Source organism: Pistacia vera, unplaced genomic scaffold (assembly GCF_008641045.1).
Source record: "Pistacia vera cultivar Batoury unplaced genomic scaffold, PisVer_v2 Contig223, whole genome shotgun sequence".
Taxonomy (NCBI): domain Eukaryota; kingdom Viridiplantae; phylum Streptophyta; class Magnoliopsida; order Sapindales; family Anacardiaceae; genus Pistacia; species Pistacia vera.
In genome coordinates this window covers 3,257,304-3,318,251 of record NW_022196028.1, presented here as the reverse complement: position 1 = coordinate 3,318,251, position 60,948 = coordinate 3,257,304, and the positions used below count along the sequence as shown (strand labels likewise).

Genomic DNA, 60,948 nt, shown 5'->3' with positions numbered 1-60,948 from the left:
TATATATATATATATATATCGGTGATAATAAGGAAATTTAGTTATCTGAATGTGGTATGCAAGCAAATGATCATTCATTCTTCATGGCCCAACAAAACTGCTTATTTCTCCCTTTATTTCTTTCTTTATACTTATTTGCACAGCTAAATCACAATTCATGACAATGGAAATTTAGATTGTAAAATCCAAAACAAAAATACAGCTAATTAAGGCATGGTAAAGAGTTTAAAGATTGAAGAGAACTGACATCGGTTGAAGCATCTCTTGATTCTTTTCCAAACTCCTTGTTGATTGGCAACAGGCTATTGAGCCAAGGCATCTAATGCTGTTTCCTTTTTTTATCTTTTTTTCCTTCGTTTCCTCTGTTTCCTTTTTTATCTTTGTTTCCTCTTAAAATTGAATGAAGTATATCAATAATTTGTCTCATCGTTTTCTAATTTCTTACTCTGAGTTTTAGGGCGAAAAAGAAAAAAATAAAATCGATTAAGACATGCATACCTCAAATCAAATAATAAATATTTGCTTTGTAAAATCTCTTCCCTTTGCTTTCAAAGACCCATCGATTCAATGTTTCTTTCACATTTGATGCATAGATGCATCTATCCTCAATTCTTTCTTGGAACTTTTAATATAGGGAAACTGAAGGGTAAAAATAAGAATTACCCCTTATTGTCATACAAAAAGTTATAATACAATAAATTTTAGAATTGTGACATTATTCATTGCCCTAACCTGCATTTCAAATACCAGACATTGCTTGTCCCTTCTATTTATTTATACGAAATAGTAGTGTTCTGATGGACAAGGACAACTATATAAATCTTAAAAGCATACACCCGAACTACAGCATTATTTGTTGAAGACACTGAGTTATCTCCTCTTCTAAGACTTCATTGCTTTCCCGTTTTAGGAGAAAAGAGTACCATTCCCTGGCTTGAAGATAGAGCTACTCACATTGGTTGAACCAGTGGCGGATTTACTTAATGACGAGTGGGGACCACGGCCCCCACTCAAACTTTAAAAAACTTCAGATTGTATAAATATTTATATTTGCTTGCATTTTACCCCCTATAAGACTTTGACCTTTTGCCCCCACAAATTTTTTTTGTTTATTTTTTGCCCCCATCGAGTGAAATTCCTGGATCCGCCACTGGGTTGAACGCCACACGTGTTGTATAATGAAGAAGATTACTGGCAAAGAACCAATTGTAGCAACAAGATTGGGAATCCATACCAATCCATCTTTGAAGAGAATAAAAATAGCTGCACAAAACACTACCGTCATTGCTGCTATTGATAACAGAAGTGTTCCAAGTCCAACAAGCAACTTTCTTGGCAACGACTCAAGGAAATCTTCTTCTGCGTAGCGAGAAGTGAGAATGGATAAGAAACTTCCTACGGAATAAGTGGATAATACCAGTGAAATCGCATCTGATACAATAAAAATTTTGAAAGAAACTTTTTTAAGGAAATGAGGAGTCCCTGTTTCGTCATTGGTGCCACCTCGTACCGCCAAAGCTGCAGCAAAAACCACAGTGATAATAAGTGCTGCCACAACCATGCAATAGTTTGCCGTGTCCTTCATCCATTTCTCCCCCTCCTCCTTTAATTTCTGGTGTTCCAGACTAAATAAAGCTCTAAGAGTTTTTCCATCTTGATTATTTTCAACGTCTATAGAATCCCCTGAATTCCCATCCCTATCTTTAGCTTCAACATCCAATGGATTTATAAGCTTTTTCTCTTCCTACAATTATATAAATTTTACGAAATATGGATCCAATGAAATAGTTTTGTACAGAAAAAAGTAGTGTAGATAATCACCTCAAACCACATCAATTCTCGCTGCATCTGCAGTGCTACTCCTGATACGCTATGGACCTGATCTGATGGTGCCAACTTCGCAGCCAAATACAAGATGTTGTTGCCTTTCTCATCTGTTCTGGGAAGAACTATAAAATCTTTGACTGAACCTATCTCATGTATAAGTCTGAAGATATCCATGTGACGATACCTAACAGAAATATGGAATATGCTACAGTTCTTTTCGTTAATTTGGAATACTAAATCAGGATATTCACGAATAAGTATTTTTAAAAACTCGATATTTCCTCGTTCTGCAGCAACAGATATCTGTTTTCGAGCAACTTCTAAAATGTATGAGTTCTTATCAAAGTCAGGCCTAGATGTAGCTAGTTCCCAAATGCGTTGGAGTAGTTTCATTTCTGGGGACTGCTTTTCAATACTGCATAAAACTGGGAGTTTGGTAGAACCAACTTTAGTACTTCACAGAAAAATTAAGCTGAGATAACCAAAGTTCATTTTAAAGTACAGGGAAGAATATGATTCTCCATATTTCAATAAATTTAAAATGTGAAAGATAAATTAACAACTTAATTATTGCATAAATTTAAAATGTGAAATATAACTAATCAAGGTGTGCTGAAGGGTTTAACGATTAGAGAGGACTAACATCGATTGAAGCATTTCTTGATTTTTTCCCAAAGTCCTTGTTGATTGGCCAACTCTTTGTATTTCTCTAGCAATTGCAGCGTATGATCTGGGAAGACAAAAATCAACATCATGGATAATGTAGAATTGATAAATTAACCTTTACTGCGTACCTTAATTTTGGAGCATTAGAAACACGATATTACAATATATATTTTATTAATCTTCATTTATGTGCCCTCACAAGACACCAAAGGTCAGATGTTTAGAAATTAGAATCAATTTTAAAAATCTTCACAAAAGTGAGAAACTCTTTCTTAATATCTATTATAAGATACAAAGTAACAAATATCAACAAATGAAGATAGAAACTATTTCTTATGTCTTAATAAAAGTAAGAAAGTATCAATAGAATACTGATATGATATATATTGGTGGTAATAAGGAAATTTAGTAATCTGAATGTGGTGTGCAAGCAAATAATCCTTCATGGCCCAACACAACTGCTTATTTCTCCCTTTATTTCTTTCTTTTTACTTATTTGCACAGCTAAATCACAATTCATGACAATGTAAATTTAGATTGTAAAATCCAAAACAAAAGCACAGCTAATCAAGGCATGGTGAAGAGTTTAAAGATTGGAGAAAACTGACATCGGTTGAAACATCTCTTTATTCTTTTCCAAACTCCTTGTTGATTGGCAACAGGCAATTGTGCCAAGGCATTTAGCTAACTCATTGTGTTCCTCTAGCAATTGCAGCGCCAATTCTGGAAAGAAAAAATTCATCATCATGGTAATGTAGAATCAATTAATTATTTTTTGTATATTAATTTTAGAACACGAGTAAGAACATTTTACGATATATATTTTAATAATCTTCATTTCTGTGCCCTCACAAGATACCAAAGATTAGAGGTGAATCTTTAAAAATTAAAAACAAGTTAAAATTTTCCATTATTGAGAAACTATATATCTTTCTTAATATTATAACACACAAAGATCAAGCAACTCTCTCTAAGATGTGAAGAAACTACCACTTGTGTCATAATAGAATAATGTATTTGATCCAATTTCATAAATAACATGATGATATGTATGATAAGATGATAAATATTCATTCAATATTATTTCAACTAATCTAATTAACAAAAGGGCTTGCCTTAAATGGTGGAACACAATGTAGTTGCAGTAAATGGACAAATAATAGATAACAAATCTAATTAATTAATTAAATTCAAAAGGTTGAGTAATGTAACACTTATAAAGTAGGAATCTGATCTTTGTCCCAAACAATGTGATATAAAAAAGGTAATTGATTAATTTGACAAGTTATATCACCTACATCATTATACTGTAATTAATGTGGTATTAACAAATAATTAAATATATTATTGTTGTTGCAAATTTTATATATTCACCTAATCACATTATATTATATATGAAATTTTTAGATGATTCTTTTAGGTACTTAAAGTCAAACAATGTAAAGAATATTGGTAGTCTTACCGTGAAAACCAGTTCTTATCAAAGCAAGAAGCAATTCGATACGATCAGCATGGTTTAAGGAAGTTTTAGTGAGATAATAAAGCCAATATGCCATTTCTTCATGGCCGAAGAGAACTGCCAACAAAAGTGGTGACTGTTCGCTATTACCTTTCACCTGTGCTAAGTACTCTCCATTATTCTCTTTTACCATTCCTTAACAACTTCTGTAATTTCCCCCTCTTCCTCTTCTAAGTTTCCATCTTTTACCATTTTCTTGGCAACTACTATCATGTCCTTGGCAAGTTCCAACTTTCCGGATGCAGCAGCAAGACAAAAAGCGGTATTGCCAGATTTATTTCACACAACTAAATCCTCTAATCTATCCAGCTTACGAAGCAGTTCTCCAGCAAATTTACAGGACTTTGCCATAGCCCCAATGTGGAGAGCGGTATCTTCTTTCTCAGATAACTTAGCTGTTAGAAAGAATTATAGTGGAATTTTTATAAGAGCTTTTGTGAGTAAGATAGTGGTAATCCCCAGTAACCACCCTCTGGTCAATCCCAATTCTTTAAAGATAAAAATTAATAGACAAAGCCTCTAGTGGCCTCAAGGAAGGAAGCCGCTAGAGGCGCCAGTGACAGCAACGGCTANGGTTCATTCATTACCCAGAGATAACTCTCTCTCTTGTAAAAAGTAAGAGCAAAGTTCTTTTATTAACTCTCTTGTACGTCAGTCCGCTTAGCGACCTGACCCACACCAACATCAATACAAAATCAGTGGATGTAGGATTTGCTACCTTAGCATCCGAACCACTTAAAAAGCCCCCTTTCATTTATTTCTGTAAAAAGGCATCCATTGTCACGAGCATAAAATTCATAAAACAGTGTCACCCACGTGACAATTGGTTGGTGCGCAAATCGAGCATCAACATAAATTATATGGGTTTATTAAACTATATGTGTCTCTTGTTTGTTTCCTAAACCTTAGGGGTGTTAACTAAGAAACCTCTACAGCATGAGAAACGTGGACCTCTGGTTTTAAGTCAAGCTATCAATGACCATACCATTTTTAATACAATTAAATCTCATCTAATTCAATGCCAAAAATGAGTTCGTTTGGGTTGCGACCACCTTTGACAGAAATAATTAAATGAACCAGGCTTGCATTAAAATTTATTTGACACAACACATCAACCCGTTTTGACACTCCCACTTGTATGCCATAAAAAACATGAAATACAAAAAAAGTTAATATAGTATTTATATTATCTTTAAATGTAATTAATAATTATTAAATATAATAAATATGATCAACAATATGTTAAAGATCCTACATCGAGAGGGAAAAAGTTGTGGACACGTAGTTTATAAGGGTTTAATCACCCTTCCAAGCTGGTTTTCCAAGAAGAATAACCGAAGCTCACAAAAAGATCACTACCCAGATCAATTCCTATCAAATTTCCAATGCCCAACTCAGTTCTTATCAATTTCAGAGTGGATCCCTATCACAATATTACCACGATCCATAGATTTTCTTTGACTTGTCTTGTTTGGGTTAAAGTTGAATTCTTCAAAGTTGTAATATAGTCTATATATATTGGTAGAAGTACTCTTCTGATATCCATTTTCTCTTTGTAACGAGCTCTAATCTCTACTCCAATGGCCCAAGTCCTCAAGTGTGCCAACGTTCTTGGTGCTTCGGCTTCTATGATCGGACCACCAGAAAGGATGTGACAACTCCAAGTAGTAAGCTTAGGAAAGAGTTAACCCTGAGCAATGAGGAAATTCAAAAGCTTAAAACATCAATTGATTCAGCATGGTAGTGTTGGGACGAAATATCTTCTACACCGAAATCATCGAGCCATCGAAAAAGTGAACCATCAACCGAAAAACCAAGTTCCCCAAGTAGAGACAAATTCAATCGTTAGCAATTGAATATGGCTTGTTATGCTAATGAAATAAATGTTACAACTACTAGGAATACTAGTATGATGATTGGGAGTTGGGACCTTTCTATGTTATAACTTCTTCAGATTTCAATAAAAAAAAGTGCATGATGTTTTAATTTGATGTGTGTGATACAAAATTAATCTCATTGTCAAACACTCTAGAATTAATACTTATGTTTTTTATTTGATTAAATTACTTGAAATCCTTATGGTTTTTTCCTTATTAGAAATGATATATACTTTAATATATGATCTGAATTGCATGATAAATGAGTCTACCTAGGTATCAATACAAGTGTTATCTATCTTCTTTGCCTAATTAAATTAACCACTTGGGTTAAGTGATATAAGAAGGTTGTCTTTTGATAAGTATTACTATAAATTAACTTTATTATTTTCATTAATTGTCTTTTAAAAGTGTCTTGTATTAGTTATTAATTAATGGGTTACTTTTTCTAAAACGAATAAAAAAATACACAAAAAAGGTAAAAAACGGTTAGTTACCGTTAATATAGAACTATTTTCAAATGAAATTACTATAAAAAAATATAAACCAAAAAGATTTATTAAAATTATCATAAAAATGAGAAAGAAACGAAATTAAGGAAAATAAAATATAAATAAAAGTTTAAGGAGCAAATAAAATAGAACTAAAACAGAAAAATCTAAATTAAAAATTAAAAAAAGTTATAAGAAACTAAGGAGCATCCCTACTTTACCAGGGAGGTTTATAACTAAACTTGTGAGACCTTTATCGATGATAAAAAATAAATAAATAATAACTAAACTTGTGAAACCTCAAGTATTGGGCTGCTGGGTTATCATTTGGAGATAGACTTGGGGTTGTAGCTTATGCGCAACCCATTACCTAAGTATCTAGCCTCGTGTTCCAGTTTTGGGCTTGCTTAACAAACTTTGACTGATTTTTTTATTTCTTAGATAAAACTTTTAAGAAAAATGTTAAGTATATAACTGAGTCATATAATTAGACAAAAATATAAGATAGAGTAGTCATTTTATATGAATTTTATAAATTTTTTTGTTTTGTTATATGACTCAGTTATAAATACAGCATTATTCAACTCTTAAATGTTCGTCCGAAGTTCAAAAATCTTTTAATAAAGATTGACTCACAACCCAATCTTATGAATTTATCTGACAATTTCAACGTGATAACTCCCAATTGATTGGCTCGCAATTAGACAAGTAGGACCCATAGTGAGCAGGTAGAACCTATTTATAAGTTATCATATCATAATTGTAAGAAAAAGTTTGTGAGATTGGATTATAAATATAGTATTATCCAAACATCTACATTACATAAACAAACATGACAATAATTAAGAACAATTATTTTATATTCAATTTAATTTTGATACTTAAAAACTTTATTTAGTTTATGAAATAATTATAAATTTATGTGATGAAATTACTATGAATATATCTTTTAATTTTGTACATACATTTGTTATGCCTGGAAAAGTAGGGCTGACATAGGGCCCAGTCAGCACAAGTGGTCAGAGTCTAGGCAGATCCTGCAGCCATTCAGGCGCGGCCACATCGCGTGCTGGCATAAATAGCATGCTCCTGTAAGTGCAGTGGGTGCGCGCCAGACTGACAAAAGGCTGGAGGTCGTCCACGTGTCCAATCCTTGCATAAAGCGAGGAAATCACACGAGTAGGTGAATAACGGGACGCAAAGGAGGATTTACACTGTACCTGACCCCTTTTTACGGATTCAGTAATGATTACCTCAATGTATCCCACTATAAATAGAGAGCTTCTTTGCCGTTTGTGGGATTCGCTTATTTTACTCTTGATTAGATAAGTTTGCTCTATAATAGCTCTCTCTCTCTCATTTGTACTCTCAATACTCCAGAGTCAGCTCGCTAAGCTACGACCTAACCCTTTAAATATAAATACAATATCAGTAGACGTAGGATTCGCTTTTTTAAGCATCCGAATAACTTTAAACATTGTCTTGCCACCATTTACATTCTCAATCCCCTATTCACGTGTGTCTTCTGGGCTAGCTCAGCATTTCACACGTGCGTTTAGTTGGTGTCAAAATCACGCATCAACAGTTTGGCGCTAGAAGGAGGGCCTAATTTAGTATTCGTCCTTCATCAGGAGAATCTCTGACTAACTGGTCCTACAACAGTAAATGGCTCGTCGATTCAAACCTGAGCAAACCAATCATGGTGCTGAGGAGATCCCCCAAGTATAGGAGGACACTTCTCCCAAGGTGCCCTAAGTTCCACAAAATGTCGCGAGGGATATCCCTTCAAGTTCACAACTTGACCCTGCCATCATGAGCTACCTGGAGAGGTTCAACAATACTCTCCAAACGGTCAACCAAAGGTTGGACCGGGGCATGCCACCCGAATCAAATAGGGCTGTGCAACAGCCAAAAACGCCTGCAGGTCGTGCGAAAGAGTGGAGAAGGGCAATAGCCCAAGCCGCGAGCACTGCAGCGCATCGAAAGAAGGGTAAGCAAGTGGCGAACAGCAAGCCTAAAGGCTCTAAAGGGTCGGCAAACACCGACCACGTCCCGAGTAGAATACCCGTGGCGTTAAGACTCAGTGAAAGGTCACAGCCCGAGCCGTCTCATGCCACGTCATAGGAACACCCCCATAAAAGTGCTAGAAGGGGCGATTCTCATCACCGTCAGAAAAACGATCCTGATCATCATCGTGTGGGAGGTTCCCATACTTTGTGGGGTGGTTCGTACCACCGCAGAGGTTGTGAAAATTCCCCGCACCATTCATCGCTATCACACGACTCTAGCCAACATGTGTTAAGGGCGGCCGGAACTACCGATCAAGGCGAAGAGGAATCCGACCTCCGAACTTTCCTCAACCGCAATCGCGAGGGTCAAACTCGCATGGGGGAAAGCAATCCCCAAATAACTCTGCTGCCTCAGATTGAGGAGATACAGCGAGCTCTAAATCAGCTAAAAGCTCAGCAAAATGAGCAAGGGCAGGTTGTAGCAGCATTTCCCTTTTCTTCGGCAATATTAGCTGCCCCTCTCCCATCAAGATTTAGAATGCCCGATATACGAGTGTTCGATGGAAATTCTTATCCGCATGATCACTTGTATGAATTCAACGACCTGATGAAGCTTCACCAGGTTTCAGATTTGGCGAAGTGCCATTGTTTGGCAGTAACTCTAACCTCTCATGCCAAACGGTGGTTTAGGTTGCTCCTAGCGGGATTGATCAGGTCGTGGCCTCAGATGAGCACGACATTCCTGAGGCACTTCCAAGCAAATCGAAAGTTCTCAATGCCTTTAAGCTACCTCAGCAACATAGGGCAAGAGAGGGATGAATCCCTCCAGTCTTACATCAATCGATTCCATAGAGAACTTAATAAGGTAGCTCACACTCCTGAAGAGTCTGTTTGGACTTTCATCATAGCGGGAGTTCGCCCACAGACCAACCTGTGGAAAAAGCTACAGGCTGAGGATAATGTTTCCCTCACCCTCTTCTACAACCTTGTGGAGAAGTACCTCCGTATTGAAAACTCCATCATGGCGCTCCACTGCCGCGACCCCGGCGCTTCAGGTAGTGCACTTGGTCGGGGGGAAAGTAGGAGAGTTGATAGCAGATGGGCTAATAACGATCAACGAAAAGGAAAGAAACCGCGGTTCAAGCCCAAAAAGTCTTATGCCCCAGTTCCTCGTCGCGATCACGACAGGAATCAGTATACGCCTTTGAATACATCTGTATCGGCTATTCTTGACAAGTCAGAAGAAGCCGACCTACTCGGAGAGCCTGAGCCCATGAAAAATCCTCCATCAATAAGAAATAGTAAAAAATATTGTAGCTTTCATCGGGATAATGGGCATTACACCGATGAGTTCCGAGCTCTCAAACAAGCAATCGAAGACCTCATCAAGCAAGGGCATTTCAAAAAGTATATTGATGACTCCACTCCCACGTAGGAGAAAAATCAAGGAGAGCCAGGAAAGAAGCGTCGTGATCGCAAGGGTATCTGTAGCGTCAGAATGATCTTTGGGGGACCGCACCTCGCGGGGAACTCACGAGGTGCCTAGGAAAGATATGCCGCAGCCCATCACGATCCCATTAGTGTGATGAGCATGACGCGACGACCACCAAAGGTTCACAAGGAGGAGGAAATTACCTTCTTCAAAAAAGATGCAGTTCGATTGCATCATCCCCACGATGACGCTCTTGTGATCACGCCCCTAATAGGGCGCTGCAACGTCCACAGAATGTTGGTGGACAATGGAAGTGTTGTGAACATTCTAGTCCAGGTAGCTTTCAAAAGAATGAATTTGGACGAGGCCTACCTGAAGCCCACCTTGATCCCCCTATACGGTTTTACAAGGGACCACCTGATCCCCAAAGGAACGATCTCGCTTCCAGTCATGTTGGGTGAATTTGATGAGGTGACCAAGGTAACTGAATTCTTGGTAGTGGATTGCCCATCCGCTTTTTATGGTATCCTAGGGCGACCTTTGTTGAGAAACTTCAAGGTGGTCACTTCGATATACCATCTCAAGATGAAGTTCCCCACCCCGACAGGGATAGGAGAAGTTAGTGAATCTCAGCATGCATCTCGCGACTGTTATGTAAGGGCAGTGTAGATGGCGTGCAAAGGGAAGAGCATCTCGTATGGCATTCCCCAACAGGCAATGGTGATCAGCCAGATCGAGCCGCAGCCTGGCCTAGCCGAGGATGATATGGATCCTTGTGTTTAGGAATGCCTTTCCAGTGGGCCAGTTGAGGATCTGTCTGAGGTGTTGGTCGACTAGAGTGAGCCGAGCAGAATGTTAAGGATTGGGAGCAATCTCAACCCCCAGCTCGCCACCGAACTGACCAGCTTCCTCAGGGAGAATATCGATGTGTTCGCATGGTCGCATGCAAATTTGGTCGGGATCAGCCCAGATATTATTTGCCATGCACTGAACACCGATAGTGAAGCCAAGCCGGTTCGCTAAAAGAGAAGAGCGATGGATTCGGAGTGATATGCTACCTTGAAACTTGAGGTAGATAATCTCCTTCGGAATGGATCCATTCGAGAAGCGGTCTATCCTAGTTGAGTTTCCAACCCGGTTCTAATAAAGAAGCCCAACGACGAATGACAGATCTACTTCGACGTCACCGACCTCAACAAAGCATGCCTAAAAGATAGCTTTCCCCTGCCTAGGATCAACCAGCTCGTGGATGCCACCTCCGGGCACGAGCTGCTTAGTTTTATGGATGCATACTCGGGATACAACCAAATTTTGATGTACGTATCGGACGAAGAGCATACATCCTTTGTTACAGATCAGGGGTTGTACTGCTACAAAGTTATGCCGTTCAGCCTTAAGAACCCTGGCGCAACTTACCAGCGGCTAGTTAACCGAATGTTCTCCAAGCAGATCGGGAAATCGATGGAGGTCTATGTAGATGACATGCTGGTCAAGTCGCATGTCGCTTCAGATCACATAGTGCATCTCGCTGAGATGTTCGACATCCTCCGAAAATACAGAATGAAGCTAAACCCCCTCAAGTGCTCATTCGGAGTATCCTCGGGAAAATTCCTGGGATACATGGTTAACCAAAGGGGAATAGAGATCAACCCCGAGAAAATCCAAGCTCTCCTCGATATGAAAAGCCCGACCAACAAAAAGCAGGTTATGAGCCTTAATGGGCAAATAGCAACACTCAGTCACTTCATATCGAGGGCAACAGATCGCTGCTTACCGTTCTTTAATATACTAAGGGCCAACAAGAAGTTTGAGTGGACTCCCGAGTGCGAACAAGCGTTCCAGAGTATTAAAGAACACCTGGGGAAGCCACCCCTTATGTCCAAACCTTTCCTGCAAGAGATCCTCCTCCTATATCCGTCTGTTTCTCAGTTCAAGATCAGTGCAGCCTTAGTTCGGGAAGAGAACAGGGTCCAATGGCCAATGTATTACGCGAGCAAGCGTTTGTTGGATGTCGATATCAATATCCGGAAATGAAACGATTAGCTTATGCCCTGTTGATCGCTTCCAAAAAGTTGCGACCTTACTTCCATACCCATACGATCCATGTAATGACCAATTATCCGCTCAGGCAGGTCCTCCAGAAACCAGAGGCATCGAGTAAATTGCTTAAATGGGCCATGGAACTAAGTCAGTTTGATTTGAAGTACAGACCGAAGGCAACCATCAAAGGGCAGGCCGTTGCCGACTTCATATCAGAATTCTCATATCATCCGACAAATGAGTCGGAGCAACAGCCCAGCGAAGTCATTCAGGAAACCGCCCAAAATCTATCGACTTGGAGCCTCTATGTCGATGGATCATCGAATAGAAAAAGGGTCGGGGCAAGTTTTCTCTTTTTGAGTCCTGAAGGGACTCGCATTCATGGCATTCTCCGGTTTGGTTTTAAAGCGACCAATAATGAGGCCGAGTATGAAGCTCTGCTCTCTGGACTGCGATTGGCCAGAGAAATGGGTTCAATAGCAATCAACATCCACAACGACTCCATGCTGGTCGTTAACCAGATTTTGGGGGAGTATCAAGCCAAGGAAGAAAATGTTAGTGTATGCCCTAGGAACCAATCGTGTCGTATGTTCCAAGGCATTATGTTTTATATATATATGTTAATGTATATATTTTGTATATACATTTTATCTTATCAATAGAAGAAAGTGTTCTTATTTCACATGTGGTTTATTGCTTCATTTATATATATGTATTACGTGTGAAATGTCCGGATGATACAAATCTTTAAAAGATCAAAATCATCAAAGTATTCCCTACATAGGTAATATTAATTGGGCAATAATATTACATAGTAGGCATGTTGAATGCCTCCGTAGAATATCATGTGATGGTATTAGTGTGGGTGATTATAAAAGTTATATCACTAGGGCATTAACATGGATACGCGGTTAGTGAACTGTTTATCGAATATGGCCATTTATGATGAATCACATGGACATTTAAAATGTAATCAATGATTTATCATAAGATCATACTAGTATATTATTAATCCTTAGACCTGAGATATCACGGTTAGATTCTGCATAAACGCATATAGTTCATATGGTGTATATACACGAGGCTAATCATGCCATGTGTTAATAAGCCGATTTGGCCATGTGTTGTTTATGTGTGAGGACAAGTGATAGTCAAGATGGGACTCGTTGACTTGGTATAGATTGATATCAAGTTCCTAGATAAATGTCAAGATACATTGGAAAAGGGAAATCTCCGGCCGGGGTATATAAAATGTTACATGAAAGGTTGTTTCATAATGACACGTTCCATATTTATTGAATTAAAATTAAGATAAGGATTTTGACATACCATGAATCCATTCTTAATTGGGATTAGATAGCGGAAGGATTTGATTATACAACGTGTATGATTGTAAAAGGTTCGTTGGAGTATATCTTCATTGTGACTTAGGGGTTATGGAGCATTGCTAGATGCCTACCATAATCAGTGGGTGTTCATAAAGAGTTATGACAAAACATATCGAAATAGTCTGTGATATTGGGCCCACGGCTAGGCCACAGTGAACCTAAGAGGTCACACATAAAAACTAAGGAGAATGGAGAAATAGCCAAAGAGAGTTGATTATCCAAGGTTGGCTAGCACCTACCAAGGGTAATATAAATTGGATTTTACAAGGGGTTGTAATTGCAAACAATTAAGGGTTAAATTGTTATATAAACAATTTAAGAGTTAAATTGTTAATTGTGATTAAATGTTAATCCAATGTTATCATTTAAAGAAGTTTAACAACTTTATAACAATTATGGAATTGTTTAAGGAAGTCTAAAACAATTATTGAATTGTTTACAAGGATTCTTATATAAAGAAAATGATATATCAATTTTAGAAGAAAAGAGAAAAAAAAAAATCTCTAAGAACCCTAAATCTCTCTCTTGGCCAAATTTCTTATTCCCTTGGTGTGGATACTCTTTTGCTTAATTTCTCTTGAAATTAAGAGTCTCCAAGGTTGCTAAGGACTTAAGGTAACATGTTCTACCTTACTTATTTCAATTTGATTGAATTTTTCTTAAACTATGACTATACTTGTTTCAGAAAACATGATCAGTTATCTAAAAAAAGCTAAGGCCGCACTCGAGCCGTTCAAGCACTTCACGATCACATAGATTCCTACAGATAGCAATTCTGTGGCAGATGCCTTCGCAAAGATAGCCTCGTTGTTGGATTCAGATGCATCGGAAAACATTCTTGTTCGGTTTATCGAGACCTCCAGAATCAGCCCGATCAAACAGGCCGTGAATGTAACATAATCAGTTTCCTGGATGACCCATATCATTCAGTATCTCAGAGATGGGACCTTGCCCGACGACAAGGTCGAGGCAAGGACCCTGCGAACAAGATTTGCCCGTTACACCCTCATCGGAGACCAACTGTACATGCAAGGGTTTAGCACCCCTCTCCTCCGATATGTAACCAACGAAGAGGCAGATTACATCATGAGGGAGATACACGAAGGGATCTGTGGTAATCACACCGCCGCACGATCTCTCACCAATAAAGTTGTTCGTCAAGGGTACTACTAGCCCTTAATCCAAGAAGACACCTACAACTTTGGGGGTGTTTGTCTAAGCTTATAAGCTGGTCAAACTAGCTTATAAGCTCTAAAATTAAGCTGACCTATTTGTTTATAATTTTTTTGAGTTTATAGGTTGAGCTTATAAGCCAAAAAGAATAAGTTGGGGGGGAGGTACTTTTTTTTTTTTTTTTTTTTTTTTTTTTTTTTGCTTATAAGCACTTTGCTTATAAGTTAGTTTGACCAAGTATATTACCACATTATCCTTATTTAATTTTAAAATTCCATAGTATACCCTTATTTAATGTAGTACCCTTTTTAGTCATTTTATAATAAAATGTACTATAAGCCACAATTTACCAAACACGTCAACTACTTATCAGTCACTTATAAGTACTTTAACCAAACATGTAATTACTTAAAATTTCAAATGCTTATAAGCTAATTTTCATAAGCTCAGACAAACACCTCCTTTGTCAAAAGGTGTGACAAGTGTCAGCGGTTCACGAACATACTGCGAGCTTCTTCCCACCAGCTGATAACCATGACAAGCCCTTGGCCATTCTCCATGTGGGGAATCGATCTCATCGGTCCCATGCCAGTTGGTAAAAAGGGAGTCAAGTATGCCGTGGTCGCGGTGGATTACTTCACCAAGTGGGTCGAAGCAGAACCGTTAGCCGCAATCAAGACCAGCTCAAGGACTTCGTCTTCAAGAACATTGTGTGTCGCTATGGGATTCCTCATACTCTCATCGCAGACAATGGTAAACAATTCGACAACGAGGAGTTCAAGCAGTTTTGTGACGAGTTGGGTATTCATAAAAAATTTGCCTCAGTCGCAAGACCGCAAGCAAATGGCCAAGTTGAAGCTGTCAACAAAACCATCAAGCACACTCTTAAGGCCAAGCTTGGCGCAACCAAAGGGAATTAGGCTAACGACCTCCCCAAAGTCCTATGGGCATACAGGACAACTCTGAGAACCTCTACCTCAGAAACCCCTTTTTCGTTAGCATATGGATGCGAAGCGATGATCCTTATGGAGGTAGGAACCGGTTCACTTTGGAGGGACCTGTACAATGAAGCCGACAATAAAGCGCTTATACGCACAAGTCTAGACCTAGTTGAAGAACATCGCAACAAGGCTCAGCTAAGAATAGCAACCTATCAGCAACGTGTGAAAAGGTTCTTCAACTCTAAGGTCAGAAGAAGAAACTTCCAGGTCGGCAACCTTGTTTTAAAGGAAGTTTTTCTCGGTACTAGAGAACCAAGTGCTGGAGTTTTGGGACCGAACTGGGAAGGCCCATACCGCATCGCCAAAGTAATAAAACCGAGGACTTATCATCTGAAAAGATTGAATGGTTCCGAAGTACCCCAAGCTTGGAATGTCGAGCATCTCCGACCTTATTATCAGTAATTCCGAACTCAGTTATCTCCTTGTAAAGGTCGGTTTTAATTTTTGCAATCTTTGTAATAGCAAGTGTGCAATTCTGATCATTTGTAATCATTTTCCCATATATATACAATTATGTTCATATAAACTTGTACCAATAATATTATTGTAAGCAGTTAGAATACGATCTCATATGTAAAGAATGCGGAAATTGTAAATACTCATGAAAGAATGTGAAAAGCAATATCTTTATTAATGAAAAAAAAAAGGAAAGTACATAAGCTTTAAGGGAGAAAACAAGAGAAGCGGATCACTGATCCTCCCCCCAGGCTAGTCGTCGGGCGCCTGATCGGACGCGAGCTCCTCGGGAACTAACTTAGGTTATTCTTCTTCCAGGTCAGGTCCCCAAGCCGCTTCCTCAACCTCGGCCTGCACCATGGAAGCAAGCTCATTCTGGTACTCGTCAGGGAGGCCAGACAGATCCATCTCAGGATTCCTCGAAAGAAAGGCAAAGATGGACTGAATCGTCCATTATGCAGCCCTATTCTCGATCTCCAACTATTGCTGTTGCATCTCAGCGTTTAGCAAAGTGACGTGACCTTGGGTAAAGTGGAAGCCTCAAGTGCTGACCGCTGCTTCTCAGTATTCTCCCACAGCTTGCCCCTTTCTTGTTCTACTCGCGAGGCCCGCTGAGAGGCCGCTTTCAGCTCCTGGTCTTTCTCACCGGCCTCCCTGGTGAGTCTAGCCACTGTCCTCCGAAGCTCATTCATCTCCTCCTAGTGCCTCTCTAGCTCGGCCTTCTAAAAGTCCACAGTGCGAAGAGTAGCATCCCTCTAGTTCAGGTATTGGTTCGCCGAGGTGATAGACAAATCTTTCTTTACTTCAGCGGCCACCAAGTCCCGCTTAAGCTGCGCATTGTCTTCCCTCATCTCCACCAATCCCTCAACAGTCATGAGCTGGACCTTCTGCAGAGACAGGTGCATGGAGAGCAGGGCCTGCATAGCAAAGAGAATAAAGTTATTTACATCACATAAGCAAATGTCCTCGCTAAGGGCAGCTCGTATACCTGGCTCAGGTAGTGGAAGGACGTGGTCATCAGGTCCATGGTACTAGAAGCCATGAACTGCTCGAAAGCCTCCGCAAGCCTGCATTCAAGCAATGCGAAGACCATCGGTTGCAGATGGTCCGGTAGATGTCCTATTGACTCCAGGACGGGGGTGCCTGTGCCCGCCGCCGGTAAAGTCCCCCCTGCTGGCTCTTTTCCCGACCTCCTCCCGTGGACGAAGGTCATCTGTTACCTCACTTGCTGACCCCTCGGGAGTGATGGAGATGCCGGTCATGCCACTAGCTGGCCCTCCTAAGCGGAAGGCTTGGTAAGGCTGCGACCTCTCGGGCTGGACGCCCAACCCCTCCGGTTCGGACTTCGACTCTTTGATCTGAATCAACCTTCTCTTTTTAGGCCTCTAGGCCGTGGTTTTCTGTTTAAGGTGAGCAGCACCCTCAGGTCGGGCTAGATCGGCCGCCAATGTGCCCCCGTCGGAGGGACCGCTAGAAGTTGCTCTAGCTGGTCCGGTGGTACCCCTTCGGGGAAAGGAAAATTGCCTTGGTCGTGGTGACTCTGACACTCTGGGAGGCATGGTCGCTGCATGCAAACACCGTTAGTAAAACAGTTCGCTACGCGAAGAGTTTAAAAAGAAGCCCAGAAACTTACTCGGCGAGGTCTCTAGGGCCGCGTCTCGGTTGAAGAAACCATATTTTCACAAGTTCGCGATTGTCACGCGCAGCCTCACGTAGCAACTTGCTTCGGGCAGGAAACCGAAGGTTGTGATTGTCCGGGTCCACGAGCAGCTCTAAACTGGTCGTTTTGTTAACTACCAGAAAAATAAACAGCTCGTTAGCAAAGGACAAAAAGTCAATAAATTCGAAAGGAAAAAGCACTTACTCGGCCCTGGAAGTGGCAAAGGCCGTCGTGACAAAAGAAAAAGAACTTTGTCTCATACGGTCCCATATTACTTGGATAACTTTGTATCCCCGCTTCTATGGTAGGTCGCCTGGACAAGTAGTAGGAATCCTTATCTTTGCTCTTTTTTAGAATAAATAAGCAACCGAGCTCTACCGCAGTTAGCTCGCCCAACCCGTTCTCACGACACGCGATGTAATGACGACGACAATCATGTACGCTTTCGGCGTGAGTTGCATTGGCGCAATCCCAAAATATTCCAGGACCGACCTGACAAAAGGGTGGAAAGGGATCAACCCCCTACCCTTGAAAATGTCCTCGGAGATCACAGACAACCCCCGTGGCGAATACTGAGCTGTGCATGTCCTATCGTGGAAGACCTCCACGTTGATAGAGTACTGGTCTATCACCCTTTCAAGCTCTTCCTCGATAAGTATCAAGAAGATCTCTCAAATGGGACCCGCAGGAGCATCCTGCATGGACGAACTGGTCCCTTCCTTGGCTCTGGTCGTTGGGGGGTCCATTCTTCTGCGGTCTGCAAAAACGACAAGCAAGGAACCATTCAGTCCTCTTGCACTATCTCGTACGATGACGTGGAGGAGAAATAAATATTTCCTCCCTTAAACCCTAGAAAAACCCTAACAGAATACTCAAAGGGCCACCATCAATGGACCTGACTCAACGGAGGATATTTCATCTCCGATGAGATACCAACGAACAGTCGTTGCATGGCGACTGTTGAAAGCAAAATCAAACCAAAAATAGGAGAAGGGATTCGTCTTTACCTCTTAAGATGAGAACGATTGGCTCTTCTGCTCCGAATATCAGACAAACACCACTCTGGAAGGCAAAGAACCAAGATTCGCAAAAGTTTCTTACTCTCTCTAAGAATGAAAGTATTGTGGCTTTGCCTGAAGAGAGCTTGGGGTTTATATAGCTGAGGAAGTGGCGCTTTGGTTTCCCGAAGTCAAACGACATTTGGGCGGAAAACACATTCGACCGTTGATCGTGACCACGTGTCACGAATCAGCGAGGAAGAGTGACCGTCATGCCTCGAGAAATCAGATCGTCATCCCCTTCTATTGAAATACTCAAGTGACGGCACGTTTTCCCTCCTCTATATTTAATGCGCCCACGTCCGTATTTAATGCTTTGATAGGAAATGTCATTTCAACATGGCTCGCATTTAATGCGCATGGCTGACACTTATTACGCTTAAGACACGTCTGTCAGAGCAAAAGGTGCTTCATTTAATGTATTTGCTGCAAAAGTGCAACGGATAACATCTGAAGAGATCGTTATGAAAAACACTCTTCGTTTTGTAAGTCGCGAGGCGACGTAACTCTTCAACCTCGTCTCACGTCGGTTACGAAGCGATGTGATTCCTCAACCTTGCCAAATATCAGCTGCGAAGCAGCAACCACTTATCCTCTTGAAGGCTAATAAGTGTAAACAGGTTGAGGATTTCACCCAGGTCGGAATCATCATTATAGCAATGGATACCCAAACCTAGGTCGCTAACTGTAAGGGCAAAGATCACCCCAGGTCGCACGCGAGGAGATATCCTCTCGACCTCCTTCACAATCAAGTCACTTCGAACAGCATCTCGTCAAACACGTCTAATCAAGGCATTTGTAATTTTCAAGGTTCGATTCTCAAACTTTAAAAATTAGGGGACTTCTGTTATGCTTGGAAAAGTAGGGCTGACGTAGGGCCCAGTCAGCATAAGTGGTCAGAGTCTAGGCAGATCCTGCAGCCATTCAGGCGCAGCCACGTCGCATGCTGGCGTAAGCAGCATGCTCCTACAAGTATAGTGGGTGCGCGCCAGACTGACGAAAGGTTGGAGGTCGTCCACGTGTCCAATCCCTGCATAAAGCAAGGAAATCACGCAAGTAGGTGAATAACGGGACGCAAAGGAGGATTTGCACAGTACCTGGCCCCTTTTTACGGATTCAGTAATGATTACCTTAATGTATCCCACTATAAATAGAGAGATTCTCTCCCGTTTGTGAGATTCGCTCATTTTTACTCTTGATTAGATAATTTCACTCTGTAATAGCTCTCTCTCTCTCTCTCTCTCTCTCTCTCTCTCTCTCTCTCTCTCTCATTTGTACTCTCAATACTCCAGAGTCAGCCTGCTAAGTCGCGACCTGACCCTTTAAATATAAATACAATATCAGTGAACGTAGGATTCGCTTGTTTAAGCATCCAAACCACTTTAAGCATTGTCTTGCCACCATTCACATTCTCAATCCCCCATTCACATGTATCTTCTGGGCCAGCTCAGCATTTCACACATGCGTTTAGTTAGTATCAAAATCACGTATCAACAATATTATTTTTGTAATTTTTTTTCCTTGAATTTATCATGTTATAAGGTTAACCACCTTAAAGAAAATTTACGGGGGTCCATCCGCATGCTTGCTGCACGTACCAAAAAACATTGTGGAACCATGTTACTCTGCATAAGACCATAAGTTTACAACATTATCTTATAGTTATATATCAACACCATTCATATATCTATATAATTCTGAAGTCCACCTTTACTGTTGATTGTTATTTGGATTAGGATTCCAGCAGTATTTCTAATATTCTACTTAGGATTCAGTAGGATCTTTACAATTGTTAAAAGTGTCTGCATGTTTAGTGCATGTGTTTGCGATTGGTCTGACCTATTGATTGAATGAGAGATATTAATGCATTGGATTGGCATTCCAAGAGTTTGATATCAACCAAACGTTTCTTGATTAAGCGATTCTCTGTCTCATCTATCAAATTAAACTCACCCAATCGATTAAACGTATCCACTGCTTCATTAACAAGAGTCGATTGAACGTATCCATCACTTACTCGGTGCCGATCCCACCGGCCGTCGTTAACTTCGGTGGCAGAGTGATTGGCGGCGGCGGTGAAGAGTCGATTCTTCCTGTTCGAACTTTCATTTCGGTACTTGATGCTTATCATAATCTCTCCGGCTTGCCTTGGGAAAGCTATATCCGAAATTTGTCACAAAGCGCTATAAAATTGTAAACTTTATGACTAAGTTTAGTTTTGTAGATATTTAAATTCATAGCTCTATAAAAGACGAGATGGTTGTGTTTTGGTTGTATCATATTTTCTTCTCTTTTCCCGGGAATTTTTTTTTTTAATAGCTTAGAAGAGATATTTCCTCATTTCAATGATTCATTAGATTTTTATTTCTCCACAAATGAAATGAGTTTTCAAAACTTTATTTTTGACGAAAACCCAACTGAAATTCCAACTGGGTAAAGTTGAAAAAAATCGCAGCATCATTAATCTTGAATTCCAGGAGATGCTTCTTTTTTTTTCTTTTTTTTTTTAATTATGTGAAAATTTTATGTTTACTTAAATCATTTTTTTGTCGATGGAGAGAAACGGAAAGACAATAATATCGTAGAAAATGAATTAGGTGATTGTGAAGCACCCATTTTGAATTCAAGCGTTTTCTTGGATCATGTTGGAGAAGTACTTCGTCTTTTTGCAACTTAATTGACTGGTGGTATCTCTTGTTCTTTTGGTCAATAGGTTGGACGCGTATATATATATGAATGATTAGCTTATGAAGGCATTTCAAGCTGAAAGGAAAGTATTTACAGATCCTATAGGTAGGATTACTGAAAAGAAATGCAGAGGAGGATAGATTTTTTATCTATTCATGTCTCATTCATCTTTTTGCAACTTAATTGATGTTGGATTTTCTGTTTGCATGTCCTCCAGCTATTGATGCACCCGGTGGCTTTTTATTTGAATGGTGGTCAGTCTTTTGGGATATATTTATTGCTAGAACAAATGAGAAGCACTCTGACGCTGCTGCATCCTACATTGAGGTGGGTTTGTGAGATTTTGGGTTGAGTTTTTCTCCTTTCTTTGGGCTTAACTTCCAGAAATATCCTTCTCTTGCCTGTCTTTGGTTTCATGATTTGACCTAATTGTTGTGGTTGGTCCCTCCATGCTAAATCAGAATGAATTACAATAATTGCAATCTGGAAAGTGGAATTTGATTCTATTTATATAAAAGAAAATTCAGGATTGAGTGCCTACCGCTAACTAATGGTATTTAGCACTTTATATTTAGTTAATGTGGAGCAAATTGATAGGAATATAGGCATATAAAATCTCTAATATAATGTAGTGTGTTGTTTGGTTCCATAATATGGAAAAGTTTTATCTGAACTGAATTGAACAATTGCATTGGCTGTAGTTTTGTGCAGTTTATATCTCCAGGTTTTTGATAACAAAATCTCTCTATCTCTCTTTTTAAACTCTGCATTTCCTCATCTGAACAGTGGGCTTCTATCAACTTAAGATTTTACATCATACATATATGAAGCATTTATACTTCCATTTTTATTGTAAAATTTTAAGACTGAATTTTTGACTGGTGGTATTTTTTGTTCTTTTGGTCAATAGTTTGGATGTGTATATATATCATTACCTTATGAAGAGAAAATTGCATGCTTCTGCAAAGGCATTTCAAGCTGAAGGGAAAGTATCTACAGATCCTGTAGGTGGGATTACTGAAAAGAAATGCAAAGGAGGATAGATTTTTATCTATTCGTGTCTCATTCATCTTTTGCAAATTAATTGGTGTTGTGTTTTCTGTTTGCATGTCCTCAAGCTATTGATGCACCCGGTGGCTTTTTATTTGAATGGTGATCAGTCTTTTGGGATATATTTATTGCTATAACAAATGAGAAGCACTCTGACGCTGCTGAATCCTACATTGAGGTGGGTTTGTGCAATTTTGGGTAGAGTTTTATTCCTTTCTTTGGGCTTAACTTCCAGAAATTTCGCTCTCTTGCATGTCTTTGGTTTCATGATTTGCCCCAATTGTTGTGGTTGGTCCCTCCATGCTAAATCAGAATGAATTACAATAATTGCAATCTGGAAAGTGAAATCTGATCCAGTTGCAGCACAGCTTTGTGGGTTTCTTGATTCAAAGAAAATGAGGTCAAGTTTGATTTTTAATATTTAGTTTATTTTTTTCTTGCTTTTGGCTAAGGTCCCTATGACCCAGTTTTGATCGAAGCCTGGGAACATTGGGATGATCAACATGTTTCTGAAAATGATTACCCTAGAGCATTTCCAGGCAATCAGGTTGCTTTTGATATCATTGATCAAAAGAAGAGATTATGTTCCTGTTCAGTTTACATTTTAAGCCCTTTATTATTATTTTATTAAGTCTATTTCATCACTTTGCATTCTGTGCTACGTTGTGTTTGTTTTACAACATGGGGGTAAGGATCCTGAAAGGTTTGTGCTCCTGAATTTTGACGAAGCACAGAGTCTATTAGTTCAGGTAAATAGAAATTTATTTCATTGATATTTTTTGTTCATCTGCGGATCTTTGATCTGCTTCTTAACAAAGAGCCTATTATGTTTTATATAGGTTACGGCAGCCCTAGCAGTGGCTGAATCAGCTAATGAGTTCATTTACTGTTAAACTTTGATTAAAGCTCTGAGTAAGTCATTTACTATTAAACTTTGATTGAAGCTGGGTTTCTTGATTCAAAGAAAATGAAGTCAAGTTTGATTTTTAATATTTAGTTTATTTTGTGTATTCAATAACTTCATGGTGTATCTCCTTGAATTTATGGGACTCTTCTTATACTTCGTTTGGTCAAACTACCTTAGGGAGTGCAGCAATTTTTGGCCTTTTCTTGGGTGCTGGTAGCTTGATACATTCTGGGAAATCTTACTAACTTTTCTCTTGCTACTATGATGAAACCAAGTTTTCTGGAGACTCCGGGTATGGATTTTGGATCTGTTTATGGCATGTAGAGAGCATTCAGTGAAGGAGACATAAAGGTCAGACTTAATTTTTGCAATGTTTTTAACCTTTTCTCTTTCCCGTATGTGCTTCTATAATTTACTCTACATGTTCGAGCAGTGGGTTTCCTAAAGCACTTGGATTTTTTGGATTTATTTTTCTGCAATTATTTTAGTCACCTTAGATGGGGTAAGATGGGGAGGGTCTTTTTGCGAGACTTACTCTCCAAACGATTGATATCAAGGTTGTACACTTAATTCTTTGAGAAAACAATGGTTGATGGCGTTTTTTTTATAAACATTGTAGTATATTAATCATGTCTCCAAAGTAACGACTGATCCAGTTAGACTTCAGCAATTTAAAGCCTCTGCCAATGAATTACTTGAAAGCCAACACTGAATAGATCCTGTAGTCCATGATTGTGGTGTTTCCGTGTATCATAAGAAGATGAAACTACCACAGGATAGACCTTTCTGTTTAAAAGGTTTTTCAATCTTTCTGTCCATGGACAGAGTCTGGTTAAATCTTTTTCCTCTATAAATTCTAGACCACTTATTGACAATATTTACTCCTTATTAGAGGTCTTGCTGTGGGCAACGTAGCTCATTTGTTAGCATCTTCGTATTCTCCTTGCTCATATGTGTGGCATGACCCACCGAGTATTGACTTTGCATAGTAGTCTATGGATTGAAAAATGTTTAGATGTTTCTGGCCATTTCCACAGGATGGGGTTGGGTCATTGATACTGAGTTTTTATGAGAGACTCTTGGTAATGGCAATATGAGCTTCATCCACTCTCCTCACGAACAGCCTGTGATGATCACCACCTGCCCTACTAAGGACCGCAGGGAAGAGCTTTCCAGATACAGAAATAAAAAGACAAAGGAACTTTGGCAGAAGAATCAAGGTAAGATTGATTAGTAATACTTATTCTTTTTGCTTTTTCCATTAGATTATTGTTGTTATGGCAAAAAACAAACTACAAACTCATACAATTCTATGTGAACTTTTAGCATGTGTATGCACGTGTCTATTCTTAACTTAGCAACATAGATTCGCGTTGCTTATGGCAACAGACTATGGAAGACTCCTTACTAAAACTTTTTATACGTCTTTGTTCTGTATGCTTGCAGGAAGGCTCTTGCAAACTGTCAACAAAGAATTCGTGGACGGTTTGCAAAGACAGAAGAACCAGACATGTCCAGGAGGCAATAACTCTTAACTAATTCGGTAAGAAGAAGAATAGGAATGAAATAGCTAGGTCTGATGAAGTGTAATGCAAAGAATTGAGTAGTAGTGAAGCCTGGCAAAGAGAATTAGTGGAAAGCCTCAAGAGGTAATGCTAAATAAACAAGACCCCTCTCCCAACTCCAACAGAAGTAGTGTCAGAGAAACTGTTTGAAGAAAGGTAGCGGACCTCCTCAGCAATTTAAATTCTTTATGTTTGGTACTTGATGTAGATTTCAAGGACACCATTTGTAAAATTCACCTCACGATGGATGATTCCAACGCAACAAAGGATGTAAGTAAATCTACGATTCAGAAGTTCGCAATAAAAATTTGACGTTTTCAAGATTCCAGAGGTCAAGATACAGAGAACATAGAAAGTTTGTACCTGTGTAAAACTGTTTTACAGTTATGAAAGGGGAATTTATTGTTTCTGTTAGACATCTGTTTAATCACTTTCATACTTTAAAACCAAATTGAATACATCCTCTTTGTTTAGGGATAAACCAATTTCATTGTAACAATGATTTGTTAAAAAACAAATGAAATAGAGTTTATGTAAACCAAGTGTAAATAATATTATTAATTTTTGTAGGTAATTTCATTAATAAATAAAATTTAGATAATTTTAATGTGTAAGTATAAATGACAGGTATTAACAAGAATTATATAGTGGCATTGCATTGTCATTCCAAATGTCTAAATAAAAAGATATAAAGATTCGTATTGGTCATTTCACATTCACCAAAATAAATAAAAATTATATAAAGATATAAAGATTAGTGTTAGTACTTTCACATTCATCGAAATATAAACCCCTAATATTACCTATGAAAAAAATATTCTTAACAATTCTTATGGCCGAATATAGTTGGTTTGTTTACAAATTGTTTAAAAAACATCCAATAAACATATATGCGCAACGCACAGGCTTTCCAAAGTTGTTTCTTGACAAGTTATAGCTATTAAAAAAAATAAATAAATAAATCTTCATTCCGGATACTGCTTAACACATTATGGCATTTGGCTCCATCAATCCCTCCTCAACAACTACATGATCACAATCCATTACTTTTTTTGCAAAGAATTACCTGCAATTTTGAGATCTGAGCCCCATGAAAATCGGCTTTGTCATCAATCAAGGACATTTCCAGCATCACATTTCCTTTTTTACTGCAAAAGCTAAACAACTATAATCCATAGGAAAAAAACTGGTGGTTTTTTTTCATCATTCTAACGGAGAGCTGGCAAGCTGCTTACCTTCATTATGGATATGTCTAATAAACAAGAAGGATATGCATTCAAGCACATGATTATATCCTGATACAGGAATTTTATAGATTCTGTGACCGTTCCTCTGACAATTTGCATATTCGAAATGCAGCATAACACATTGTAGCATTACCTATCACTGTAAGCGTGGCTTGAAGAGCCACCAATACCTAAAGATCATAGATTAACAAACATGTCATTCGAGATATTTTATCTAAGAATAATCACACTCTTTTAATTAAGCACAAGGGCACAGAAATGCAATGTTCAACAAAACAATGTATTGGTTAATGAAAATAACTATGGTCTTCAGATATTCATATATAGAACTATAGAACTATCCATAGTATGTATAATCACTGTGACCCGAATGTAGTGGATAGAAAAATGCCTCGGCCAAAAGCAAAATATTATTTTGTGTTCCCATTTTATAACATACTCAAATGTAATGTGAGTACATATTGATTGTTGATTTCTAATCCAGCCAACAAATACACTGAACACTAAGTTTATGTATATAAACAGTTAAGTGGTCAAAACAGAATTGCAAGGGGGTGATTAAATTACTGATCTTGTTTTGTCAGTCGAACAATACTTGGGATGGAAGCAGTTTGTTTAACAAAAAACTGATTCAAACCCTCCAACTTCATGTGAAAATGTGTAAAAGTCTGAAACCATATCAATTTAGAATTTATCCTACATAGAAGAGCTTATGCATGTCCAAGCTTTATGAAACCATTGAACATACAATTTAATTTAAGTTGATGCACATTTTTATTTGCCAACAAAAAACTACTTTTACCGTGCCAAAAGAAGAAAATGTGATATACTCTGAGTTAGTTAACCAAGCCTCAGAACCGTTTCGAACCCAAGGAGATCTGATTTGTCTAAAATTGGGTTTCAAACACTAAAAATAAAGCAACACCAGTTCAACGCAAGACATCATTACTTAATGAACTAGACACACTTCTAATGTAATCTAAAATGACATTAACTGAATCCTCAAATCAACACCTATCTGACACAGATACCAATATGCAAGTGAAACTCCCTATGTAACACCAGCAAAGGTCATTAGAACATCAAGTACTTGTGAATACAATCTACAATGGAACAAAACCACACACCACACTATAACATCATACACAGTTTCAAATTTCCTATCATTACTCAAGAAGCACAACTGTAACTTTATAACAAAATTCAGGGAGCACATAATTTTTTATTCTACAGTTGTAACATTTGCTAAACTCCTTATTCAGGGATAAATACATAGCAATAATTGTGTTAAATCAGTAATTTCCCGCAATTATACAATTTGCTTAATTAATTTCACTTGTTCTTTTTATACTCAGTCAAGTCTATCAGAGAGTAACCTAATGAATTCCTAAGAATACCAGACTTCTTATAACTCCATGTTGCACATATACTTGTAGAATAATTGTCCTTCATTTTCTAATAAATATCTCACAACCTCCCTCGGGGGTTTTCTCCTAATCCTTACAAGTTTTCCATAATTGTAATTAAGCTTTTCATTTATTGGAAAATGGCACACATCTGATTATTGGGTTGTTAACATATAAAGATGGCAAAAAAAGGTAATACTGTTTCCACCTCTAAGTCTTTAGTTACTTCAATATAAATCACTTGGTAATGGATGAACAATGAAACATCACAGCAATGACAGGCATTGCAGTTCCATGGGAACTAAAATCAGGATGAAAATTACAAATACTTGACTAACAATGTACAAAACATGTCCAACTTAACTTAGTACCATAACTAAGATTTGAATATAGTGTAAAGCATCAAAGTAAAGTAAATGAACCATTTATTAAAACCAGTTCACAATAGCTTCTCCATTTCAATAAATTTATACTATTACTCAAAACAAATGTATAGTAAATAAAGCTTACCTCAAGAGACTCAGAATTATAAAAGAAATGCCATGTGCATGCACAAAATGCTCCACCAAGCAGGGTTACCTAAACAATAATGGAGAGGAAGAAAGAGTTTATGAAGAAACAATGTCATTTAGATGATTGCAAAACAACAAAGTATGCTCTATAGAAAGTTGTAAATTTAAATGAGTCAGCACTTACTGTTTTAAATCAGAACCTACAAGCCAATCTGAAAGGCTAATACCTAAAAGATATAAGACATCCAAAGACAAGTACTGTGCCCATTAAAGTAAGAAGGAAACTAGAATTAGTATCATTCCAGCTATTTCCAAGAAGACTGCAACATAAAGGGGCAACAGGATTTTATGCAGTCATACTCATCCTATTATGGTTTGTGTATCAGTTGCTTTGATCCATTTATTTTCTCATTGAAGTTGGAACAAGTTTTACAATCCTTATAACTAGGTCAAGTCTATCTAGACTTGTGTTCTGTGGAGTTTAGTATTTAGAATTTGTAAGTTTAGACTATAAACCAAATTTGTAGGGGTGACTACATTTCACAATGTATTGACTTAATTATAAATAGTAAACCTGTCCCTTAAAATCATATTAAAGCAAAATAGAGAAGTCCTAGTTTTATTACTAATGCTTATAATTTAGTGAAGTAATTGAAGAAAATATTTCATAGGTCTTTAGAATTTTGAATAAACACAAAATTCATCTACGGAACATGTTTACCAAGCATACACCAATTAACAATGCATTCCAAATTTTAGGTTAGTCATACAAGGAATGCAATGTAACAAGCAAAGATTGAGAAGAGCTCACCATTCCCCATGAAAGACCTTTCCATGCTTCATACTCAGATTTCTCTCCATATTGCCACACTAAAGCCATTGCGGTAATCCTTTTGAACAGAAAATTTACAGTCAATTATTCTTCTTCATTTTCAAACTGAATGTTAATTATCGGTATAAAGAGAAAATTCAAACCCCACAATATACAGAATGTTAATCATCGATATAAAGAGAAAATTTATACAACTATACAACACAACAAAATTACAATAATGAATCTAAATTGCTAAGTTGTTGTTAGCATTTCATTTTCCAAGTAAAACCTAGAGAAAACACACACAAACATGATTAAGAGATACCTGCTTTCTATCAATTTTTCACTCATCAGACTTAGCATTAATGAGAATAAATAAAACACAATTATTATAATAGCCACAATTGTGAGAGAATAAAACCCTCACCATTAACAACACTGGAGACATGCACGGCCCAGGTGGGCAAGGACAAGGCATTGGATGGTTCACTCAGTTGCAAAGATGAGGCCAACAACGACAATTCAGCAGCTGAGGCAGGTCCCACTCCCACCATCGTGAGGACCAAAGTAGCTCCAACTAGAGCAACAACAGCCTTTTCATAGTCAAGAATTACGACATTTTTTATGGGTCTTGGAGCTTGAGTTTTAGACAAGTCAGAAATAGCCACTAGTCTCTTGAAGGCTTCAAGAAGATCCTTTTCACTGGAATAAACTCCAACTGCAAACATCAGAAATCCTAATTCCAGAGCATAGTACCTAGAAATAGATTAAATAATAGAATCATAAGCATAATATTTGTAGAACTTACTTCATCAGGTAGCAAATTACTATCATATAAAATTTGTCATCTAAACCATTTACTTTCAATGTCGATCATTCAAAAGTTGCAAAAAAGTTTCTCAAGAAGCAAATATTCCATATCATAATGGAAGCACCTAAATTAATCACAAGAGTGTTTTGAATAAACAATGCTACTACATCAATTTGTTGCATTTTTGAAACCATTTTCTAACAACCCTCATTGCAACTCAAGACCAGCTTTCTCCTCATTTGGGTATTAAAAGAAAACAATAGGAAATATCTCATCAAGACAAAATAGGTCAGCTACTAGCGGCTAAAAACTAGAACCCAATTAAAGTTAAGAACTGGAACAGTTTCACTCTCCCCATAAAATTTATTATCACTTAAAACATATATAAAAGGTTTTGGTTTCATATCGGTCCCAAGTTTCGCCACAATCTTCTTTACTGCCCTTATCTGAAAATCAATTTTTTTCAGCAGAACTACCATTGATGTCACCTCACACAGCTCCATCCCATAATTTCTTTAAAATGGATGTTTAATGGGCCAATAGAAAACAGGTCACACCTGTTTTTCCTTCTTATCACCATTGATCTCTTACAATTGCACTGAAAACAAATTGCACTCTACAAGTATTAAAATTTTAACAAAAAACTGATGATGGAAGTTGACTAAAATCTATCTACAAACTATTACACCAAATTATACAAACACGACACAAGAAATTTAACGTAAGTATGCATACATAAATATTGTAAAATCATAAATCAAAATTACCTTATCAAAAGAACCCGAAAGCATCTCTGACATAGATTTGTTCACCAAATGTCTTGAGCTCCTAATTTTTACTTCCAATAATAAAAAAGATAAACAAAATACACCCAAATTAATATCAAAGCTAATATAAATACAAATGATACTGAATTGAAGTTTGAAGCTTATACCCATAAATCATAAGAGCAATATCATTAAAATTAGAATTGAGATATGAATTAAACAATTAAAAAAAAAAAAGACCCGAAGAAGATGAGTGTGAGAGGTTTGGGGGGAAGAGTGGAATGTTATGGTTTGGAATTGTAAAGGAGAAAATTTTCGCATTCAAATGCAAGCGTTGAAGTTGAAACATGTTTAAGTTTAGGTTCATCTTCACAAAACAATGGACGAGGTTTTGGTTTTGAATGGATAGAAGAAAAAATGGGGTAATTTTAGAATAAAATATTTTAATTTAAATTATGTGGGGCTTTTATAAATTGGGCTCTTGCCTTTGGACCTTTGGGCCTGGTCCTGTCCTGTCTTCTACAGATTATTTTCAGTGTTATCCGATGTTTTTTTAACCTCTTTGAAGCTCCGCTAATATTAAATACATCCACTTTATTATATAAAAAACACAAGTCATATATCAGCTTTAATCCAATTTTAAAAGAGTAATGTTAGGTATACAACTCAATCTCATAGTCTTCTCTCACAACTTTTAATATAACACTTTGCAATTAGACAAATGGGACCCATAGCAAGCAGACAGGATCAATTTACAAACTGACCAATTGCGATTATGAAAGAAGATTGTGAGATTGGGTTATGAACCTAGTATTACTCATTTTAAAATTAAAAATATATTTTACCCTTCACATTAATTACCAACTTAACAAATTTTTTAAATCATTCACTTAATAAATATCCAAATTGCAAAATCAATTTTGAACTTACAATTATATTATCCCAACCAAGGTTACACATTTAGTTGATTTTTATATTAAAAAAACATATGATAATTGTGTTTTTAAAGGGATAAAGTAGCTAAATAATTAATGATAATTATAAAAAATGAGATAAGTATGAATGAAATAATTTAAACACGATTAAATAAATAATAGATGTTGAAATATTGTTTTATCAACTTTAAAAATAATTATATTTTAGTTAAGACATTAAAAATGTTATTAAAGCTAAAAGGACATAACTAGAAGTCTGCAATAATTATTTAAAGGCAATTTTATTTTAATCAAACATTTTGAAATTTCTATCATAGGACAAACAAAGGCTATCTTGCACATACAAATCATCGTTTGGGACTCTTAGGTGTATTACTCAAAAGGTCATGAGTTTAAATCCACATGACTATTAATAAGGGATAACTATTGAAGGCTTACCTAACTGTTAACTTCAAGATTTCATAGGACTAATCGAGGTACGTGCAAACTGATCCGAACACTCACGAATATAAAAAAATAATAATAATAATAATAATAAATTAAACTTTCGTATAATTAACCATATCCAAACACATAAAAAAACACAACTTCACATCATCAACCATCTTCACACACATTAAAAACAAAACTTCAAAATCAAATCTAGAAAGAATGAAATAACAAAAGTAGCCATGACATACCGTCAAGTCCACTAGCGACGATCATGGCCTTATCCAATGGCCCCCGCCACAGCCATGGCCTTCAATTTTTATTTTTATTTTTATATAAACTTCATAATATTTGTTATATCCAGTCTAACAAATATTATTACAATTAATTACTAAACAACCTAGTTAATTAATTGGAGAGAAAATTCATAGATTCAGTTTAACAGATTAATTCATACCTGGATATCGATCGTCTTGAATAGATCCTTTTTTCTTGTTTCGAGTATACAAGTAAAAGTAAACAAGAGATCGAGAGAATTTTTCAAAACTGAAAATATTATTAACTTTCTCTGATTACAAATATACAACGCTTCTCTTTATATAGAGAAGTTCGGATTTCAAAATTTTTGAATCCGTAGATAAAATAACATTTACAAAACATAATGTCAATTACAAAACAAATGTGATTTGACTTTAGCCTAATAAAAACTAACACGTAACTTAAAGAAAATAAAGAAAATATGACATGGTTCCCTATGTCTCCCATGTTTAAAACAAACTAAATTATTACATTTTACACATGTTACTTATTATATATGACACAATATTCAAGATTGCCTTAAATTGCTACGTTAAATTTCGTCGGCAAAATCTGACGGTCCACGTATTATTTCCGCCTGTTGGATACACGTCAGCGTATTACTGTTGGACATTTCTGGTTGTCCAAATCTCCATCCTCTAGATTTTTATCAATCCTTGAAGTTATCCACTTCGATAGATCAATAAAATCTTTTAAAGTTGCATCTTCTTGGGCTTCCTGGTCGTGGGCTAAGACCAACCTTAGAAGATCAATAGTTCCTTCCATTAAGGCCTGCTTCGGTAGATGGGCTAAATCGAACCCTTCTAAAAACGTTCTCAACTGGGCCTGATTATGTTGAAAAAGAGTATCCTGGATCATATCATACTTGTCTGGTATAACTACCACAATTCCATTCGAATATGGACAGTAGCATTCACTCTCACGAGCTCTTCCAATTTAGATTTAACCAATAACATTTTGGCAATGTGTAACCTAGCCCAATCTTCCTCTTCTTTCTTCTGAATTTCTTCTAGTGCAAAAGAACCCTTTTTTACCTCACTATCGAGCTAATTCGGTACCATGGTTCTCCTACAAGAAATTCCCATATCTGTACAGGCTGAACATCATAGTTCTCTTGCAATGAGGAAGTACATGCAAGTGAAGGGGTCAACTTTCCGATTTAATACACAGAGTGTTTGCTTACCGCATCTGCATATTCGGATCCACCATCGCTTCCTGTAGTCAATTTGCATTGTATCGATCCATCTTTTAGTCAAAAGATCTCTACAGAAACCTTTTCTAAAGTTTTCCATGGAACGAATAATCCCATAGCTCCATTAGGATAAACCGCTAATCCTTGAACCACATCCTCAAGTCAGTTTTTCCCAATTTCACTATTAATTCATTCAAATTCCGGGTTTGAGTTTTGACATGTCAAACAAATGACATTTCTCATTACCTCAAGTTTTTGAATTCCTGCTTCATAGAGTAAGCACGTTCCCTTGAACTCCTCATCCTCATAAAACAGTTTGTCAGCTTCCCCCATGCTAACCTTTTTACTAGCTTCTCTAAACCCTCTGCAGCTGTTCCTCTCCCCTTGTCCTGTCGCCATCGCGAATCAATTTGGGTTTCTAATCCTCCCAGAGTGTTTGACTAGCTGAAGTTAATCTTAAGCCTTCTGGAAAACTAAACCTCTCCACAATACTGCGTCAATTAATCGCTTTTTTTGTGGAGTGTGTGTCACCACGCTTGTACGCCTGAGATGATTCCTCGAAATTTGGATCTTTGACAGTGGACAATTAGCCCGTTCATGTCCTTCCTGTTACAAGACCAGCAAATTAGTGCCTTTTTCTGAGTCGGTTCTTCTAAGAGTGATCCTCTTTTCAGAAGTATTTTCCTTCGTAGAATTTTCACTTTTCAATCGTTGAAATTTCGGGTTCCTTCTATCCGAAGTATCGAATCAGTCACGGTTCTTTCCTTCAACCTGCTTTACTGCAGTAACCTGCTTGAAGAAGAGCCCACTGCTTACCGCAGTTTTCTCTCCTTTTTAGCAGTAACCTTTGAAGTAGAAGTAACCTTCAAAGCCATTCCTTCTCAGTGTCCCGGTGCTTACACTTGAGCTGAGAAGTGATTTCCAGTTTTCTTCTGTCCGCCATTATCCTACAATTCTTCTGCAAATGTCTGGAACAAAAGTCAGCAACAAAGTTAGATTTATCAGAAATATATTCAAATTTGATTCTATAATCTGAAAACCAAATCTGCCATCTGATTAGTCTAGCTTTGTCATCCTTAAAGACAGTTTCATAAAAGTTTTTAAATATTTAGAGTATGTCCTTAAAGTAAATTCCTGACTGATTACGAACATCGAAATCGGTCAATACATTCTTTCGCTACTAAAACTTCCTTCTCATGGACAGGATAGTTTATCTCAGCAGGAGAGAATTTTCCTGATGCATATCGAACATCCGTTCAATATATCAGTACCCTTAGCCTTAAGCACACCTCCCCAATACAAGTGAGATGCATCACTTTCTATAATGGTTTATCCTCATCTTCCGAGAGTTTAAAGGTTTTAATTGCTTTGTCAAGGCCTTAGTCCGCTTAACAATTAGTATCTTCAAGTGTCCAATCCCGGGCACTTTATCACTAACCTTAAGCGTCAAGCCATTAATTAGTTAGCGAGATTAGAACATACTCGCGCATGTAATTGGATAACCCAGAAATTGCTGTAACATGTGCTTATCTTCCAGCACATCTGGAAATTCCAGCAACTTCTTTGAGATAGTTCTTGAAGTTGAATACCCTTCACCTATCTCAACGCCTAAGAACTTCACCTTGTTCTTAAACCATTCTACTTCTTTCAGATAGAATCATCCATTATCAAGGAACCTTTTGCTCCCCAGTCTAAGATGGTTTACATGTTCTTCCATGGTTTTACTAAAAACCAAAACATCATCATATATACTACACAAAATTAGATAAATCTCCAAAGACTTTACCATTTCCTCTGGAATATTGATGGTGCCTGCTTAAGCCCAAAGGCAGAACCATCCATTCAAGCAATCCTTTCGGACAGGTGAAAGCCGTCAAAGGAATGCTTGACTCCGCCATCCTGATCTGCCAGATCCTGACTTCAGATCAAATTGGAGAAGATTTTTCCAATTTTGCTTTATCAAACAAGTTGATTTGTTTGGTATCTTATAAGCATCGTCAATGGTTTTTTCATTTAACTGCCTATAATCGATAACCATCCGCGCTTTACTCTTAACTGCTCAGCTCTATATATGACCATGAATGCTGGCGAAGAGTGTGGACTTTTACTGGGGGGTATCAATTGCTTTTCCAGTAATTCCGGTATTTGCTTACTGAATTCCTCCTCTGCATCAAGAGTAAAGGAAAAGATTTGGTCACAATTTTATCATCCTTCCTTTTCAATTCAAGTGAAGCATATACCATTCCTTCCCCTAACTTTAATGGTTGATCATCAACATGGAAAAGTTCCTCTTTAAAGGATTTTACAAGTTCCTCAATCCTTAAGAGTTCTTTGGCTCTCGTTTTCAACCTTCAGATTTTTTCCTTATGTATGAATTTATCCGTGCTCTCAAGGCATGCACCAGAGGGATCATCCTCCTGGGATATACCTCTGCGATCCGGTTTGTACGATAACTAGGATACAACCATTGAAAGAAAACATTACAAGCCTCATCTACTTCTTCTGCTTCAGAAGATTTCAACCACCAATTCCTTGTTTCCAAAACCTGGAAAACAATGTGATCTACTTCTTGCCTTAGTTTCACCGGTCTAAAGCCTTTTCTTACTTTCGAAACTTCAGGCTTAGCAAGAATAGGGATTTTATGTCCTCCAAGGATAATGTGGTCGTATCCTGAGTAAATGGTCTAACTTCTGTTTGACCTCGCAAAACTATTTCCGAGAATAAAATCTACCTCTAAGTAATCCACTACTAGGACTTCCCTTAGAGTGAATTTTTTCTCGTTTAACAGTACAACCACGTTTTCTACCACATCCGTGATCATACTTTGACCTCCATCTGCAACCGTATTTAAGATAGGTTTTTCCAATGGTTTCCAAAGCTCCTGTGGAAAACATTGCTTCCTTGCAATACATTTGGTTGCCCTGTGTCTACAAGATATACCAGAGTATATTCCTCATATTCTGGAAAACACAGTTTAGCACGTATGCATGTGTCAATTCCCCTGAACTATCGCATGACAATGCATTTCATGACTCATCATCATTTTCGTGCTTGGAGTTTCTACTTCATATTGGGATTTGACAGATTTATACCCAACAATTTTCCTGCTATTGCTACTTCCAGCATCACTAGCAATGTCACTGTTCCAGTATATTTTTCCTTGATATGATAGGTTGAATTTCCTTATTCCGTTCTAGAGACACCGAATTTCTAGCGTAGGAAGAGTAACCTCAACCTCATTATCAAGTTCCTGGATTTGAATTCCCCGATTTGGGTTTAATTCCACCACGTTGGGCTGTGTGAATATTCCAAAACCCATCGTTTTGGCCACGTAAGAGCCTTACATTGACTACCGTAGGTCGAATCGGAATTACGAATCCTGTCCGGCCATGAACCTCAGTATCTGCACTGGAGTTCATACGTATAGGATTTACAGAATTTATCAACCGATAAATTAACCTATACTGAATTGCTATTCCATCACTAGAAGCCATCAAGTCTTCTAGTCCTGAAGTATGAATTCGAAGAACCATAATCCGTTTGAGATTTGGATCCTGGAGACTAACCATATATCCTGGTTTAACAGTCCCGTAGGCATCTCCCAAAGCTAAGTTAGCGTGAAAACCGCCAACGAGAGCTTTACCAAACGTAAGCCATCGTCTGTCCAATAAAGCAACCTGAACAGGTACATTCATTCCTCCACGGAATAGTCCCTGCACACGAATCTGTACAGCACCAAGTTGTACATAATTATACTTGTCATTTGCCCGTTTGACAAGATTTCTAACCTTCCATAGCCACTCGTCATTCGAGAGTACTAATTCACCCTCTCAAGATTGAGACAAGGCTACACGAACAGGTTTTTCGTGTACATCTTCCAAGCCTTTAGCTTTAAATATCCACTTAGAGCGTTTCTCAAAAACCTCTCTAGGTGTTAACCTCGGAAGTACCCAATTATCAGGGTTACCTGAGTGATCCTCGTAATTAGATGATGAACTAATTACCGAGTTATGGTTTTCATCTTCATTTCTAATTAGGATAAGATCATCCTCATCACCAATACCGCTATTCCTAGGATATTCATTTAGACTACTAGTCCGTTGCATGAATATACCTACGCGTTGAAGAGTTGAAGATTGTTCCTCAAAAGTTGTATCTTTTGTTTAGTAATTAATTGTAATAATATTTGTTAGACTGGATATAACAAATATTATGTGGGTGTAAATGGTATCAGAGCTTTGGAAGACGGGGGGTATATGTGTTTATACCTATTAACCTGTTGAAAGTCCTTGGTAGCATGAATAATGATTTAAATGATGAAGTCTGTTTGAGTAAGACTTGTTTTCATTTAGATCATGGTCTCGAGGGAAAACCGGAGATCGGTTTGTTAAATATTGTCGTAGATAAGTTAGAGCTTTTGACCCAGAAGCTTGAAAACTTAGACAGAAGAGTGAATTATACGGTGTATCATATATTTGCTCTAAACGAAGAATTAACCCAGATCGGGAACCAGATTGAAAAGGTTAATTCTGTACTTCAAAAGGTCAAAACACTGGAACGTGTTCTAACTATTTTACTAAGCAGGTAAAATAGGAGATGTCTCTGGTGTTGAGTGACATCAAACAAGTATGGCCTATTGAAGGATATATTGAACAAGAGGTTAAACGGGTTGTGTTAGACCTCTGTAACGGCAACCTAGATATTCGTGAAGAGTATCTGACTTGGCTAGGTGTAAAGCGACTTTTGGATGCTATTCAAAAGGCTTTTAGTCAAGGGTGTACAAAGATTTTGTGTTTTATTTGCCGGATTTCCACCATTGAAGTCTTTGAGGTAGAGCTTCGGAATAAGTGGTTGGAAAAAGCTGAGGCGGTAATTCCTTATTAGTACGACGAATCCTAGCCGGATCCAGATCCTAAACCATATAAAGAGTCAGACTTTGCAACTGAGTTGAGACTTGATTCAGATTGACCATGGGTGGTCAGGATGTTTTGGATCAGTTCGCGGCTAGTTTGCAGAACAAATATCCCGGATTGCCTCCAAGATATGCACAGTTTATGGCCAAAGAAACCCAAGGTGATTGGGAAAAAGCGGAAAAACTCTTTATGAAATGTGTCAAAGAAGAAGACTTTGTTTCTAAAGTGGATGGAAAACGGAAGGTTGATATTCCGGAAATTTCTACCTCGGATGCTGAACGAATCAGTAGGTATTATGAGGAAGAAATGAAGAAACAAAGGAAAGGAGACGAAACTGGAGGATTGAAACTTACTCCAGGTCCAGGTCCTAAAAAGGCGGAGCTCGATGAGCTAATCTCGAAACTCAGAGAATCTGAGTTTAAAGATGATCCCCTTGAAGGAATTCGTAATCCTTTAAATTCTTTCGAAGGATTCCTTAAGGAAATCTCCAAACCCGAATACAAACCTACTTATCCTACAAAGATAAGGTTAGAATTTGTACCTAGGGGAGTACCTAGAATGGCGGAGATACCGTCTAGCGGAAGTTTCCTAAACATCGATTGTGTTACAAATGTAACGGATGGAATCGAAGAATGGGAAACTGTTAACTGGGTTCATATACAAAACAAGAATTTTGGACTAAGTGATACTTACAGGTTTCTACGATCCACTCTGTAGGGAGCTGCAGGAAGCTTTTGGAGAAGTCTAGAAGCTGGTAATGGTCTGTTAGATACTATAAGGGACTTGAAAAATGCAGAGGCTACCTTTGCACTCTTCAAGGATATGCTCTGTCGAGAATTTACTGGGATAACTATTACCAGTAGGAATCTCGGAGAGGTAGTTGCCTTAGAAGCTTTAACAAAGCTTAGGCTTTGTGACATGTGTCTGTTTGAAAATTTCGTCTGTGAGTATAGACGATATTTTTAACAGTTGCCTGGTGGCACACAGGAAGTCATGAAGAATACTTTCTTTGCTAAGCTTCCCCCAGGATGGGATAAGGCAGCAAACGAGGCGTTTAAGCTTCTACTTGAAAAGAATCAGGTTGTTGATTCTTTAGGAGGAAGAATAGAAGCTGTTAGACAACTCGTGAGGACAAGATGTTTGAACGCCAAGTTGAATAAGGAAGCTAAAAGGCTTGAGTTCAACGAATCTTGTTGTCAAAACTTTGATGGCGTGCCAGGACAATATGGCTGTGAGCCGAGGGGTTCGACTAAACATCAAAGTTGGAAAAACCATATGAAGCGAAAAGGATCGTTTGGTAAAAAGAATTTTAAGCTGAAACGTTTTCGTAATATGGTAAAATAACCTGTTATTAATAAACGGAATCTTCCGGATCACGGAAGGTTTATTAGGCGAACAGGGAAAGGTAGACTTAACGCTAAGGAACGCGGAGCGTGTAAGTATTGTGCTACCTGCCCAGCTAGCAAAAATGCAAAAGATTGTAATTGTATCTGGATTTGTGGTGACAAAAATCATTTTGCGGATAAATGCCCCCATAAAGGAAAGAAGAAGGCTGCGGTACACTTTTTTGAAGTCAACGCGAAAAGTCAAACTTCTGAATTTGAGCCAGTTTGCGGATACGAAATTGATTCAGATGATGAGGTTTATGAATTAATTTCGGATTACTCTGATGATTCAGATTCTTCAGAGGATGACTCAAAAGATACGACTTTTGAGGAACAATCTTCAACTCTTCAATGCGTAGGTATATTCATGCAATGGACTAGTAGTCTAAATGAATATCCTAGGAATAGCGGTATTGGTGATGAGGATGATCTTATCCTAATTAGAAATAAAGATGAAAACCCTAACTCGGTAATTAGTTCATCATCTAATTACGAGGATCACTCGGGTAACCCTGACAATTGGGTAATTCCAAGGTTAACACCTAGAGAGGTTTTTGAGAAACGCTCTAAGTGGATATTTAAAGCTGAAGGCTTGGAAGATGTACACGAAAAACCTGTTCGTGTAGCCTTGTCTCAATCTCGAGAGGGTGACTTAGTACTCTCGAATGACGAGTGGCTATGGAAGGTTAGAAATCTTGCCAAACGGGCAAATGGCAAGTATAATTATATACAACTTGGTGCTGTACAGGTTCGTGTGCAAGGACTATTCCGTGAAGGAATGAATGTACCTGTTCAGGTTGCTTTACTGGACAGACGATGGCTTACATTTGGTAAAGCTCTCGTTGGCGGTTTTCACGCTAACTTAGCTTTGGGAGATGCCTACGGGACTGTTAAACCAGGATATATGGTTAGTCTCCAGGATCCAAATCTCAAACGGATTATGGTTCTTCGAATTCATACTTTAGGACTAGAAGACTTGATGGCTTCTAGTGATGGAATAGCAATTCAGTATAGGTTAATTTATCGGTTGATAAATTCTGTTAATCCTATACGTATGAACTCCAGTGCAGATACTAAAGTTCATGGCCCGGGACAGGATTCTGTAATTCCAATTCGACCTACGGTAGTCAATGCTAAGGCTCTTACGTGGCCGTAACGATGGGTTTTGGAATATTCCACTCAGCCCAACGTGGTGGAATTCAATCTATCATATCAAGGAAAAATATACTGGAAACAGATGACACTGCTAGTGATGCTGGAAGTAGCAATAGCATGAAAATTGTTGGGTATAAATCTGTACAAATCCCAGTATATGAAGAAGAAACTCCGAGCACGAAAATGATGATGAGTCATGAAATGCATTGTCATGCAATAGTTCAAGGGACTATTGACACATGCATCCGTGCTAAACTGTGTTTTCCAGAATATGAGGAATATACTCTGGATATTCTTGTAGACACAGGAGCAACCAAATGTATTGCAAGGAAGCAATGTTTTCCATAGGAGCTTTTGAAACCATTGGAAAAAACTTCCTAATACGGTTGCATAAGATGGAGGTCAGTATGATCACGGATGTGTAGAAAACGTGGTTGTACTGTTAAACGAAAAAAATTCACTCTAGGGAAGTCCTAGTAGTGGATTACTTAGAGGTAGATTTTATTCCGTAATAGCTTTCTGCGAGGTCAAGCAGAAGTTAGACCATTTACTCAGGATACCGACCACATTATCCTTGGAGGACTAAAATCCCTATTCTCTCTAAGCCTGAAGTTTTGAAAGTAAGAACAGCTTTAACCGGTGAAACTAAGGCAAGAAGAATCACATGTTTTCCAAGTTTTGGAAACAAGGAATTGGTGGCTGAAATCTTCTGATGCGGAAGAAGTGGATGAGGCTTAATGTTTTCTTTCAAAGATTGTATCCTAGTTATCAACACAACCGGATCGCACGAGGTATATCGCAGGAGGATGATCCCTCTGGTGCATGCCTTGAGAGCAGACAAATTCATACATAAGAAAAATCTTAGGTTGAAAACGAGAGCCAAAAGAACTCTTTAAGGATTGGGAACTTGTAAAATCCTTTAAAGAGGAACTTTCTCCGCTTTTATGATCAATCATTAAAGTTATGAAAAGAACGGTATTATGCTTCACTTGAATTGAAAGGAAGGAATAAAAATTGTGACACAATCCTATCCTTATACTCCTGATGCAGAGGAGGAATTCAGTAAGCAAATACCGAAATTGCTGGAAAAGCAATTGATACGCCCAGTAAAAGTCCCACACTCTTCGCCAGCATTCATGGTATGAATAGAGCTGAGCGTTAAGAGGTAAAGGCGCGGATGGTTTCGATTATAGGCAGTTAATGAAAAACCATTGACGATGCTTATAAATACCAAACATCACACTTGTTTGAATAAAGCTAGATTTGGAAAAATCTTCTCCAAATTTGATCTGAAGTCAGGATTCTGGCAAATCAGAATGGAGGAGTCAAGCATTCCTTTGACGGTTTACCTGCCCAAAAGGGTTGTTTGAATGGATGGTTCTGCCTTTTGGGCTTAAGCAGACACCATCAATATTCCAAGAAATGGATAAAGTCTTTGGAGATTTATCTAACTTTTGTGTAGTCTATATTGATGATGTTCTGGTTTTTAGTAAAACGTGGAAGAACATGTAAATCATCTTAGTTGGTGAGCAAAAGGTCCTTGACATGAGGATTCTATCTGAAGAAATGTAGAATGGTTTAGAACAAGGTGAAGTTCTTAGGCGTTGAGATAGGTGAAGGAGGTATTCAACTCAAGAACATTCTCAAAAGTTGCTGGAATCCAGATGCTGGAAGATAAGCACATGTTACAGTAATTTCTTGGGTTAGCCAATTACATGCGCGAGTATGTTCCTAATCTCCCTAATGTAATTAATGGCTTGACGCTTAAGGTTAGTGATAAAGTGCCCTGGGATTGACACTTGAAGATACTAATTGTGTTTAGCGGACCAAGGCCTTGACAAGCAATTAAAACCTTTAAAACTCCCGGAAGATGAGATAAACTCATTATAGAAGCTATGCATCTCACTTGTATTGGGGAGGTGTGCTTAAGGCTAAGGGTACTGATAATATTGAACGATTGTTCGATATGCTTCAGGAAAATTCTCTCCTGCTGAATAAACTATCCTGTCCATGGAAGATGTTTTAGCAGCGAAAGAATGTATTGACCGATTTCGATTGTTCGTAATCAGTCAGGATTTACTTTAAGGACAGACTCTAAATATTTAAAACTTTTATGAAACTGTCTTTAAGGATGACAAGCGAGACTATCAGATGGCAGATTTGGTTTTCAAATTATAGAATCAAATTTGAATATTTTCTGGTAATCTAACTTTGTTGCTGACTTTTGGTCCAGACATTTTGCAGAAGACTTGCAGGAATGGCGGACAAGAAGGAAACTGAAATCACTTCTCATGTTCCAAATGTAAGCAACGGGGCACTTGAGAAGGAATTGTCTTTGAAGGTTACTTCTACTTCACAGGTTACTGCTAAAAAGGAGAAAACTGCGGATAAGCAGGTGGCTTCTTCTTCTAAGCAGTTATTGCAGTAAAGCAGGTTGAGGAAAGAACCGTGACTATGATTCTGATACTTCGGATAAAGGAACCCGAAATTTCAACGATTGAAAAGTGAAACTTCTACGAAGGAAAATACTTCTGAAAGAGGGATCACTCTTAAGAGGAACCGACTCAGAAAAAGGCACTAATTTGCTGGTCTTGTAAACAAGGGACATGAACGGGCTAATTGTCCACTGTCAAAGATCAAATTTCTGAGGATCATCGTCAGGCGCTACAAGCGTGGTGACACACACTCCACAAAAAAAGCGTTTAATTGACGCAGATATTTATGAGAGGTTTAGTTTTCGAAGGCTTAAGATTAACTTCAGCTAGTCAAACACTCTGGGAGGATCTGGAAACCCAAATTAGGATTGCAATGGCGCAGGACAAGGGGAAGTACAACTGCAAGTGTTTAGAAAACCAGCAAGAAGGTTAGAATGGCTGGAAGCTGACAAACTTTTTGATTTTAGATGAGGAGTTCAAGGGAACTGCTTACTCTATGAACAGGAATTCAAAAACTTAGGTAATGGAAAATGTCATTTGTTTGACATGTCAAAACTCAACTCGAGAATTTGAATAATTAATAGTGAAATTGGGAAAAACTGACTTGACGATGTGGTTCAAGGATTAGCGGTTTATCCTAATGGAGCTATGGAATTGTTCGTTCCATGGAAAATCTTTAGAAAAGTTTCTGTAGAGATCTTTTGACTAAAGGATGGATCGATACAATGCAATTGACGTACAGAAGCGATGGTGGATCCGAATATGCCAGATGTGGTTAAACAAACGCTCTGTGTATTAAATCGGAAAGTTGACCACCTTCACTTGCATGATTACTTCCTCTTCAAGAGAACTATGATGTTCAGCCTGTACAGATATAGGAATTCTTGTAGGAAACCATGGTATCGAATTATGCTCGATAGTGAGGTAAATAGGTTCTTTTGCACTAGAAGAAATTCAGAAAAAGAGAGGAATTGGCCAGGTTACACATTGCCAAAATGTTACTGGTTAATCTAAACTGGAAGAGCTCGTGAGAGTGAATGCTACTGTCCATATTTAGAATGGAATTGTGGTAGTTTATACCAGACAGTTTATGCATATCAGGATACTCTTTTTTCACATAATCAGCCCATTGAGAACGTTTTTAGAAGGGTTCAATTTAGCCCATCTACCGAACGGCCTTATGGAAGGAACTATTGATCTTCTAAGGTTGGTCTTAGCCCACGACCAGGAAGCCCAAGAAGATGCACACTCTAAAAGATTTTATTGATCTTATCGAAGTGGATAACTTCAAGGTTGATAAATTCTAGAGGATGGAGATTTGGACAACCGAAACGTCCAACACGTAATACGCTAACGTGTATCCAACATGCGGAAATAATACGTGGACCGTCAAGATTTTGCCGACGAAATTTAACTTAGCATATTTAAAGGCAATCTTGATATTGTGTCATATGTAATAAGTAACATGTTAAAATGAATAATTTAGTTTGTTTTAAACATGGGAGACATTTGGACCCATGTTATATTTCTTTATGTTCTTTAAGTTACGTGTTAGTTTTTATTAGCTAAAGTCAAATCACATGTGTTTTGTGATTGACATTTGTTTTGTAAATGTTATTTATCTACGGATTCAAAAATTTGAAATCCGAACTTCTCTATATAAGAGAAGCGTTGTATATTTGTAATCAGAGATTTAATGGGTGCGTTTGTTTAGTATTTTGAATAGGATTTTGGGGATAGTATTGGGTTATTGGATAGGGGAGTATTACGAGGTAAATTTTAAAAATTGTGAAAAAGCCCTTAGGTTTACTAATTTAATTAAAGACCCTAATAATAAAATGACAAAAACACCCCCACCACCTGCAGTGCCAGATTCCGGCCACCACCGCCGGAATCTGGCTGAAAATTTCGTTACGGCACAGACCATCGGATCTGTGCAGTAACACGTCGTTATGGCCTTTTCTGGCCAGATCCATGGATCTGGCCGGAAAAGGCTAAATCTACGGTCTGTTATGGCAGTCACAGGCCGAAAAAGGCCAAACAACGGCCATCTTGGCCTTCAGCGACGGCCAAAATGTGGCCGTCGTTTTCTCGTCAACGACGGCCATTTCTTTGGCCGTCGCTGACGGCCAGATCTGGCCTTTTCCCAGCCAGATCCGTGGTGGATCTGCCGGAAAAAGCCATATCGTGAACTTCCGGCCTTTATGGTCAGAAGTTAGGCCATTGTACAGATTCCGGCTATCACCGACGGTGGTTGCCGGAATCTGACAAGTTGGGTTGATGGGGTGTTTTTTGTTAATTTTTAAACTTTTTTTTAGGGGGTCTTTAGTGAAATTAATAACTTTATGGGTTTTAAAAGTATTAAAAAAATAGGGTAATATTTCTGGAATAATGTGCCAAACATTATTTGGAGAATCGATCCGAATATGGATAAAAATATTACGCCAAACACAGCCAATAATATTTTCAGTTTTGAAAAATTCTCTTGATCTCTTGTTTACTGTACTTGTATCCTCGAAACACGAAAAAATGATCTATTCAAGGCGATCGATATCCAGGTATGAATTAATCTGTTAAACTGAATCTATGAATTTTCTCTCCAATTAATTAACTAGGTTGTTTAGTAATTAATTGTAATAATATTTGTTAGACTGGATATAACAAATATTATGTGGGTGTAAATGGTATTAGAGCTTTGGAAGACGGGTATATGTGTTTATATTATTTTTCTAATTTAAAAAAATAACGAGAGAGATTATAGTTTATTTAAGGTTATTTTTTTATTCAAGTTTATATATATTGCATAGAAAGACGTAAATACCCTTTGATGGTTAAGTATAATATTTGAAGTTTTAAAAGTGGGTGGAACATGATGGTTTCGAAATGATTAGACCTAGAAAAACAGGTTTGGATTCGTAGGTCGACTCGTATCCAGGTAAATAATATAAGGCACGGGTATGTATAATTAGACATGTTTTTTCGACCTTGTCCTGTCCTACCCGCTTTGTAAACTGGTAAACCGAGTGCATCCGCAGGTACCCGTTTTTAATTAAAAAAAAAAAAAACCCAAATTGGCATTCTTTGTCTTTCTCTTCCTTAGCGTGCGAGCTAAAGCCTAAAACACTTATTCTTTGCCTTCTCTCTCTCTCTCCAAACTTAACTTCTCTTGTTTACTTCACAGTGTGCCTCTTACCTGTCAAAATCATTCACAATCTCCATTCATTCCCCTTCTCTAACCCACTAATTTTTCTTCCCAAAAGAGTTTTTCAACAACCCACTCTTCTTCTTTGCAACTAAGGGCCTATTGGGTATAATAGATCCTATTGATGGCCTAAAAAGAACATGAATTCACCAACCCTTCTCACTTCTGGTTCATCAAAATAGGCCGTAGAGCGGCACATTTCCATTTCTTCAAATTGTTTTCTTTTCACGTTTCTCAAGATTTCAGAGCTTTTAAGAATTTTTATGTTTTGGGTTTGTTTTGTGTTGTGGAGTTAGAATGAAAAACATTGTGTAATTTTGAAAACAAGTTTTCTTTTCTTTTTGGTTTTTTTAAGGATTTGAGGATTTTGAAGTTGTTCTTTTTTGGGTATTTGCTTTTGGGTTTGGGTTTTGTTGAAGAATGGTGGTAAAGATGATGAGGTGGCGGCCATGGCTGCCTCTTGTGAGTTGTGACAAAGAAGTATGAGGTGAAACTAGTGGTACAGAGGATGGAGGGGTGGGATCTGGTGCATGAGGTTGCAAAGAAGAAGGAAGAAGAAAGATAAATGGTTGAGATTCGTCGGAAGGGTCCTAAAGTCGCCTTGAGTACTTTGAGAAAAAGGTCAAGAGGAACTTCACCTGAGTAGCAGGTACCTGCGGGTCCATCCTACCCATATAGGATAGGGTACGGGTCCAACATTTTGGACCCATTTAGGACTCGGACTGTACCTGGCTTACCCGCCCATTTTGCCATGTCAAATTAGGGGTGGGAAATAAATTTTCCAAACCTAGGATGGGAAAATGTAATTTGATCTAACTTTAAAATGTAATTATAAATAGTGTGACCAGATTTAAAGGGTGTTTGTCTAAGCTTATAAACTGGTCAAACTAGCTTACAAGCTCTAAAATGAAACTGACCTGTTTGTTTATAATTTTTTTAAGCTTATAAGTTGAGTTTATAAGCAAAAAAAATAAGTCGGGGGAGGTACTTTTTTTTTTTTTTTTTTTTGCTTATAAGCTAGTTTGACCAAGTATATTACCACATTATCCTTATTTAATTTTAAAATTCTATAGTATACCCTTATTTAATGTAGTATTCTTTTTAGTCATTTTATAATAAAATATACTTATAAGTAATATTTTATCAAACATATAAATTACTTATCAGTATTTATAAGTACTTTAACTAAGCACGTAATTGCTTAAAATTTCATACGCTTATAAGTTTTGATAAGCTCATAAAAACCCCTTATAAAATAATAACTTAGAATAATGCTACATTTACACCATTCTTTTACACCATTTTCATTACATCATGACGTGATATATGTCACAATCACACAAATTTTATTATAATATTAAAAATTAAAAATAATTAAAAATCTATGTAATTGTGGTATATATCACATCATAATATAATAAAATGATATAAAAGAGTTGTGCTGCAAAAGAGTGGTGTAAATATATAACTTAACCCGACCGTTGAAATCCCGTCACTATGGGAGCCTATAAATGAAATCTGAACCCGACAAGATCAGTATGTAGCTTATTTCAATGGCGAAATCTCATTTGCCTGCATATGCTTCCTCTTCCTCAAAAATCCACCCCTCAAGCGACCCCGAGATAGACCCCAATTCCTGCTCCCTTGAGAAGTTCAAGCTTGTTTTTTTGTTTTAACTGTAATTTTCAAATAATTGATAAACTAAGGGCTATTCAACTGAATTGAGTTTGGGTGTTTTTGAGCAGAGGTTCTATTTAATTGGGAGTGACAGGAACAAGAAGTTTTTTCGAGTGTTGAAAATTGATCGATCAGAGCCTTCTGATCTAAATGTCAGCGAGGATCCGGTGGTATATTCCCCTCAGGAAATCAAAAACTTGCTTCAACGGATTGATGAAGGAAATCGTGCTACCGGCGGCCTCAACCCTGTGGCTAAGGTTTTTGGTATTGCAGGTCTGGTTAGATTTATAAAAATGGATAAAGTCTTTGGAGATTTATCTAACTTTTGTGTAGTCTATATTGATGATGTTCTGGTTTTTAGTAAAACTATGGAAGAACATGTACATCATCTTAGACTAGTGATAAAAAGGTTCCTTGATAATGGAATGATTCTATCTGAAAGAAAGGTAGAATGGTTTAAGAACAAGGTGAAGTTCTTAGGCGTTGAGATAGGTGAAGGAGGTATTTAACTCCAAGAACATATCTCAAAAAAGTTGTTGGAATTTCCAGATGTGCTGGCAGATAAGCACATGCTATAGCAATTTCTTAGATTAGCCAATTACATGCGCAAATATGTTCCTAATCTCGCTAATGTAATTAATGGCTTGACGCTTAAGGTTAGTGATAAAGTGCCTTGGGTTTGGACACTTGAAGACACTAATTGTGTTAAGCAGACCAAAGCCTTGACAAAGCAATTAAAACCTTTAAAACTCCCGGAAGATGAGGATAAACTCATTATAGAAAGTGATGCATCTCACTTGTATTGGGGAGGTGTGCTTAAGGCTAAGGGTATTGATAATATTGAACAAATTGTTCGATATGTGTCAGGAAAATTCTCTCCTGCTGAAATAAACTATCATGTCCATGAGAAGGAAGTTTTAGCAGCGAAAGAATGTATTAACCGATTTCGATTGTTCGTAATCAGTCAGGAATTTAGTTTAAGGACAGACTCTAAATATTTAAAAACCTTTATGAAATTGTCTTTAAAGGATGACAAATCTAGACTAATTAGATGACAGATTTGGTTTGCAAATTATAGAATCAAATTTGAATATATTTCTGGTAAATCTAACTTTGTTGCTGACTTTTTGTCTAGACATTTTGCAGAAGAATTGCAGGATAATGGCGGATAAGAAGGAAACTGGAAATCACTTCTCATGTTCCAAGTGTAAGCAACGAGGACACTTGAGAAGGAACTGCCCTTTGAAGGTTACTTCTACTTCAAAGGTTACTGCTAAAAAGGAGAAAATTGAGAATAAGCAGGTGGCTTCTTCTTCTAAGCAGGTTACTATTGTAAAGCAGGTCGAAGGAAAGAGTCATGACTATGATTCTGATACTGCGGATAGAAGAAACCCGAAATTTCAACGATTGATGGGTAAAACATCTACGAAGGAAAATACTTCTGAAAAGAGGGTTACTCTTAAGAAGGAAACGACTCAGAAAAAAAGCAATAGTTTGCTGGTCTTGTAAACAGGAAGGACATGAACGAGCTACTTGTCCACTATCAAAAATCAAAAATTCTGAGGAATCATCGTCAGGCGCTACAAGCGTGGTAACACACACTCCACAAAAAAAGCGGTTAATTGACGCAGATATTTGTGAGAGTTTTAGCTTTCCAGAAGGCATAAGATTATCTTCTGCAAGTCAAACACTCTGGGAGAATCTGGAAACCCAAATTAGGATCGCAATGGTGACAGGACAAGGGGAAATACAGCTGCAGAGGTGTTTAGAAAAGCTAGTAAAAAGGTTAGCTTGGCTGGAAGCTGACAAATTGTTTTATGAGGATAAAGAGTTCAAGGGAACTACTTTACTCTACGAAGCAGGAATTCAAAAACTTGAGGTAATGAGAAAATGTCATTTGTTTGACACGTCGACACTCAAACTCGAGAATTTGAATTAATTAATAGTAAAATTGGGAAAAACAAACTTGACGGATGTGGTTCAAGGATTAGCGGTTTATCCTAATGGAGCTATGGAATTGTTCGTTCCATGGAAAATCTTTAGAAAAGGTTTCTGTAGAGATCTTTTGACTAAAGGATGGATCGATACAGTGTAAATTGACGTACAGGAAGCGATGGTGGATCCGAATATGCCAGATGCAGTTAAGCAAACGCTCTGTGTATTGAATCGGAAAGTTGACACATTCACTTGCATGATTACTTCCTCATTGCAAGAAACCTATGGTGTTCAACTTGTACAAATATGGGAATTTCTTGTCGGAGAACCATGGTACCGAATTATGCTCGATAATGAGGTAAAAATGGGTTCTTATGCACTAGAAGAAATTCAAAAGAAAGAAGAGGAAGATTGGACCAGGTTGCTGTAAGAATCAACATGCATGAAGAGTGGTGGAGATGGAGAATGAAAGCATGGATTCAAAAACCAGTTTTTAAACAAAGCATGGAAATGAGATTATACCTTCTCCTTTGCTTTGGATTGATGTTAGCCCCAAAAAGATGAGACCTCCACACTTTAACACCACCTTGAGAGGTTTAGAGAGTGGTCGTGGCTTTTAGAGAGAGTTTAAGTTTTGCTTTGAGTGAACAATGTATGTTATGAACAAAAATGCAACATTTTGCATTTATATATACTTGGGCAATTTTGCAATTATTCATTTTTCACTTCCAAGCCCAATAAAATCTTATTTTATAAAGGGACCCCACAAATTTATTATGCTACCCTTTGAATAATCAATATTATTCAAGGGCCCATGTAAACTAAACTAGTTTACATTAACAACCCATAAATTTACCCTTTTACCCTTTAACTATTAAAATGTTATTTTTGTTCATCTCATTAATCTTAACACTTTAAGATTTAATATTAATACTTTAAGATATAATAATTAAATATAATTAATTATTGCTTGACCATTTTAACCCTTAAAATGTCACAAACAATTTTCTATGTAACTGTTACCATAGAAATCTCGTTATTACCCTCGGAAGGTGCTAGCCCTCTTCGGATAATCATTTCTCTCTCTCATCCTTCTCTAACTTCTCAAGGCTATTGGTGTGACCATGTAGGTCCACCGTGGATTAGCCATGAGCCGGTTCTGGATGAATCCGAAAACCTGTCCGGAGGCCTAACGACTATGGTAAACATCTAGCAATGTGCCATAGTCCTTAAACCACGATGAAGAAATACTTAATTGAACCCATTTCAGATCATACGTACCATGCAGGTAAAGTCCCTCCATTGAGATATCCTAATCGAGTACGGATTCATGGAACGTCAAAATCCTAAACTCGATCTTCTACCGAATCGTCGATCAATATGTCCGGAACTTGTCATCACAAACTTACTTTTGTATGACTAATAATAGACTCTGGCCAGAGATTCAGTTTTCCGACATTTATCGATGTTCGTCTAGGAACTCGAATCCGGATGGAGTCAGCGGTACTCCCGATCCTATATTTCCGAGTCAATGGATCCCCTCTTGACCATCGTTCGTTTCCGCATATGAACAACGCATGACCAAATAGGCTTTATTGTACGAAACATGATTAGTCTCGTACTTATACACCGTATGAACCATACGCATCCATATCAGATCCGACTACAATGTCTCAGGTCAAAGGACTACATCGTGCACTGATATAACCAAACGATAAATCATTGACTACATGCTTTTTCAAGTGATTTGTCCTTATTCGATCACGTTCGAAAAACAGTTCACCAACCGTTGGTCTATACCAATGCCCCAGTGACATGACTATCATCGTCATCCGTACTTATATCAACTCATGATATCTTTCGGAAGCATTCGATATGCCTACTGTGCAATATAGTTGCCCAAATTATATTGCTTCTATAGGGAACCCTTTTCGATAATTCATTTACCGATTAAATGAATCATCTGGACAATTCATATACATACTTTATTTTAAATGCATGATTGAATAAAGGAAGCAATTTATATATATGAATTGAAAAACTCTTTCTTCCATTATTTATGATATATATAGATACAAGACAAAATGCTCTGAAACCGACAACAGGAATGGTTTCTAGGGCATACACTAATATACACTAACAATTGCATATTGCAAAATTGCTACTGATTAAATCCAAACTGGAGGAGCTTGTTAAAGCAAACGCTACTGTCCATATCCAACATGGGATAGTGGTAGTTATACCAGACAGGTACGCAGTGATCCAGGATACTCTTTTTCAACATAATCAGGCCCAGTTAAGAACGCTATTAGAAGGGTTCGATTTAGCACATTTATCAAAGCAGGCCTTAATGGAAGGGACTATTGATCTTCTAAGGTTGGTCTTAGCCCACGACCAGGAAGCCCAAGAAGATGAGACTCTAAAAGATTTTATTGATCTTATAGAAGTGGATAACTTCAAAGATTGATAAAAATCTAGAGGATAGAGATTTGGACAACCGGAAATGTCCAACACGTAATACGCTGACGTGTATCCAACAAGCGGAAGCAATACGTGGACAGCCAAGATTTTGCCGATGAAATTTAACAAAGCATATTTAAAGAAAATCTTGAATGTTGTGTCGTATTGTCTCATGTAACATGTGTAAATTGTAATAATTTACTTTTGTTTAAAACATGGGAGACATGTGGAGCCCATGTCATTTTCTTTAAGATAAATGTTAGTTTTTTATTAGGCAAAAGTCAAATCACATTTCTTTTGTGATTGACATGTTGTTTTGTATATTTTGTTTTTCTTACGGATTCAAATCTTTCGAAATCCAAACTTCTCTATATAAAGAGAAGCTTTGTATATTTGTAATCAGAGAAAATTAATAATACTTTCAGTTTGAGAAAAATTCTCTCAATCTCTTATTTACTTTTAATTGTACACTCGAGACAAGGAAAAGGTTTATTCAAGACGATTGATATCCAGGTATGAATTAATCTATTAAACTGAATTTATGTATTTTCTCTCCAATTAATCAACTAGGTTAATTAGTTATTAATTGTAATAATGTATGTTAGACTAGATATAACAAATATTATGAAAAATTCTTAAGATAATAACAAAAGTCTAAGAGGTTGGTCAACTAAAACTACAAAATGGTTGCTGAGAATTTGCAAATATGTATCTCCAAGCACTATTTTAAAAACCGGACTGGATCGGCTGGTCCAACCGGTTGGACCGTGAATCAGTCACGTGTCCGGTTTAGGTCACTCTCAAAACCATTACTATGCATTGAGTCGTTTTAAACCGGTTAAAAACCGGATAATATTAGTAAACCACCATTCCAACCGGATTGGCAGAGAAACCAGTCCACATATTAACAATCCCTAAATCCTAAACGCGACGCAGTCACGCCCCTTTCTCGCCTTCTTCAATCTTTAGTTCTTCTCTTTCAATCTTTCTCCGTTTTTCTCACGAAAATTTCTAAGAAAACACTTTGTTCTCTGTGAAAATTGTCACGGTTTCGGTTCTGTCTTCTGTTCTCTCTAAAATCCCACCCAAATCGCATTTGAACTCTCAGAAATCGACGACGTCTTCCTCGCTCGCCAGAAATCGACGATGACAACTTCATTCCTCGCTGGAAATCGACGGCGACAGCTTCATTCATTGACGATAGCTCCATTCCTCGATCCAGGTAACGCCATTCCTCGCTCCCTTTACATATAAGTTAACACCCTTTACATTTTTCAATCTATTGCACTATCCAAATTTGTTGAGTCATGGAAGTTAAAATGAGTTGAGTTGAGTCTCACCAGGTTCACAACTCGTATTGTAATGCTGGGTTCAATTTGTGAAAGTCAGTTGTCATTTCAAAGTGCTTTTTGGTTGTTGATGAAAGGAAGTAGGGTCACTGTGTATTGGGTTGGCCCCAAACGGAACCTAAAGGCAAACCATAGCTAGAAGGTGTACAGCTATCGGGTTTTTTAGTCTGAAATTGTTAGGGTTCTTGTGTGTTGAATGAGCAATTGATTTTGGGCTTTTTGCTGGGGTCTTTCTCGTTGTAATCTAGGTAGATTTGTGAGAGGGTTGCGTTTCCTTCTTGAGGCTAGGATAGGTCTCTGATTTCTTACAGGTTATAGAGAGTTATTGAGTGATTAGGCTTGGGTTAAAGCATTGCTCTGATTCGGCAGATTGAGTGTGTAATTCTTGGTGTTTGATTTCTTTGAATCTTGTTTGTGTTGGATTGATTTATGTGTTGATTAGTTTAGACTTAGGTTTTAACACTAAGTTAATTTTTTTAAGCACTTCAACTTTTCTATGGTTCAAAAAAGTCATTGGTAGATTTTGAGAATACAATTGAAGTAAGTAAAACCCTCTGTTTTGTACTTTTCTCAACTTTTCTATGGTTTTCGTATTACTCTCTGTTTTGTTCACAAACCACATAGTTGTCGTTTTGATAAACAAATATCTTAAAAGCATACATTTAGATTTCTATCCTAATTGTTAAGTACATTGAGTTTCTATCCTAAGCATACAAATATCTTATGATTTCTATTTTTTACTGAAATTTGCGTAGATGGTGGTGATGGTTATGATGATGACGATGGTGATGAATTTTGATGCTAGTGTGTGAAGCTCAATCAACATGGAGACGAATCAAAGAAAAAACACTTGCATCAAATGTTTTGTTATTAATTATTATGTATTTTGTCATTTGATATGTAAATACAAGTATACAACATCATGTTTGGATTTGGACTTTGAATTGTTGTTAAATACTTAAATTATGTTAGGATTGTTGTTGAATTTGAACTTTGAATCATGTTGGACAGTAATTAAGTTGTTATTGTCTTATTGAAAAATAGAAATCTAAAAAAAAAAATTGTTTTTTTAAAATGTGCTGACGTCATCATGATGTGTGATGATGTCACAGGTCTAATCAGCAGTCCAACCGGTTGAACCATGACCCGACCATCAAAGCGGTTTGGTCTCCGGTCTGGTTTTTAAAACAATGACTCCAAGGACCCAAAGCGTCATCTGTGATGTCAGTAGTAACCTAGATGGAAATGAAGGACAATCTCTCTTAGGGCTTGGATATTATTATTATTATTATTAGCTATCCTTAGTCCCCCTTTTTTTTTTCCCGATAATCAGGATGTTTGGGTTAGTTTGTACATATCTCAGCTAATCTCCTCCGGGTTTCATTGAACATTTTACCAGCCGAAAAAACTATGTAAGTTATAATATTATTGTGATTGGTCGCTCAAGGTTTGAACCTATGAATTCAATAAAATGAAAGGAGCAAACCTCTCAACTCCTTGGGGTTCCTTAGTCCTCTTTTTCAAACAATAATAGGAAAAGAAAGGGCAGAAAAAGAAGGAGAATGGAGTTCCATAAAGACCAGTTTAGCACACGGGAAAGCCCCAGTTACGAGCAACTTTTCTTCCGTGTGGAATATGAATGTAGAACTTAACGTTAAAACCTGTTGACTGCCCGTGGAATTGTTTGTATTTAAGATTTTTATAGTCTTCCATTCGAACGCACTTGATAAGGTCTTCGTTCAACAAAGGCATCCCTCCCTTCACTCTGAAGTCTCTTTCCTTGAAGCTTCACGGGGCCACATCAAAGCTGTCTTTCCAAACTTTTGCTTTTATTCCACGTTATATACAATGATGTCGTGACTTCAGCCACAGAATCACAATTTTATGATTATTTTCGTTGCTGAAGCTTTTTTCTTTTTATAATTATTTTCTGGGGTATGGGTTGACCAACCTTTTCTGGGTTTGCAAAAACCGTTACAATCCAAGTCAATGTTTATAGTCCGAAAGGCGAAAACACGCCATTGACGTCATTGTGAATATGTGATCACACATTGCCTAAGAACAAACTGGATATTGCAGCTCCATTAACAATCTTCTGACAAAAAATTATACCAAAATGTTGAAAATCACCACCTTCTCTCTCCCAATCCTTTTTTGCGCCCTTCTGTTCTTCGGCCATTCAGACTCCCAACTGTATGATGAAGAACATGAAGTGCTAATGAAACTGAAGCAACACTGGAGAAATCCACCATCCATCGCCCACTGGACACCATCAAACTCCTCGCACTGCAACTGGCTTGAGATCACCTGCACTAGCAATTCAATCACCGGCCTATCACTCAACAACACAAGCATCAGTGAAACTATCCCATCCTTCATTTGTGAGCTCAAGAATTTAACACTTCTGGATCTACAATACAACAATATTCCCGGCAACTTTCCAAAAATTCTTTACGACTGTTCTAAGCTTGAGTACCTAGACCTCTCTCAGAACTACTTTGTTGGTCCGATTCCTCAAGATATTGATAGCTTGTCTCAGCTCCGTTTCCTCAACCTAGGCGCCAATAACTTCACTGGGGACATTCCTGCAAGTGTTGGGAACTTAACGGAGCTTAAGGAGCTTCAGCTTTATCAGAATCAGTTCAATGGTTCTTTCCCACCAGAAATTGGCAATCTGCACAATCTTGAAATATTAGGATTGGCATATAATACAAAATTCATGCCATCAAAGTTGCCTTCAAATTTCTTGCAATTGAGAAACCTGAAGACTTTGTGGATGACTGAAGCAAATTTGATTGGTTCAATTCCCGAATCAATTGGCAATATGACTGCGCTTGAGACTCTGGATTTATCAAGGAATAGTTTGACTGGAAAAATCCCCAGCAAATTGTTCAATTTGAAACATTTGAGTGTTTTACATCTTTTTAAAAACACATTATATGGTGAAATTCCCCAGTTTATTGGATCTTTAAACTTGACTGACATTGATCTCTCGTCGAACAAATTGACTGGGCCAATCCCAAATGATTTTGGGAAGCTTGAGAAGTTGTCATCGTTGAGTTTAATGTTCAATCAACTATCCGGCGAAATCCCAGAAAGCATTGGATGGATTCCAACACTGAAAGATGTTAAATTGTTTACCAACAATTTATCGGGTGCTCTGCCTCCAGACTTTGGTCGATATGCAGCACTTGAAGGTTTTGAGGTTGCTTCCAATAACCTTACAGGCAAGCTGCCTGAATACTTATGTGCTGGAGGTAAGTTGGTCGGACTTGTAGCTTTTGATAACAATCTTAGTGGAGAATTACCTGAATCTCTTGGGAATTGTAACAGTTTGTTAATAATTAGCATTTACAACAATGGTTTTACTGGGAAAATTCCTGTGGGGTTATGGACGGCATCAAATTTGTCGTATGTGCAGATAAGTGATAATAAGTTTACAGGGGAGCTTCCTGATAAAATGTCAAGGAATCTCTCTCTTCTTGAGATCAGCAACAATAGGTTTTCTGGTAGAATTCCCGCTGGAGTGAGTTCTTGGACGAATCTGCAAAAATTTAAGGCCAGTCATAACCTTTTTAGTGGCACAGTTCCAAGAGAATTAACAGCTCTTCCTGCTTTAACTATTCTTTGGCTCGATCATAACCAACTCTCTGGCACCCTTCCATCAGATGTGATCTCATGGAAAAGGCTTACTACTTTAAAACTCAGTGGAAATCAGCTCTCTGGAGAAATTCCAGAGGAAATCGGTTCTCTACCTGTCCTTAATGATTTGGACTTGTCAGAAAACCAATTTTCTGGACAAATTCCAAGTCAACTTGGCTTCTTGAAGCTCACCTCTCTCGACCTCTCTTCCAATCATCTCATTGGAGAAATCCCAAGTGAGTTTGGAAATGGTGCATATGCCAGCAGCTTCTTGAACAACCCTGGTCTGTGTACAAGAAGCTCATTGGTAAACCTCAAAATCTGCAGTTCTGATTCTTCTGTACCCCAAAAATCAAGAAAATTTTCATCCCAGAATCTTACTTCAATATTAAGTGCTGTCATAGCTTTCTTTTTGTTTGCTTTGCTTTGTTCATTCTTACTGTTTAGAGTTTACTTCAAGAGAAAACATGGACTGAATACAAGATTGGAGATCACCTCATTCCAAAGGTTGAATTTCGCAGCAAATGACATTCTGATTAAATTGACAGAAACTAACATGATTGGATGCGGTGGGTCTGGAAAAGTATATCGTGTTCCTGTAAATCGTTCAGCTGACTTTGTAGCCGTGAAAAGGATTGGGAATAACAGAAAGTTAGACCAGAAGCACGAGAAACAATTTTTGGCAGAAGTTCAAGTATTAAGTAGAATCAGACATTTGAACATAGTAAAGTTGCTTTGCTGCATTTCCAATGACAATTTGAAACTTCTGGTTTACGAGTATGTGGAGAATCGTAGCCTGGACCTGTGGCTGCATAAAAGGAGTCGACCATCAATTCTCTCCGGCTCAGGCTCAGTCCATCATTTTGTCCTGGACTGGCCCAAGAGGATGCAGATCGCGGTGGGGGCTGCCCAGGGACTCTGCTACATGCACCATGACTGCTCCCCACCCATTGTCCACCGCGATGTGAAATCAAGCAATATCCTGTTAGATTCGGAGTTCAATGCGAAAATAGCTGATTTTGGTCTGGCTAAAACCCTGGTCAAGAAGGGAGAACTCGAAACAATGTCATCTGTAGTTGGCTCCTTCGGGTACATTGCTCCAGGTGATACATCTTTCTTTTATGAAAATCACCTATTTTTGGATCATGCCATTCATTCCCTCCTTTTCATTGAGCAAGGCTTTATCTGACTTTTTGTTGTTTTAACTTGAAATGTAGAGTATGCTCATACAACGAAAGTGAATGAGAAGACAGACATCTATAGCTTTGGAGTGATCCTTTTGGAACTGACAACAGGAAGAGAAGCTAATCATGGTGATGTACATACAGGCCTCGCCAAATGGGCGTGGCGATATCTTCAAGATGACGGTCCTATAGTTGATGCTTTGGATGAGGAGATCAAGGAAGCGTGCTATTTCGATGAAATGAGTCGAGTATTCAAACTTGGGATCCTTTGTACCAGCACGCTACCTGCTAATAGGCCAAGCATGAAGTCAGTTCTGGAAATCTTAGTCAATCCCCGGGTTATTTCCCCAGAGAAGAGTGCTGATGCGATTCCACTACTTGCGAATTTACGATAGGAGAGGATGTCAGAATGATGTTTAGTTTAATTTAACTTGCTTCATTTCTAGTAATTAGACAGATTGGTATTGCAGGGAAACCTTTTTCCATGTCAAGAATGGAGAGCAGTGAATGACGTATCCCATAGGCTTTAATTATGTATAAAAATAAAAATGAAGCCTTCCCACTATATACATCTGATTCTGAACTGGTAAAATTGAATATTAAATGGAATCTATATGCATCGTCGAGTCGTGGACGCTGGGCCTAGCTGTGTCGCGCCTGGCCACGAAGTTCAGTCGCGACTTCACCCAACCACCGGTCACCTTTACAAACCATCCAGCCAGCAGCACCTCCTACCAAGTGATCACAATTACGTACCTAACAAGCACCACATAAAACATAAAACGAAATCAATTTTGGTAGTTCTATTATGAGAAAATCCCCTGTACAAGCCGCCATGTTAGCTATTGTTTTTACGTCTAGGGTTTTTGATGGGCAAGGAGACAGTGGGGGGCAAGAAAAAGAGAGAGAAAAGGAAGAAGTTTACTCTAGACGTTTAGGAAATTCAAACGGCGTTAGGTTAAGAGGTGGAATTTGATTAAATTTTCTTATATAAGAGGGTTTTGTAATACTCCTAAAATTAACATGTGATTCATAATTTTAGAAAGAGTAAAGCAATTTTTCCCACCCAAGGTTTGCCTTAATGACACTTTTCCACAAAAAAAAGTTTTAAAATACCACTTTCCCACTCAACATTTATATTCCGTTGATACCTAAAATATACTTCACTTTCTCAGCCGGCATTCGGTGAGTTATTAGGAGTCAGGGTAAGAGGGTTTTTGTAAAGTGGAGACTGGTGGCTCGAATGGTGATGACCGATTGAATATTCGCTATCGGAATTCATCGGAGTCAAGTAAAAACAAGAAACCCTAACTTTGTAATGGTCGGCAATCGACGGGAAATCAGGTGCCGAAGTTAGAGTGGTTTTGTAAAGAGAAGATCGGATGTTCAAATGCTGGCGACGGAAAGAATTTTTGTTAGCAAAATTGGCCGGAATCATCTTTGGTTAGTAACAAAGTATTAACTTTGAATGGAAAGTAGTATTTTGAAACTTTTTGGGTGAAAAAGTGTCAATAAGGCAAACCTTGGGTGGGCAAAAGTCGTTTACTCTTTTAGAAAGACCAAGAAATTAAACCTTTTATTTCTGTATAGTGCTCTTATATTAAACCCTATTTCTAAATAAACCTCGTTAAAATTATTAAAATCATCTAAATATATAAATAAACCCTATATATTTCCAAATATATATTTTTAATTGGTACTTTAACCAATGTTCTGAAAACGAACCAGGACTCGACTCGGTCAAAGGCCTGATTTTTGGTTTTCACGGTTGGGCTGGTCCGTTTGGCAAGTCAGACCGATGATGTTAGCAAAAAAATGCCCAGATTTTATATTATGTAGAAACCATTAAGCTAACCCTGCAGCAATAGTAAAACCATCAAAGTTTGATAGTTTTTAACAGTTAAAGTTACAAATTCAATACTCAGGTTCAAAGCCTAGTAAGTAAATACGCGTTTTATACACGAATTATACGGTTTACACACTTTTTAAATGACTGCCGAATTATTCGCGAATTATTGGAACATCCGTATAATTCGCATATAATTCGCGAATTATTGCAAAAGAAAAAAAACATGACTGAAACGACGTAGTTTTGGTGGGGGAAGAAGAAATCAATGGGTAAGGGAAGAGATTATTCGCGAATTAACCACCATCTCACACCTCCCCACTTCCAGCGTAGCCCCTCACCAAGTACAACCCCCAATGATTTTCATCCCCGCTATTGAATTTCAGGATTTCTTTCATACTTTTTTCATTTGTTGGTTCTGATTTCGGTGGCTGATGATTTTAGTTTAAAGTGTTATTTTGGAAAGGAAGGTAGGCTGGGTGGCCACTGGGGATTCGCTGGAAGGTGGAGGCGCTGGGAAGGAAGGG

At 37.8% G+C, this 60,948-nt stretch overlaps 1 protein-coding gene and 2 long non-coding RNA genes across 11 annotated transcripts; 2 read left to right on the top strand and 1 right to left on the bottom strand.

The window, feature by feature from the left end:
- The first annotated feature begins 20,284 nt into the window (after positions 1–20,284).
- Positions 20,285–25,223, top strand: LOC116130637. Of its 6 annotated transcripts, none has more exons than XR_004128097.1 (10): positions 20,285–20,790; positions 21,311–21,390; positions 21,545–21,612; positions 22,196–22,289; positions 22,404–22,513; positions 22,648–23,084; positions 23,175–23,247; positions 23,420–23,593; positions 24,280–24,462; positions 24,689–25,223. It is a non-coding gene; the product is annotated as an uncharacterized LOC116130637 (long non-coding RNA). The 6 variants fall into 6 exon arrangements; XR_004128096.1 differs by having other exon boundaries at positions 22,196–22,293; positions 23,070–23,084; positions 23,518–23,593; XR_004128095.1 differs by having other exon boundaries at positions 22,196–22,293; positions 23,070–23,084.
- Positions 25,224–25,611: 388 nt separating this feature from the next.
- On the bottom strand, positions 25,612–30,760 carry LOC116130647. 4 transcript variants are annotated; one of them, XR_004128100.1, is made up of 6 exons: positions 30,365–30,760; positions 29,214–29,542; positions 28,784–28,862; positions 27,971–28,039; positions 26,043–26,224; positions 25,612–25,964 (listed from the first exon to the last, which is right to left on the bottom strand). It is a non-coding gene; the product is annotated as an uncharacterized LOC116130647 (long non-coding RNA). The 4 variants fall into 4 exon arrangements; XR_004128101.1 differs by having other exon boundaries at positions 25,612–25,955; XR_004128099.1 differs by having other exon boundaries at positions 25,612–26,224; positions 30,365–30,435; positions 30,532–30,760.
- A 24,933-nt stretch (positions 30,761–55,693) lies between these two features.
- LOC116130643 (receptor-like protein kinase 5) lies at positions 55,694–59,162 on the top strand. The gene is made up of 2 exons (XM_031416376.1): positions 55,694–58,494; positions 58,609–59,162. Exons 1-2 carry the CDS (start codon positions 55,866–55,868, stop codon positions 58,968–58,970), a joined length of 2,991 nt encoding a protein of 996 aa, XP_031272236.1. The 5' UTR covers positions 55,694–55,865; the 3' UTR covers positions 58,971–59,162.
- The last annotated feature ends 1,786 nt before the right edge of the window (positions 59,163–60,948 follow it).

Bases quoted from the DNA above. Each gene is read 5' to 3' on its own strand.
- LOC116130643 (XM_031416376.1), top strand. From the start codon at position 55,866: ATGTTGAAAATCACCACCTTCTCTCTCCCAATCCTTTTTTGCGCCCTT. The intron at 58,495-58,608 runs GTGATACATCTT...CTTGAAATGTAG, and splicing joins CTTCGGGTACATTGCTCCAG to AGTATGCTCATACAACGAAA.